The 63,603-nt window shown below is 40.2% G+C and overlaps 2 protein-coding genes across 3 annotated transcripts; both read left to right on the top strand.

The window, feature by feature from the left end:
• The first annotated feature begins 9,526 nt into the window (after positions 1-9,526).
• LOC118826322 (5-beta-cholestane-3-alpha,7-alpha-diol 12-alpha-hydroxylase-like) lies at positions 9,527-12,327 on the top strand. Its single transcript, XM_036597263.1, has 2 exons — positions 9,527-9,671; positions 9,999-12,327. Exon 2 carries the CDS (start codon positions 10,088-10,090, stop codon positions 11,624-11,626), a length of 1,539 nt encoding a protein of 512 aa, XP_036453156.1. The 5' UTR covers positions 9,527-9,671; positions 9,999-10,087; the 3' UTR covers positions 11,627-12,327.
• Positions 12,328-22,329: 10,002 nt separating this feature from the next.
• Positions 22,330-61,756, top strand: gjc2 (gap junction protein gamma 2). 2 transcript variants are annotated; one of them, XM_036597273.1, is made up of 4 exons: positions 22,330-22,417; positions 23,860-23,958; positions 56,591-57,069; positions 59,758-61,756. In XM_036597273.1, exons 3-4 carry the CDS (start codon positions 56,611-56,613, stop codon positions 60,559-60,561), a joined length of 1,263 nt encoding a protein of 420 aa, XP_036453166.1. In that variant the 5' UTR covers positions 22,330-22,417; positions 23,860-23,958; positions 56,591-56,610; the 3' UTR covers positions 60,562-61,756. The 2 variants fall into 2 exon arrangements, with proteins under 2 accessions (XP_036453166.1, XP_036453165.1); XM_036597272.1 differs by lacking the exons at positions 22,330-22,417; positions 23,860-23,958 and adding an exon at positions 44,114-44,228.
• The last annotated feature ends 1,847 nt before the right edge of the window (positions 61,757-63,603 follow it).

Raw genomic sequence — 63,603 nt, 5'->3', positions numbered from 1 at the left:
TCCTTGTCAGGTCAACATTCATTTTCTTCCATCATTTCTGTAGGTGCTGTAGATGGTCTGCTGAACTTTTCTCCAGAATATCCTACAGACAGTATAAGAAATGGGTGACTGAGGGTCCATGTGTAGAAAAGCATATTGCAAACAAAGCTTCCAAATATACAAAATATGTCAGGCTGAATTACAGGTAAATATCAGGGTTTTTCCTGAATTGAGAATTTTGAGGCAGCCGCCTCCATCAAATTTAATGCCACCGCCAGCTCTTGACAAAACTCTGAACGGTGTCTTCATGTAAAACACTATTTTATAACAAGCGTTGCCCTTGGTGGATGTCTGTCATTTGTAACTGCAATTGTGGCATTGCTTCAAGTGATGGAGCTGTATTGTAATCAGCACAGTGCACTGGAAAGGCACTGCCACTGCCAAACATGAAGAAAAATATAAAGCATCTGTTTCCTCCATACAGCAGGAATGTGTGGTGGTGCCCTGATATTTTGTGGCTGTTCAAACAGGTGAATATTGTATTTGTTTCTGTTTTGCATCCAAGCACATCCAGTTTCTTAAAAAGGTTTCCTAAATAATGAAGTATGTTTGATGAATGCTAAATGTGTTTACAAACTGCTGCTTGGAGAAGATATAGTGTCTAAACATGTATGTGCGAAATGAAGCCTGCGCTTTTCAGCAGCAGCCTCTGTGGAGTCCAGCCCAGACAGTATATGGCGAGATGGCTTACTCCTCATAGGAGCTCATCATTTTCAAACAACACAGTGATTATCTAGTCAAGGCTTGGCTACAACTCTGGACTAAATTAAATATTGATAGGATGTTGATTAACTAGGCCAAAGATCAGCGACCCAAATGTTAGGAAGATTAATTTTGTCCTTTCAACACAAATCAAACCACCTTGGGAGCCACAACATTTTATGTCAATTTTGTTGAAGTAACATTTTACATCTTGGCTGTAAATGTGTCTCAGTATGTGCTGATATCCTAGTGTAGGCTAAAAATAATATAAACAAAAACACGGACTTGCGTTGCTCTGCTTTAAGCTTTAGCTCAGCTATAGCCGTGTTTCTCGCATCTCCACCAGGAAACTTTTCCACAAAAGTAAAATAGTTTCTTGTAAAATGTCTCTCAACATTCCAATTTTTCAAGGCTGAAGTTGCTTCTCATTCACCAGCTTATTGTTTGAATTTTCCTGTTCCACCTTAAATTGTGCCTGAGGCGCCAGAATGCAACTGCTGCACCATTTAAGGTGGAACGGGAAAATTTGAATAAGAAGCTGAAAAACTGACTTCAGCTTCACAACTTTTTAGTGTTTGACAGTTTCTCACTGCAAATTTAATGTATGAGAAAACCAGCTGGAGTGATTCTAAATGCAAATAAGTCCATTCGTCTCCAAATTAGCGATGTTTGTCATAAATCTATGTCTGCGTTGCTATGGTGACCAGCAGTTTGCGCTGATCTTCAGGGTTAAAGGGTGAATTAGCAGTTCTACATTAACTCCAGAGTTTAAAACCATTTATTGTTAAACTGTGTTGAATGATCAGCAGAGCTTTATTTTACTGTAAAGGAGGATTATTTTATTTTTACCTGCTTTATTTTACTGCAAGATAGCAGTAAAAGAGCCACATGCGGTGACCCCTGAACTAGGCATGCTGGGCAATATAGATGCACATCTCACAGTAAATAATACCCATCAAGTGTTTTTAGCTAAGACATAGCATGAATAGTATTTTTATATATGAAAATGCACAAAGGAAATCTGGAGGAGCCAGTTTGAATGGGCCTGATGCAGCTGATAAAATTAGTAATAGTATTATCTATACTTTGTCAGGTAGCTCAGGTAGCTATAAGTTTGTCAGTAGAGGAGTAAATATTGATTGATTGATAGTTTGTTTATACCTCATTCTGTTCTGTACAGGTCTTTTTATTCTTAAACTGACAGATGGGTTGAACTGTTTTACAGGAGAGAGGACCGTAGTGGGATTGCTGGGATATCAGATGGTTTACATGGCTCACAGGTCAGATGGGGGGCCTCTTCGCAGAATTTTTCTTAGGGCACCAGGGAGGTCAGGACTGGCTCTGTTTTCAATTTTGCAGACATAGCTTTACAAAGCAAGTTTGCAAGGAGGAGGTTTTATAAAAGAAAATACAGAAATGCCTCTCAATGATGATGAATTGATGTTCATTTCACCATCATCGTAATATTCAATAATCTTGGTCATGTATCATTCATGTGTAAATTTCATGCACACCTCTGGACTGTCATTTTGTCAGGTCACCTGATTTAAGATACTATGAAAGTACTCATAGTGCTTATATTTATGAGTCCATAAGAATTTCATTAGTTAGAAACAGTACTTCAGTGGTCACTCACATTCGCTGATGGCGGTTCTTTCATTGCCTGAATTTCCTGCATATTTAGAGACAAAAACCACTTCCACCTCATTACGGGATTCAAATATAACAATATGAAACATCTCCTGATTGAAGATGAGGGATGAAAGTAAACTGATTACAAAGACTGAAAACATGTGGCACAACTTATTGATGACAGATAACTGTATGACAGATAATTGCACTTACCAAATTAATGTACAGGAGCCAGTAAAAACTAAAAATACAAAAGGCAAAATATAGACTGCAAAAAGAGGATATGTTGCAAACTAACAACTACATTCAACAAAGCCTAAACAAGTGCATGGGATTAATTTGTGTGAGGAAGAGGAAACACTTGTCTCCAGGGGCATGTATATTCCCAGCTGCTTGGAGTCAAGAGGGTAACTGTAAAGTGCTTCTCTGACTCTGTACTCATGGTACATGACATACTCTCTGTCTTCATGAACAACTATGTTTTGTACAGAAAACAACTTTCCCATCAATGACAATGCAGTCATTTTACTTGATGTCTTTGGAATGACACCAGCAGCTGCCAACTGCTTGAACTGACTGACATTTCCCAACAGTCACTCTGGTTCTGTTCCTGTTCAGATAACCTGTGGATAACCTGTACTAGAGGATTATCAGCTTTCCTTATCATTCTCTTATCTCACCCACTAAATTCTCATAAGGGAACCCAGAGGAATTGTCTGAATGGCCATGTACTGTCACATCACCAGCAAGATTCCGGTTCTGGCGGCGCGGTGGGTAGCTGCAGTGGCCAACTCGGGAACAGCAAAACGGTGCTTTTTTTTTGCTGTTTTTTGTCTACTATCTGTCGTGTAACCCTGTCGTGTTCCTTGGAGAACAAACTGGACTACCTCCGGATTCAGCGGGCTACCCAGTGTGAGTTCAGAGACTGCTGTGTGTTCGTTTTTATGGCGACATGGATGACGAGCTCCACTCCGTTCAGCTCGCACACCTCCAGAGCTGTGCGGTAAGACTCGAGGTGGGGACTGTGTGTTTACATCAACACTGAATGGTGTAGAAACGCGGCGCTAGTCTGCAGTCACTGCTCACCGCTGGTGGAGTTTGCGATTGTCAGAGCCAGGCCTTTTTATTTGCCAAGAGAGCTAAATATGCTGTTCATAGTAGCGGTGTACATAGCTCCCAGTGCTAATGCTAACGCCGCACTGAACGAGCTGTACAGCGTTATCAGCGATCTCCAAAACACACCCAGACAGACTGTTTATTGTTGCTGGGAGATTTCAACCATGCAAATCTGAAGGCAGTGCTCCCCAAATTTCACCAGTATGTGGACATTGCAACCCGGGGGGCTAACGTGCTGGATCTTGTTTACACAAACATCCCCGGCGCATACAGGGCTCAGCCCCGCCCCCACTACGGCTACTCAGACCACATCTCTGTGATGCTCATTCCAGCATACAGACCACTCATCAGACGCGCCAAACCAGACCAGAAGCGAGTGAGAACCTGGCCATCAGGAGCCATCTCTGCTCTTCAGGACTGTTTTGAGCACACTGACTGGGAGATGTTCAGAGAAGCAGCAACCTCTGGTGACTCCATCAGCCTGGAGGAGTATACAGAATCAGTGACTGGCTACATCAGCAAGTCTCCAAACTCGTCACAACTCACCCCAACCAGAAACCATGGATGACTGCAGAGATGCGCATGCTGCTGAGAACCCGTGACAAGGCTTTCAAGTCAAGGGACAGAGCAAGCCTCAGGATAGCAAGAGCCAAGCTTTCCCAGGCCATCAAAGAGGCTAAGCGTGCCTACTCAAAGAAAATCCATGAACATTTTCAAAACACTGCTGACACACGGCACATGTGGCAGGGCATCCAGGCCATCACCAATTACAAGCCACCTCCACCTGCTTGTGACGGTGATGCCTCCTTTCCAGACGTGCTAAACAACTTCTATGCTTGGTTTGAAGCACAGAACGGCACGACGGCGAGGAAAACCACTCCTTCTCCAAGTGAACAAGTACTGTGTCTGTCCACAGCTGATGTGCGGAGAACTCTACATAGAGTCAACCTGAGAGTGTGCTCAGTCCGCTGCTGTTTGCCCTGCTGACTCATGACTGTACTGCAAAGTACAGCTCAAATCACATCATCAAGTTTGCTGATGACACGACTGTGGTGGGTCTGATCAGCAAGAATGATGTGTCAGCGTACAGAGAGGAGGTGCAGCGGCTAACAGACTGGTGCGGAACCAACAACCTGTCTCTGAATGTAGACAAAACTAAGAAGATGGTTGTTGACTTCCGAAGAGTGCGGGGTGACCATCGCCCACTTAACATCACTGGCTCTGCTGTGGAAATCGTCCAGAGCACCAAGTTCCTTGGCGTCCACATCACAGAGAACCTCACCTGGCCCCTCAACACCAACTCCATAGCCAAGAGAGCCCAGCAGTGCCTCTACTTCCTACGGAGACTGAAGAAAGTTAATCCCCCCCCCCATCCTCACCATGTTCTACAGGGGGACTGTGGAGAGCATCCTGAGCAGCTGCATCACCGCCTGGTTTGGGAATCGCCTCCGACCGCAAGACGCTACAGCGCATAGTGAGGACAGCTGAGAAGATCATCGGGGTTTCTCTCCCCTCCATCATGGACATCTACACCACGCACTGCATCCGCAAAGCCACCAGCATCGTGAACGACCCCATCCATCCCACACACAGACTTTTCTCACTGCTGCCGTCTGGCAGAAGGTACCGGAGCATCCGTGCCATCACTGCCAGACTCTGCAACAGCTTTGTTCCTCAAGCGATCAGGTTTTTAAACTCACAAGGACTGAACTAAATCCCCCCCTACACACTCATACACACCTCTTTTGATGCTCGATACTGTGTTTACACAGTTTTTACTACCTCAGTAACTGTTTTACTACCTGAGGAACTGTTTTACTACCTCAGTAATTATAATTGTTTTACTACCTCAGTAACTGCTGTGCTCATGTATGTTATCTGACGTAACTTACAGATCACATCATGTTAAATATGTCTGCACCTTATTCCACTACCTCATGTCCAGAAATCTGTGCTGTGTCGGTGCTACACTGTCCGGTCTGTTTACTGTGTCTAATGTCTGTTTAATTTATCGTATTTATTGTATTGTTTCTAGCTTAATTTTTGTTTGCACACTGTCTGCACGTTCACACTTTGTAATTTTGTACTTCTGTACTTTTGTACTTTTTGTTTCTTGATGCACCGTGTTGTTCCTGGAGGAACGTAATTTCGCTCCACTGGGTACTTGTACATAGATGGAATGACAATAAAAGCCTCTTGACTTGACTTAAAGATGCACTAGTCCGTTGTGTTGTACACTACTTGGTCTTTACCATGAAGCAGGCCATAATGCTCCACCAAAGAGACAAGAAAGTGAAGAGCCAGTTGATTCATTTGCAGCCAATACAGCGAACTAACCAAAATATAGAGAGCATGAAGTATCATACACTTGAGGCAGCAAGACATCTGTCAAAACTATCAGGGCCAGTGAACAACAAAAATTGCCACAGCTCCGTTGCTTTCCACCACTCACTGAGTCTCTCACTGAGTTTCTGAGGTTTCCTGACAAATTCAGATGGGATTTGATGTGCCGACACTAAATTTTGGCTACGCAAAGAGCAAAGAGTATCAACCCACAGTTCAAGAAGACGCCTCGTAACACCCAAACACACTATTTGCATGTAATCATGGGGAAAACCAGCAACCATATCAATGCCAGTATCTGCCAGATGTGGTGATTTCCATATGTTCCTAATGTAAAACATTAATCTATTCTACAAGATGCAGCAGGCTCAGAAAAGGTCATGAGCTGGAGGAAGTTGCGGGGGACAGAGTCGTCTGTCTTTTCTGCTCTCCCAACCGCTACCACGACCCTATCTGTACTAAGCGGTTTGATGAATAATAATTCTGATATGCACATGCATTTGGCACAGCCCAAATTATCCACAAAAACAAAATCTGTGTTCATATTTAAACAATAATAAAGAGCCTTAACGTTGTTTTCAAATAAGTTTGTTCTCTACTCACTGTGATTTCATACTACATGAAAAACAATTTTTAGCTCAAATAGTTCATTACATGTCTACAGAAAACTAGCTTATCTGATACTCTGCCATAGGCTGCATGACTTTCCGTTTAACACTTAGTGTGCTGTTTGGGTGTACACGTCATTATTTTATGACCTGCACAGTGCAGTACATGGGTAGTACGGGGCCACTGGAGATTCAGCTCCTGCCGAAGATGCACTCAACCTAGTAACCAAAATTCAGTCCGTGTTGACCTGCATAAACTCAGACTTCATCTATTCAAACCAAGGACGCATTTTAGATAAAAGTGTAAAGAGAATCCAGACAATTTTTTTCTGGATATGATCTGGATAAGAAACACATGAAGACCTCATGATGTTATAAATAAACAAATGTATGAATAATTATAGAAATACATACATTGGGAAATAATTAAATCAATTCATATTTAATACCAGTACAGTTCATAATAACATCACTACTTATATTATTTATGTATATTTCATAATATAATTCTGTTTTCTAGAATAACAAAATTTCTTAACGTGATTTTTTTATTTTTCAGTTTTAATTTCAAAATCACAATTTTCAGAATGAGGAGGCTTCGTGTCAGTCACTGAGTCACTGCATGTTATTGGCTGATCCTTAAGCTAATCACACAGCTAATCACACACCGAGCCCCCCCCCCATTTCCCCTCGAAATATGTCAACCTTAAAAGTGGAGAAACTTAAATTAAATAAATCCTGAAAAATGGAAAAACAACATTATTCTGGAAACCACAGTTATATTATGAAATGTAATCCTAAAATATAAATAGTCACATGTGTGAAATGTACTGGTATTTTACAATAAGGTTATATATATAATTATTTCTACATTAACGTGAATACATTTAATTATCTTCTGATTTTTGTAAACAGTCCGTAACTCTTCCCTCACATTTCTTTCTGATTCTTCTCTTTTTCTCTCTGACCTCAACAAAGTGCTCAGTCGCTTAATGCGTGGGAACCCCAAACTGTACCTGCCCAACTAGGTTAGCCAAAATCCAACAGACGAAAACTGCAGAAAAATATATATATTTTTAAATCTATCAAAAGAACCTACATAATTTCTGTGCCATGCCATAGCAAACCTTTCACAAACACATAAATAACTGAAGATAAATATGAAAATGAACAGACAGGGGTTTTAAACAGAAATATCACATTTTTTTCCTTTGAAGACGGTTAACGTTAGCCTAGGGCTAGTGTTTTTTTGTGGTAACGCTACAGCAAGCTATGTTTACAAAATAAAACCAAAGAAACACACAATGGATGCAGTGCTTTCATTTTAATTGTTTATTATCAAAATGTAGATGTAAAAATTCAGAATTTAGGTAACTTTACAACACATTTTGAGGGTTTATGTAAAGTGGAATTTCACAACTTTTTTGTCACCTCACATTTTATTAGAGCCCAGTGGAGTGTTGTGACTTAGTGTTACCTGCCACAGACTTATCAGCTGAATCTTTTGTACATTTGGCTGAGTGAGGAGTTAAACTATACAAGTTTTAGCAGAAAAATAACCAAATTGAGTTGGACTCCATGACCGAAGTCTTCCATCTCTAATTTAGCCAGTGTTAGCTAATAATGGTGCCAATCTTCAAGTCTAGCCTGGCTCATGACATTTGGCCCATGTCTGGCCCACACAACACTTGCTAATGCTGTAAGTGCCCAATGTGGCACAGATTAGGCCCAAATGTGTCTGCTTTGTGGGTACGAAATAGAGTAAAGAAAAAATCAAGTGAAACAAACAAAAAGATTTCACAGTCCATTGGAACCTCAGGGTTTATCGAGTTCCACCACTATTCATGTACGCTCATCATGTAAATACAATATTTCTGATATGACTTTAAGGCAGCATAAAACAGTAACTACAATTAGCTAACTTGCTATGTGCATCCATTAAATAACCTAATATAGCAACCACAGTTAGCTAGCTAGCTAAGTATGTTCACAAAATTATCTAATACCCTAAGCTATCTTACGCTAGCATCTATTAGTTTATGTTAGATACACATCATCACACATGTCTGCCCAGTCTAATCACTTAGTACAGAAACGCTAAGGCTGGGCACTCCCTAAAGTGTTTGAGCAATGTTAGGAGATGCGATGTGTTTGGCAGAAGGACAAAGCCTTCAAACATTCAATAAAAACTACTAAAAAAATACAAAAATAAAACTACAATAATGTTATTCTGCTAAAATGATTGAATGGCTGACTAACTCACAGTAACTGCCATCTGCTCTTTCACCAAGAGAGGGCATGGTAAGCATAATCTGTGTCATAGTTTTCGTCTCAGAGAACCATTTTTTCCTAAATTTTTCCTGGAAAGCTGTACCTCAATTTCTGAACTTGTCACCTTTTTCACTGCTCAGAGGAATATGTGCCTAAACTCAAACTCTTCATACAGTACAATTTTGTCATCTTTATGTTTGAAACATTTCCATGTATTTCTCCACTTAGATTTGGCTGTTTTGCTAAATGTGAAATAAGATAATGTGGTTTATGTGAAGCACGATATTTAAGTGACCTATAATCCATCATTGTTTTTCATAAAACAATGCAGTTTTTTGTTTTGAAGTGTTAAGATAAACTGTTTTTAAAAAATGTTTTATTGATTTTTTTTTCTTTTCTTTATTTAGTTACATGACTTTAAAAAGTTAAAAAGTAACCCAAAATTAACAAAAGCAATTAGATTACATTACATTGATATAGTAATCCTTTGGTTTACATTTTTTAACAGGTAATCAGTAATCTGTGACAGAATACATTTTTAAAGTTACCCTCCCAACGCTACAAACTTCTAGAAAATCAGACAAAATTGTAAGCAAAAAAGTCATTGCTGTTTGTCTCTAAATGAGATCTTCTTACAGTGTAGGAAATGGTTTGCAAGTTCAACCTAATATATCATAGCTTCAGTTAATTTAGTCCCAGCAACCCCCGTAAGCATGGGCTTTGGTTGGACTCTTAAGCTGAAGAGCGGCAGGCTAATGATCTTTTGGGGAGTTGCTGACGGATCTTGACATAGCCTAGTTGCACAGAAAGGAGCTCAAAGGCTAGGCTGGGCTCATCTGTATAGCGGCTGCCGAGCTAACAATAGTTCCTCTATTTTCTTTTGTAAGCTGTTCCTTTGAGCTGAGTCTTCAGTAAAAGCTTCATTATGGACCAAAACCCTGACTCTCCCATGCTTCTTGGGTAAACACTTAGGCTATAATATTTACTTAATGTGGTAACAAGCAATTTAACAGGTTTTTATTCAACTTATAAATACTTTGTAAAGCTCAATTTCAGTTTAGATTAACAAAAATGATGTTTTACACCAATTAAAAGATCAAAAACACTTCAAGTGAACTTCTGCCTTGTTCCACTTCTCGCAGTTTACATATTGGCTACATAGATAAGCAGTTAGAAAGAAGTGACAGTGTTGACAGAACACTGACGGTGCAGACTCAGGGAACAGAGTCTGCCTGCAGAAACCGGTTTAGCCTGCAGGAATGTAGAGATTTTGTATCTGGTTTACAGGAAGCAGAGGGGAGGAGCCTGAGCTTTGGTGTACTCAGACACAAGCTGGAGCCAGCAATCAGTGTGGCACTGGAGAGAGAGAGGAGAAAATGATGGGCTATCTGCTGCAAATTCTGCTCGCGCTATTTGTCTCTCTGCTAGGGGGGCTTTATCTCCTGGGAGCTTTCCGCCGGCGAAGACCAGGGGAACCCCCGCTGGATAAAGGCCCTCTGCCCTGGCTGGGACACGTGCTGGAGTTCAGGAGAGACACAGCAAAGTTCCTGGAGAGAATGAAGAAAAAACATGGGGACATTTTCACAGTGCAGCTAGGAGGGTTTTACTTCACTTTCCTGACGGACCCACATTCCTTCGGTTCGGTGATCAAAGAGGCACGTGCAAATCTAGACTTCACTGAGTTTGCACGACATCTGGTCAAGCAAGTGTTTGGCTACGTTTGCCTAGAGGATGACCACAAGCACATCCAGACCTCCAGCAACAAGCATCTGATGGGCGATGGGTTGGTTGTAATGACTCAGGCTATGATGAACAACCTCCAGAACCTCATGCTGCACAGCATTGGCTCCGGTGACAATGGCAAACCATGGCAGGAGGCCGGGCTCTTCTATTACTGCTACAACATCGTGTTTCGCGCTGGTTACTTGGCGCTGTTTGGAAACGAGACTGCAAAAACTTCAGGATGTTTGGAGAAAGCCAAGGAAACTGACCGAAATCACTCGGATGAACTCTTCCATGAGTTCCGCAAGTATGACCAGCTCTTTCCCAAACTGGCATACGGGGTGCTGGGGCCCTCGGAGAAGATGGAGGCTGAGCGGCTGAAGAGGCTCTTCTGGAACATGCTGTCAGTGCAGAAGGTCAATTCCAAGGAGAACATCAGCGGTTGGGTGATGGAGTCGCAGCAGGTACGAGCCGAAGAAGGCATGGATGAGTACATGCTGGACAGATACATGTTCCTTCTCCTGTGGGCATCCCAGGGAAACACGGGTCCTGCCAGTTTCTGGCTGCTCCTGTTCCTCATGAAGCACCCTGACGCCATGACAGCCATCAGAAACGAGGTGGAGAAGGTTCTCCGGGAAACGGGGCAAGAAGTGAAGCATGGTGGACCATTGATCAATCTGACCAGAGACATGCTGCTCAAAACCCCCATTCTGGACAGTGCAGTGGAGGAGAGCCTTCGCATGACGGCTGCCCCCGTCCTCACCAGGGCAGTCTTGCAGGACACAACCTTGAAGATGGCCAATGGGCAGCAGTACAACATCCGCAAGGGTGACAGAGTGGCCCTGTTTCCATACACCGCTGTGCAAATGGACCCAGAGGTGCATCCTGACCCACATACCTTCAAGTACGATCGCTTCCTCACCCCTCAAGGTGGCAAAAAGACCGAGTTCTACAAAGGTGGAAAGAAGCTGAAGTATTACACCATGCCTTGGGGTGCTGGGTCCACCATGTGTCCTGGAAGATTCTTCGCCACAAATGAGCTGAAGCAGTTTGTGTTCCTCATGCTCACGTATTTTGACTTTGAGCTGAAAAACCCAGATGAGAAGATTCCAGATATTGACATCAAGCGATGGGGATTTGGAACCATGCAACCAACCCAGGACATCCAGTTCAAATACAGGCTCAGGTTTTAGGTTCACTCCTTAAAAAAGGTGCCACAAAGGGTTCTTTGAGAGATGGCATACAAGAACCACTTTGGGTTCCCTAAAGAAGCATATTTGAAATAGAACAGTGGTTCCCATTTTTAGTGTGAGCTGTGTGGGATGCCCTGAGGACTGGTTTTTGGGACCTCTCAAGCAGAGATTTGTGAGTATGAATAACATGCGAAAGGGTGAAAGAATCTTCACATATTGTAAATGTTCTTTTGCAATTGGGAACCAAAAGTGGCTCCTCAATGGCATTGTGTAAAGAACTTTTTTTGGAACCTTTATTTTTAGCAGTGCCGAACAACATCTTGCTTGTGCAATGTTCCACTCAGCACTTAGCAGCACTTAACACGCACAATTAACTCTTTATTTTGTTTGCGTAATATTTGATTTTTAGGTTCATTAGAAATTGTTGCAAATGAACATAACTTTACCTTTTTTGACATTAAATACACAAATTAAGGGATGAACTTAATGCATTCCCAGTGCATGTATGTGTGCTTTCCTTTAATCAAAATCATGTAATGCTGCTTTATATATATCTGTGTTTATAAACACAAGACTTCATTAATCTGCTGGACATTTATTCCATTCATAAAATTTGTTGTTAGACATGACATGTGCAACTGTATTGTAGCTTTGCAGCCTGTCAATAAACATCCTGAATAAAATGCATGTGGTGAAAGCTTTCAGGCTATCAGTTGTTTATTTTGGAGTTTGTATGATTCCACCTGGGAATGAGCATATGTGTTCTAGGCTGATATCAGAACCAAAATAAGAGCCAATGTAACTGAAATAAGATCATGCAAAGTAAAAGATGAAAAGATTGCATGACAATATGTGTATGCATGCTTTCCTATGACTGAAATGTTGTTATATTCCAAAGTGTCTGCACATTGCTTGGTGGAAGAGAAAGAGCCTGGTGGTTATAAACATAAAGCATAATTAAGGTGCAGTGCATTAATTCCGCTCATGAATTTTGTTCTAAGATTAAATCCGAGAACATTATCGTTGTGTAAGGCACTGTAGAAAAAGCAGCAGGTACAGTTTTTTGTGATCTTTGGTTTGAGTACAAGTTAGAACATGACCTGCAGTGACCTAACAAACACTAACGACAGCAGAAGGCACACTGTAACCTGTGAACATTTATTAACTCAGTATTAGTGTAAACAATGTTAAATTATTTCACTTTGAGGCTGAAACCTTGGAACGGAATGCTTAAAGTGGCTGGATTTAAAGTGCAACACTATGAGGAATGCGTGTCTGGTTTGGGCTGATGTTCCACGACCTCTGGAATCAGTGTTTCTTTCACAGCGAGAGAGCTGCACCGGAAAGTCTTTATCCAAAAGGAAACACAGGAAGTGTCAGGAAGTCTCAGTGAACACCCACACCGCCCGTCCACATAATGTTGTCTAATGTAACGTCTGACCAGTTCACTCTTAATGACTTTTAATTTACAGCTCTCAGTTCAGTCAATCAGGGTTTATTATGTTAATACTAAACAGCTTGAAGTAGTTTATCTTTACTCAAAGCATAAATCTTTACTACAGGAACTGATCAATTAAATGTAGATAAAAGTGAAAAATACAAAAATGACCAGCCCTAGTCACTCCATTATAAAGCTCTGAGCACCCAGAAGCCAGGGCAGGAGTGGGTAATCAGGAGAGTTGGAAGAATTCCCAGTGGGAATTCTGGTAGCGTTTTGGGACAGTTACTGTGAGTTAGTATGCAAAGTGTATAAATTTAGAGGTTAAATCAGTGGCTTCCACTTCAAATGGCTCAGCCGTGATTTGCTGAGTGTAACTGAGTCTCGTACAGTGGACAGAAATCAAAGCTGAATTTAGCTTCTTATTGTCACATTCGTTCCACCTTAAATGTTGTAGCACTTACATTTAAACACTAATATGGGTGCCAGTCTCTATCCGCTGTACTACTTAAGGTGGAACGGAAATTCGAAGAAGAAGCTAACATAAGCCTGGCGAGATTAGCATATCAAATTCACTGTGACAGTATTGTTTTTCTCATTGTTAATGTAGCAATTATGTATGAGACATGAAGATGGACACCAGCGCAACAACTGCAGAAAACCTAGTTGCGACCGGGAAGACAAGAATGAAAAAGGTACTCAAAGAAGATGAGGACATATCCAAGCAATTGGGAATTGAGAAACGCTGACCTTACTTACTCAACTAGCAATAGTTTGTAGCATGTTGACAGTTGTGATTGTGTCAGATTTAAGATAAAAGATTTCGCCAGTTTTCATTTTGTCACCTTGTTCATTTCAGAGTAGCAAATAATAAATAAATAAGAGAAGGAAATGAGCAAGACAAAAACGTGCAGATTTTAGAAAAGGTTGTTTTGCACAAAGGCATTGCTGTGTGTGTGTGTGTGTCTGTGTGTGTGTGTGCGTGTGTGTCTGTGTGTGTGTGTGCGTGTGTGTGTGTGTGTCACATTGTGTGGACCAAAGCCTTTTCATACACTCACAATATGAGTACATTTCTTCCTTGTGGGGACCACAGGCTGTTAAATCATTACATTTTAAGGTGAGGGTAAGGTCAAGGTAAGCTAGTTCTGGTAAAGGTTTGGGCAAGTCTCCAGGAAATGAATAGAAGTCTATCCATTGGCCCCGCAATTCATAGAAACAACTCCAGTCCTGTACATTGAACATTGAACTCCACTGAAGCAGAGAGTATTGAAGTTCAGCTTCCCGAAACCCACTGACAATACAAACAACAAAGAGCTTCGGAATAAGAGAAGGAGTGGAAAACAGCCAGAGAAACTGTACTGAAGTGAAAGTGTAGGTACTGAGTCAAAATCTGATTCAGTTAAAGTTGAAGTGTGGAGCTGAAAATATACTACAGTGAAAAATATCTGCATTTAAAAATACTCAAGTATACAAAAGTAAAAGTTGAACATAACATTCGGAGTCAGTACATGTTTTATATTATTGTTAAAAGGGGGAATACTGATCCTCGCACAAAGGCGAGTTAGCATCGCTATGCACAGGTTAAAACACTCTTACCTTTCAATTTAAGTCATTTAATGCAAAGAGGTTTTATTCCAAGTGATTTTAGAGCATTGCTATTGGTCCATGCATCATGAAATGTTCACACAGCGTAAAGCACAGCTGATGTGTTGAAATGTTGAAAAATAAAAATTAACAAAAATGGAGATACATGGTTTTCTTTGGACAGCGACGATCTATTTATGCCAATTTCAGGGTTTTTCCTAGAAACTTTATGTGTAGATTCTTCAGACTTTAAAAAAGGTCACTCACACTCCCACCTCCTTTACAAAAATGGACCTCTGAAGAACCGTCTGTGGAAAGGTTCATGTGAGAACGAAAAATTTGTAGAGATTTGTAACCAGTGCTTTGAAGTTCTGAAAGAAAACAAAAGGAGGAAAAAGTGTTTTTTTTTCCTGGAAATATAATTGAGTAAAATTGCAGTTTGAGTAAAGGTACAAATGTTCCAGTACAACACTCACAGAATATCTAAATAAATTAGCTAAATAAATAAATAAACTAAATAAATAAATAAAAATGAAAACACGTGGCAGGCAGACAGAATCCATAAAAACTTAAATTTCATTGCTGCTTGTCTGTAATTGAGACCACATAGTAAAAAAAAGGTGTCTCAGTTCACAGTCTGTGAATTTAACAGGTTTTTATTCCTATTTGAATAAAATAACATAAAGCAGAATTTTAGTTTAGATGAACAAAAGGGAGATTTCACATCAACCAACAGCTCAGAAACACTTCAACGTCTGTGCCACGTTTCACAGTTTACACACTGACATCCTAGTAGTTGACAAAGTTGACTAAATGTTGACAATGTACAGACTCAATGACCACAGCCTGCCCTTTGAAACTGGCTATCTGAACTGTCCAGAGAGGACACTGTTCTCTCACCCTGACCCCGGAGAGGACAAACATCCAGACTTTGGAGCTTAGTTTTGCAAAAATCATTCAGAGGAGAAAGACAGGCAGCAAGAGCACCTACACTCAATAATGTGACTAAAAAAGCATGTCAGAGTATTTATGAACAGCTTATGTCTGTATTCACAAGACAACATGAGATGTAATATAAAATTAGTAACATAAGGACCCTTAAAATGATGGGCGTTATGAATTATGAATTATACACACTGCATAGTGTGTCAATTTAATGAAAGATGCCCTCAAACTGAACTGATACAGAAACATATGTAGGAATCCACTCACTTTGAGGACATCAGATTAGTTCATAGAATTGCCTTATAAGTTCCATCAGTTGGGAATGAAGTTCAGAACGTTGGTCTGTATACATCAAAGTTATGTAAAAAAGAGAAAAAAACATTTGAGCGTCTTTAATGATGTATGAACTACTCTGCATCTTATTTATTAAACTTTTGTACAAGGCAAAGAAATGGTGAATCAGCTTCACTGCGTGAAATCAAGCGCCAGGACCTCATTTACATATCATTTACATGAAGCATGACCTAATTCATAGAGATGTTTCTGTAGGGAGCCAATGAAATGACAGCATTCTGGCTTGTGAGCCTTTGGCTGCCTTCGTAGGTGGAGTGACCAAACTTTGTAGTGATAAAGTTATGACCACTGGAAAGAATAAATGTGAAATAAACAAAACTTATTGTTTTTAAGACAGTAAAATGATGTGATTTTGTGGTGTAAAATAACAGTTAAACACTGTCTTATTGCAATGTGTGACATCAGCTGTGTTTTGTACTGTATATTTTGTGGGCGGAGTCAGTACTACAAAACAAAATCACGGTGTAATGTGATTTTTAATGGAACATGTGATAGTTGAAATGTTTTTTAAATTAACAGGTTTATATTGTCATGTGTACAAAATGTTAATATTGTTGTTATTTTCTATTTTTATTCTTTATTAGTTTACTTTTAAATTTTAATCCTATCAGACCTCAGTTTGATCATACAGATACGCCAAAGATGAAACTGATGAAGAACAAAACTGAGAGTGATATTTGTGCTCCATTCACGATTAGATTTGACCATGCACAACCATTCTGAATAAGGGCCAGATTTTAATTGGAACAGTTGTCCATCACTTTAGTTTGAGGGCCATTGACACAATGTTGTTAACATAATCATTTTATATAATCTCACAAATACTGATATCAGCTTAATAATAAGCCTTATTCAGTGTGTGTGGAGGTTCAAGGACAACTGCAAAAGCAAAGAACTACAATGACTTTGTTCTTGAACTCTGTCCATCTTTGCGTATGATTGCATAAATAGTTTATAAACTTTATCCATCTGTTCGGTTTTGTAGAGTGAGGTCCGTAAATATTTGGATGTCAGCAAAATTATTGTTATTTTAGCTGTTTTCCCACAGCACACTGGAGTTGAAATGATATAGAATATGAGCTCAGGCTTTCCACTCTAACTGGAGGCTGTTCATATCCAAATTGGGTCAACGGTGTAGAAATTACAAACATTTTCATACAACACCCCATATTTTTAGGGGCTCAAAAGTAGTTGGAGAGCTGGCTGCCCAGCTGTTCAATGGCCAGGTGTGTTATTCCCTCATCATTTCACTTATTAGTTGATTTCAAGTTTGCCATTTGCATTTGGAAACTGTTGCTGTTAACTTTCAAAATGAAGTTCAAAGAGGTTCACTGGCAGTTAAGTGATCATTAGTCTGAAAAAACAAAACAAACCCCATAGAGAGAGAGAGAGAGAGAGAGAGAGAGAGACCAAAAACATTAGGTTTGGCAAAATCAATTATTTGATATATTCATAAAAAGAACGCACTGGACGACAGAAAACAACTGGGCTGGACAACAGAGGAATTCTTTCACTGGTGAAGGAAAAACCCTTCACAGCCAGATCAGGCACAGCCTCCAGGAGATGAGATTATCTGTTTCATTAATCACGAGAGGACTTCAGCAGAATAAATACAGAGAGTTTACCACAAGATGCGGGAGTCGTGGACTGGAGGTTAGGGAACGGGCATTGTGACCAGAAGGTCGCCGGGTCGGCCTCCTGAGCTGAGAGGCCATGTATGAATTACCCTTGAGCACCTAACCCCCGACTTCTCCCTGGGCACTGTGGATAGGGCTGCTCACTGCCCCTAGTGTGTGCGTTCACTAGTGTGTATGTGGCGTTTCACTGCACAGATGGGTTATATGCGGAGGTGAATTTCCCCGCTGTGGGACGAATAAAGAATAACTAATTATTATTCTTTATAAGATCTAGATCAGTGATACTCCTCGTACTCCAGATTACCAAAAAAAAAAAAATCCTCATCCGTCCATCTTATGGACAGATGAGATCAACCTGGACTAGAATGATGGGAGAGTTTGGAGAAGGGAAGGATCTGCTCATGTTCCAAAGCATACCACTTCATCTGTCCAGCATGGTGGAGGTAGTGTTACGGTGTGGGCTGTTAATGGAACTGGATCCCTGGTATTTATTGATGATATAACTGCTGATAAACGTGTGTTCACCCTGTTTGATCTTCAACCAAGTATTAAACATGACTATTTAATTTAGTTTGTCCAATTACTTTTGAGTCCCTAAAAAATGAGCATGCTATCATAGCCTGGCTAGGTATGGAAATGGTTGTAATTCCTACACTGTTCACCTGATCTGGATGTGAATACCCTCAGATCAAATCGGAGCTCATATGCTGTGGTATGAAGCTTAAATAACAATGACTTTGTCAATGTCCGAATATGTATGGACTTGACTGTATGTCAAGGAAACTGCTTAGGAAATATAGATAACTTAAAAAAATTAAGATAACTTGTGGCATTTATGTTAACAAAGTGCCTGAATTAAGGGAGATAGAGAAAAAGAAATGGGGGAACAAGCGTCTCTGACCTTTGCTCATGCGTTTGCACAATACTGTGGTTACTTATGGTCAGTGTGCATATTTTTACAGTGTATTTTGACCCATCTGCCCCATAATACTGAACTCCCAGCCAGCCTAAAAGCATTCAGAGACACTACAGCTCTGTATTCAGTCATCTCTCTCAGACTCAGTATCAGCGTTTCAGACTTTGATCTGCTGCCACATCAGTCACACACAAGAAGAGAGAACTCTTACAAAGAATGTTGACCGTCTTTATCAGATTCAGTGATGTAAGCTAATGCCAGGTTATTATTGGGCAAACATACAGTAGAAAAGGAAGAAGTCCCAGTTTGAGCTTTTATATTAAAATGATAATGATGAAATAAAAAAAGTCAGAGACCACCATTAATTTATTTAATTCACATTTAAAACAGCCATTAAGTAGAAGTTATTCATTAAGTGTTCAGTGAGTCACTCTTTACCTTTAATTCCAGCTTCCATTCTGTTCAGGAGACTCACTTTCAGTTCCTCAAAGAATCTGCAGACACACCTCCAAAGTTCAGTCTTAGAAGCTGGTTTAACATTTTCTGAATCGCACCATCAAAGTAATCTTTGAGCAGAAAAGTGTATTTCTGCATGTACACAATGCAATCGTGGTTTGAAAGTTCGACAGTACAAAGGTTTTGTTGGTCATGCTTGTTTAACTTGGTCACAGCCCTGCAGTGAAACTGTACTCAGATCTGCTCGGATGAACAAACCTGATCTTTGATGATGTAAAAGTTACGACAGCTACAGTTGTATGCCAAGGTTTGGTCAGCCCTGGCCAAATTACGTATTTTCGTAATTTTTTTTTTAAGTGAAAAAGACATAAATACAACCTCAACACCAAACTATTTTTTTCTGCAAATGGTAATGTACACAGACTCCACCTATTTAATCAGTTTATCTTAGTCTTGTTGATCTCCTGCTTTGTTGGAATGTAAACCTGCAGCCACACCAGCCCTTTACAGATAGGATTGGTCACCCCATCAGTACTAACGACTCTTTTGGCAGATCTTACAGCTTGCAAATGCTTTTTGTAGCCATCTAGGAGTCTTTTGGTTCTTGTTTTAGGAATTTCCACCCACTCTTCCATACAGAACGACTCTAGTTCTCTGAAATTCTTGGGCTGTCTTGCACGCACAGCATGTTTAAAATCCCCAGGTTTTCAATGATGTTCGCATCATGGGGCTGTAAGGGCCACTCCAAAAGCTTCAGTTTGAGTTTGTTTAAAATAATTCATGATGGATTTTGAGGTGTTTCGGATGATTGTCCTGTTGTAGGAGCCTCTTTTCAGCTTCGGTTCCTTGACTAACTGATTTGGTTCCATAATTTGCTGATATTTAGTGAATCCATTCTTCCATCTACCTGTCCACTGTTTCCTGTGACACTGTGTGCCACACAACCCTAAAGCATAATAGATCCACCCCCATGCTTGGTGTCCTTTCATCAAATGCAGAAAGTGGAAATTGCAAGGTGGAATGTTTTGGTATCTTTTCTGGCCTTATCCTGCTTTGCAGGCAGCTGATCCCCAGCAGCTGCTTAGAGGAGCCTGTGGTTGTTGAGTGTTAGCAGGTTTGGAGAGTCAGAGAATTATTTGCTTCCTGAAATGATCACCAGCTGACAGTTCCTAATGACAGTTCTTGACCTGCCTAACCAGCCCTAATGAGTTAATTAAGGCCTAACGAGTTCATTTAATTCTGAGACTTTACAAAATGTGGGTGTCAACTTTTGCACATGCACATTTTTTTATTTTTAAAGTTAATCAAATATTAAGTAGCCATTCATTTGAATCAACAAAATATGTAATTTGACCAGTGATAATAATAATAATAATAATAATAATGGTCTTTATTTTATATAGCACTTTTCATGCTGGTGGCAGCTCAAAGTGTTTTACAGACAGGCGGTAAAGCTTAAAAGTAATACAAGAAATTATAAGTATTGATTCGAAATCATATTAAAAAATGACACAGATCACATTAAAATATAAAAACCGAAGAGACATTCAACAAAAGATAGTTTTAATGAAACACTGAGTTAAGGAGCTGCATGTTCAGATGTTTATTAAAAGTGAGCTCTGAGCTCGACTGTCTAATAAAAGCTGAACTGAGCTCCACAGTTTAGAAGCAGAATAACTGAGAGTCTCTCCACGTTTTCTGTGTTTTACTGAAGGAGTTTGCAGGTCAGAATCTGCAGATCTGAGATCAGACATTCAGGAGCTTTAAGATCATTTAGAGCTTTAAAAACCAGCAGCAGAGCTGTAAAATCTATCCTGAATGATCCAGGCAGTCAGTGCAGTTCTTTTAAAATGGGCGTGATCTGATCTCTCTGTTTTGTTTTTGTTAGAATGCTGCCACATTTTGTGGTGCTCAAACTTTTGTGGTGCTCAAACTTTTGTGCTGTTCTCTCATCATCATTGCCATACTGATTATGTCTCAAATACACTACTCGGACACTGGTGTCAGGAGTGCGTAGGCAAGCTAAAATCCTGCTTTTCCTCCGGTGATAATGGAGTTCCCCAAGGTTACAGTGTGGGCTCTCCGTTGTTTTTGTAACACTAAACACTAATTATAAAAATAAACACTAATTGTGGAAAAATAGAATAACAAAAAATATTTAACTATACTCAGGAAGGTCCTGAAATTAACACTAAAGTGACATAAGGCACAAGCAGATTAAGGTCTGTGGGTTAGAATGAGCTTATGGAGCAGTTAAAGTGACGAGTGCATAACAGAAAGTGATGGATGCGTAACAGTCCCTGAGAATGTCAGAGTTCAGTATTGGGGAGTGGGGGTCAGGAACCTGTGTTTGGGTCCAAACTCTGTGTGTGCGTGGGGCAGAAGGTGGGGGGGGCAAAGTAAGGAGAGAGTTCAGCATCCTGACAGCTTGGTGGATGAAGCTGTCCCCCAGTCTGCTGTTCCTGGCCCGGAGACTCCTCAGTCTCCTCCCTGATGGCAGCAGGCTGAAGAAGCTGTGTAGTGGGTGAGTGGGATCACCTGCCATGCATTTACATGCATTTACTTAATTTCCAGTCAAAATGGTCATTGGGCACATCTTATTCACTTCTTTCATCTCTGAGAGAGAGGAGAAAATCAAGCTGCTTCGGATCTGAAAACATCCACAGGTGTTTCTATCCATCCTTTTCCAGGATAAATCGATCTCAAATAAGAACAGGACTGAAGAATGTTTCACATGGATGACACCTTGTGGCTGGGAAATGATCTACACTCTTAAAAGAGATTCTTCAAGGGTTCTTTAGTATAGCCAGTGATTCTATACAGAATCATGAACACTCAAAGAACCATTTGCATGCTTGAGTGGTTCTTTGCATGGTGGAATGGTTATTCCGATTGATTTCATTCCTAAATGGTTCGGACTGGTGAAATGGTTCTGGAGAACGTGTTGCATATGGTTCTGTATAGCACCAAAAAGGGTTCTGCTGTTGTGTAAATGTAAAGCTTGTACTGATAGAAGACAATTTGGTGCTACCAAATAGCTAGAACGTTGGGGGACTGTGAAAGAAAGAACTGGAGTTGTTGAAAATGACGGTTGCTCTCACTTTAACATGAAACCTGCTCAGAAGTGCAGGCTGACTGTTGGAGCTCCAGCGTGTCTGAAGCAGCTCTTATGACAAGGAGATGTTGGTTAATGGTGACTCTCACTGCTGAGGGCTCTACGGCGGTGAAGCCTGGAGCTGGAGTGAGCTGAGCTAACCCGGCTCGCTGCGCTCCTCCGGGGCTGCGGCCGAGCGCCCATCTCTCTCTGATCCGGCTCGCTCTCTCACTGCCAGCCCACATGACCCGCGACGTGAGGAAGACTCCGGGGGGCTCGCCTTAGCCCACTAATGACGTGGGTCGTTTTGACAGGATCATGTTGAAGACGAAGGACCTCCAGCTCTCTTCTGAACTGTGTGAGCTGAGTGCGTATTGATCGCAGACTGAGTTAAAGGAGCAGCCTGTTCAATTACAAACCATGTCATTAGACCAGGTGTTCAAACGTGCTGATCATAGTACAGGTTTATGATTCTGAAAAAGAATAACAGTAATAACACAGGAAGACGTATCAAACCACTATTAAACCCTCATAGTTAACTGGGTTAATTAGGCCTTGTAACTTGTATGTCAACATGGATTCTAAGAAAACATTCGTTTAACCATTTAAGAAATGTAGCCATCTCAGGAGGAGCACCTCAGTATTTACAGAATCCCACAATTACAGGTTATCTGTCATATGTCTGTCTATCAATCAATCAATCTATCTATCTAAATATCTACATATCTATCTATCTATCTATCTATCTATATATGTATGTATCTATCTATCATCTGTCTATCTATTTATCTGTCTGTCTGTCTGTCTATCTATCTATCTATTTATCTATCATCTGCCTGTCTATCTATCTATCTGTCTGTCTGTCTATCTATCTATCTCTCTGTCTCTCTGTCCATCTATCTATCATCTGTCTATCTATTTATCTATCTCTCTGTCTGTCTATCTATCTATCTATCTATCATCTGCCTGTCTATCTGTCTATCTATCTACCTATCTTTCTGTTTGTCTATCTGTCTTTCTGTCTGTCTGTCTATCTATCTATCTGTCTGTCTATCTATCTATCTCTCTGTGTCTATCTATCAATCTATCTGTCTATCTATCTACCTATCTTTCTGTCTGTCTATCTGTCTTTCTGTCTGTCTGTCTATCTATCAATCTATCTGTCTATCTATCTACCTATCTTTCTGTCTGTCTATCTGTCTTTCTGTCTGTCTGTCTATCTATCTATCTGTCTGTCTATCTATCTATCTCTCTGTGTCTATCTATCAATCTATCTGTCTATCTATCTACCTATCTTTCTGTTTGTCTATCTGTCTTTCTGTCTGTCTGTCTATCTATCTGTCTGTCTATCTATCTGTCTGTCTGTCTATCAGTGTGTCTCTCAGTTCACAGTGTAAGTGAGAGCTGAAGTGTGTGTAAATGCTGAATGTCATGAGTTTTGAGGTTACAGTGAGTAATGTTGTGAAGCTGAGCTCACTGTAATCACAGACCTCGATCTAAACGATCACGCTGGACTCTCAGTTACACTGAACTCTCAGTGCCGTGGTTGCCAGCTCTGTCGTTTCTGCGCTGGTTTAGAGGATGTAACAGAGACAGTAAGAAGCATGACCGAAACAGGCTGCAAAACAAAAGTCACGATTGATGCAGCAAACAAATGCAGCTCCTTCTCTGAGGGGAATCGCAGCGCTGCAGCAGGAACAATAGGACCATTGGTGGAGGTTTGGTTCCTGAGTGTCACCGCCTGTACTTGGTGGTGAGGGGTTTTGAAGCTAAATGAGCCATTGTCCTTTTCCCTCCATCCTGTTTCAGACTCACGGCTGTAGGTTACAGGTTGGAGAGCCATCGCTGGACCTTCTGCAGGAGAAATTATCCACCACTGATACACGGATGAGCTGTCCAGATGGGGAGGTAGGTGCTGCTCTACGTCACTGCCTCACTTGATTTGGTCTGGAAGCAGGTATGTTTGGATGGTTCCTTTGGTTGTAAGAGTTCCGTTCTGTACCTGCAGAACCAAAAAGCGCTCTTTAAAGTAAAGCCATAAAAGAAAAATGTTGCCTTTCAATAGAAGGTTCTTTAAAAAAACTAAAAAATTAATCCACACAACTGTATGGAAAAAAAGGGGTTCTTCTATCGCAGCAGTCACAAAGAACCCTTTTAGGCACCTTCATCTGAGTGTACTCTGGGCAACCTAAAGAACCACATTTGGAAAAGAAATGTGTGAGTGTGAAGAACCTTTACAAAAAATTAAAATGTTAAACAATGTAAAGATTCTATATAAATTTAAGGGTTCTTCCTAGACCGTTTATGTTATGTGAGGTTCTTTAAATTTAGAAATGTTCATCATATTCACATCTCATTTACATAAATCATTTTAAAGAACCTTTCACTGAAAGGTTTGTAAGGGAACTGAAGTGGGTTTTAGGCACCTTTTTTAAGACTTTACGAGGAGGAGGTTATTTAATGATTTGTGATTATGGGAGAAACAGTGGGATTATGGGAGCAGCACTGGGGTTATGGGAACAGCAGTGGGATTATGGGAGAAGCAGTTCGGTTTTGGGAGCAGCAGTGGAATTGTGGGAGCAGCAGTGGGATTGTGAGAGCAGCAGTGGGATTTTGGGAGCAGCAGTGGGATTGTGAGAGCAGCAGTGGGATTTTGGGAGCAGCACTGGGATTATGGGAGCAACACTGGTGTTATAGGAGCAGCACTGGGATTATGGGAGAAGCAGTTGGATTTTAGGAGAAGCAGTGGGATTTTGAGAGCAACAGTGGAATTTTGGAAGCAGCAATAGGATTATGGGAGCAGCAGTCGACTGAAGCAGGTGATGAGAGTCAAAATAATGTTAAAAATTTTGTAACTTTATTTACTTCTCCCGTAATCCCACTGCTGCTCCCATAATCCCACCGCCATCTCATTATGGCAAACCTAACAGTTTGCCATATCGCGATAACAAAATCCTTGCTAATGTGACTATACAGTGGGTAGCTTTGTAGTGTCTGGTTAAAAGCTTGTATGTAAAGTGCCACAAAACTCCTGCACAAGTTCAGAACAACACAATGTTATAATAACAGACAATAACTGACTATCACATTGATTTATCAGTCTACTCAGGCTTTAGCAGAGCTCAGTAACGCTGAGATTAATAACTGATCACATTGATTTATCAGTCTACTCAGGCTTTAGCAGAGCTCAGTAACGCTGAGATTAATAACCGATCACATTGATTTATCAGTCTACTCAGGCTTTATCAGAGCTCAGTAACGCTGAGATTAATAACTGATCACATTGATTTATCAGTCTACTCAGGCTTTATCAGAGCTCAGTAACGCTGAGATTAATAACTGATCACATTGATTTATCAGTCTACTCAGGCTTTAGCAGAGCTCAGTAACGCTGAGATTAATAACTGATCACATTGATTTATCAGTCTACTCAGGCCTTAGCAGAGCTCAGTAACGCTGAGATTAATAACCGATCACATTGATTTATCAGTCTACTCAGGCTTTATCAGAGCTCAGTAACGCTGAGATTAATAACTGATCACATTGATTTATCAGTCTACTCAGGCTTTATCAGAGCTCAGTAACGCTGAGATTAATAACTGATCACATTGATTTATCAGTCTACTCAGGCTTTAGCAGAGCTCAGTAACGCTGAGATTAATAACTGATCACGTTGATTTATCAGTCTACTCAGGCCTTAGCAGAGCTCAGTAACGCTGAGATTAATAACTGATCACGTTGATTTATCAGTCTACTCAGGCTTTAGCAGAGCTCAGTAACATTGAGATTAATAACCGATCATATTGATTTATCAGTCTACTCAGGCTTTAGCAGAGCTCAGTAACGCTGAGATTAATAACCGATCACATTGATTTATCAGTCTACTCAGGCTTTAGCAGAGCTCAGTAACGCTGAGATTAATAACTGATCACATTGATTTATCAGTCTACTCAGGCTTTAGCAGAGCTCAGTAACACTGAAAATCAGTGACACTGAAATCAGTCTGAAATGAAGGGTACTAATTTGGAATTTGTGACAGATAGTGTATGTTCTCTGTATGTCTGCTGAGCTTTAGAGCATCAACCCTGTATTCAGATCTGCAGGCATTTGGACTTTCTGTTACACTCTGAGCTTCTACTCACTGGCCACTTTATTAAAACAAGCCAAGAAAATATTTAAACATTTATATTTCACCAAGGGTCAAAAAATAGTTGTCTAAGAGTTGATTTTGGTTTGAAATTTTCACAGTATATCTGTTTAGTATCTGTCTATCTATCTGTCTGTCTGTCTGTCTGTGTAGTTGAGTAGGCCGGTGATCAGTATGCATGTAATTTAGCTGATTAAATAACTCATTCTAAGTGTTGTGATATAAACTGTAGTTGTTGGAGCTAAACTGTTAGGGGTCCCAGGTAGTAGCCATGGTATTGCTAGAGTACTTGTTTCATGGTGATAAGAGGGGTGCACAAACCTTTGACCACATACCGTATGTTGACTGAGGTGGAATAAGAGATATACATAAGGAGAATGATTCAGTGTCTGGATGTTGTGCGTTCCTCTCTTTATTGATGTCAGTTCCTTTGCAGAAACACTGCATGAAAATCATACTTAGTTCAAAAAGCACAAACACACACTGTTTGAGTAAAGGCACTGTGCAAAGTTTGGTGGTTCTAGCTCGAAACCTGCACAGGGAAAAAATCATTTTTAACAGAGAACAATATTAAGAAGAACATGAAGAACAGTAAGTTGGCCTTGTCTGTGTCAGACATGTCAGTGTTGATACTGGTGAGAAATCAGACCTCTTCATGGCTGTAAGGTTGAGTCAGTGTCCATATGAGGGACCCAGTAAAGTTTCTAGGGGGCCTGGTTGGGGTGGGCCTCACGTCCCATTCAAGGTCAATGAAAACTAGCCTTGTTTACTTTTGGCCTGACAAGGACACAATAACACAAAGAGAGTGTCCTGCAATCAGTGACCTGGAGCAGATAGGGTCATTGAACCCTCTAAAACGGTACTGGAGGTGAACTGGTTTAAGTTGGGTCATTTACAATTCTTGGCCACTTTAACGGAAACCTCTCTCTTGTTGTTTCACTTTGCTGGCGTACAGTTAATTCTACAGCAGTTTAGCTCCACCCATTAATTCTACAGCAGTTTAGCTCCACCCATTAATTCTACAGCAGTTTAGCTCTGCTCATGTTTTTGTTTTTTAAAGCCAGTGCTGTCCATTTAAACACCTGCAGAGATAGAGGGACGAAGAAAGCAGTCTTACGAGGTTCGTCCAGTGCACAGTGTGTCCCTGGCTTCGGATATTTGGATCAGAAACCTCACAGAACCGGCCAAGCACAACAATCTTATCCAACATCTAGCAGAGCTCCCTTCACATGCTTCTCATTCCAGAGTCAGTGACCCGAGGAAATCCCTGCCACAGGGAGATATTCATATGTAGATGCTTTTAAAAACTGCTGAGATTAATTCCTGTATAAGCCCTGGTAACAATGAAGCAATCACCACATTGTGTGTAAATTTCATGAAGAATGGACCAAAAGAAACAGCCCAAAATTACTTAGGAAAAACAGGCCAAGGAAGACGCCGTCAGGAAACAATGAGTAAAGTATGCCGTGAAAATAGAAACTGCTCAACAAAACAGTGAAAACCAGCAGTCAGTGTTTGTGACAGAGCTGTAAGAAATGGATTTACATGCAGAGAAGCCAAATGAACACCAGCACTCAGACCTAAACAGAGGAAAACAAGTCTGTTCTGGCTGAAGAGAAGCTGTTATGGAGAGCAAATGATTCAGTGATCAATCATAAATCTGTGTTGGCTGAGATGATGATTACTGGAACTTTTGTCTGGGGTGGTTCTAATAAAAACATATGAAGACGACTGCCTGAGGAAAACAGTCAGATTTCCCCACTCAGTTCTGATACTGGGTTTTAAAGGTGTTAAGGCACATCAGCTCTGACACGGCCAGCAAGCAGTCCAGATCTCAGTCTGATCGAAAATTGATGGTGGAAATTTAAAAATTGGTCCATGTTACGGCTCCATCCTTCAAAGCTGATCTGTCAGCTGTTACTGGAGAAAGCTGGACCAGCTGGGTGTAGAATAGTGTTTCTCATTATTGTTGAAGCCACGAAGTACTAATTTTTTATTGATGACAACATCGAATGATTACATCATTTTTCTTCTACTTAGTCTGGAAAAAAGATGCCATTAATTAAATTTGTTTAATTTATTTTAAGGTGTGTCACAAAGCCAGACTTTTCAGCTATTAAACTAAAATAGTTTTGTGTCATATCTGTGATTTATTTGCTATGAAGTAAAAGAACAGAACATGAAGTTAATAAATGATACAGTGTAATTTTGACTTGTATTTTGTTAGAACTTCAGTCCAGATATTAATTTGATCATTCTAACATTTCTACATTTTAATTTACAGCTTCACACTCATCTGAAAGCTGAAGTTGTTCAAGACAAACAGACTACAATCATTTTATTGAAACCAGATTAATTTTTTGATGCTCACAGTGATTCCAAAATTTTAACCTTGATCTGTCTGTCTATCTGAAAGGAGAACAGGGCTACAGGGCTGAAGAATGTTGTACTGGGTCGCCATCTAGTGGTTGAGAAATTACTCACAATTAATCCCAGCACTGAAAAAGTGCAGCACTGAAAAAACTTGATTCTATTACAGAATTTCAAGAATAAAACGCTGAACATCTCCACAGTTTTCTTATTTTGGTTATAACTGCGTTGATGTAATATTTGTGTATAAGTAATGTGCACATTTGAATAAATTCAGTGTGCTGCCTTATTTCAGTGAGCAGTAACAGGATTGAGACCTGGACTGTGAAAAGAGTCAGTTCATTTAACTACACAATGCTGAAGCTTTATTTTATTATAAAGCTACAAAAGCTGAACTACTCATTCATTTCAGGACAGTAAAGAAAGTGTAACGCTGTGAGAGCTGTACGGGCAGGGTGCACGTGCAAGTCCTCTGATTTATTGAAAATGCTGAAGAAAATGAAGCTACGAAAGTGACTTAATAAATAAGGAACACTAATGACAAAATACTTAATACAAGAAAATACAAAACAAAACACAGAAAGAAAACTAAAGACAGAGAGATATGAGGTAAACTGGGAACGGGGCTACAGACAACAGACAGGTAAGACAGATGACAAGAAGGCAGGACCAGGGGGGGAGAGAAAGACCAGAACAACAACAAAAGCACATTGCTTACATGAACAAAAGCACATGGAACAAGAAAACGAAGGCTGAAACAGAGAAAGACAAGACGTTGCAACAACAAACACCAAACAGGACGAATCAGAGATGAACAGGAATTGCTGCCGAAGTTTCTGCTGCACCGTTTATTCAACAAATATATACAAATAGAACAAGCAAAATTAAAAAGAACACTAATAAGAAAGACAATTTTATGTAACTGCAAAAATTGTGTCGCTAAAAAGGTGGTCAGTAAGTGTAGCTACAAAATAGAAGTGCAGAACTGGACACAGGTCAAAGGTCAATGAATTGAAGGAAGACTCATTTCTAGCACCTGTAACTTCTTTGTCTGCTGTTCACTGACAAACCCAAACTCAGAGCTCAGTTAAATGAAATCACATCAAATGTAGCCGATCAGCCGAGATGTGATCAGTGTCTCAGGTTTGCTCCTCTAGCTTTGGAGAGGCTACTGTAGCTGTTCAGTTTCACCAGATCTGAGACACGATGGTTTTTCTCAAGACTCTAAGTGGTTTAGTCCGAGGAATGACGCCGTTCTGACTCTGAGGTCTGAGGATGTCACAAATGGGCCCGTAGCCCCGCCTAGTGCTAATTAACACTAAAAATCAAGTTAAAAAGTGGATTTGTTCTTGTTTCAGTTTCCACTTCATTTGGACTCAGTCTTGTCTCAGTCTTGCCATCATTTGGACTCGATCTTGTCCTGGTCTCAACGTCATTTGGTCTCTGTCTTGCCTCAGTCTCAACATCATTTGGACTCAGTCTTGTCTCAGTTTCAACATCATCTGGACTCAGTCCAGAAAAAGTCGGAAATGAAAAGTAAATCTCCAGCAGGTGGCGCTGATGTTCGTTTGCATTTGCTTTTTCATTCTGACACTTAAAGCGCATCCACGCCGAAAACTGAATCACAAACGGTCACTTTGCTGTTGATTTATCCATTTTTCATTTCATTTAGTCAGATCTGCAGCCGATTGCTATGAAAAAGATATAAGAACGTAAACACTGCATTTTGGTTTCAGTTTTGACTCGTATTCTGCATTTCGTGAAGAAAAGCCAAAGCCAAAGTGAAGCTTGGACTTTCTTGTCTCTATTAGCTTTTTCATTTTAGATATGACCATGAAAAACCCAGAATAACGACTAAAATTGAATGATAAATAGCTGTTTTACATTTATTTTTATAAATGGCTCGTGCTCCTGTGAAAAATTAAATTGCAAATGTAGGTATTTCGTTTCATTTTCAATTTTGCCAGGATATTTGCACAGATATTTGGAAAAAGAATTGGCAAAAAGAGGTTTGCATTTACATTTTATTCTTTTAATTTAAATTTGTTTGGCCGGATTTGCCTCCCATAGGTGATTTTGTGTAGATATAGCGTAGTGGGCATTTCTGGGCATTACTTTTCTGGCTTGTGGTCTGTTTCTCTGTGTCTTCTGTATGGTGTAAGTTGGTTCATGACTGCCCTTTTCTGGAACTGGTGCCTGATTTATAGTTTCTACATTGCTTTTTTAAATAGTGTCTGTAAACTGAACTTCAGAAAATATAGATAATAAATTGTTCATTAATTTCTCCTTAGTGATGAGTCTGGGGTCGACCTATTAGACTCTCACAGTGACTATCTACTTGATGAGAGCCACATGATCTCTGTTTGTAGATATGAACCTCTTTATTGAGGGTCAGACCAACAGTAGTGAGGTAGAACATTTTAAAACCTGCTCAGAAGTGCAGGCTGACTGTTGGAGCTCCAGCGTGTCTGAAGCAGCTCTTATGACGAGGAGATGTTGGTTAATGGTGACTCTCACTGCTGAGGGCTCTACGGCGGTGAAGCCTGGAGCTGGAGTGAGCTGAGCTAACCCGGCTCGCTGCGCTGCTCCGGGGCTGCGGCCGAGCGCCCATCTCTCTCTGATCCGGCTCGCTCTCTCACTGCCAGCCCACATGACCCGCGACGTGAGGAAGACTCCGGGGGGCTCGCCTTAGCCCACTCATGACGTGGGCCGTTTTGACAGGATCATGTTGAAGACGAAGGACCTCCAGCTCTCTTCTGAACTGTGTGCTTATGTGTATGTGTCGCAGACCAAGAGTTAACCCTTTAAACTCTAAATGACCCCCCATACGCGAGTCCACACCACTATTCACTCTCGTGACTACAGAATATTTATAATAGCAATTATAATATTTAGAACTGTAGGACTCCAGGCTGGTCTTGGTCTTGGGAATGTAAATCGATGGTCTCTGTCTTGTCTTGACATCATTTGGACTTGGTCTTGTCCTGGTCTCAACGTCATTTGGTCTCGGCCTTGTCTCAGTCTTGACTTAATAGCAGACATGGAAAAAACTACACAGTAAAAAATGAAAGTCTTAAGTTGACATAAAATTATTAGGTCACTGATCACATAGATTTGTTGAGCTAAATCAACTTGAGGACACCCAACTCAAACCTTTTAGTTTAGTCAAAATTTTATGATACTGAACAATTCATTGTAGATACTTAATAATTAATAATAGATGCTGAATAATTCATAGTAGATACTGAATAATTTGTAGTAGTTACTGAATAATTCGTAGTAGATACTGAATAATTCATAATAGATTCTGAATAATTCATAGTAGATTCTGAATAATTCATAGTAGGTACTGAATAATTCATAATAGCTACTGAATAATTCGTGTTGGATATTAAATAATTTGTAGTAGTTACTGAATAATTCATAGTAGTTACTGAATAATTCATAGTAGGGACTGAATAATTCATAGTAGATACTGAATAATTCATAGTAGTTACTGAATAATTCATAGTAGGTACTGAATAATTCATAGTAGATACTGAATAATTCATAATAGATTCTGAATAATTCATAGTAGTTACTGAATAATTCATAGTAGATACTGAATAATTCATAGTAGGTACTGAATAATTCATAGTAGGTACTGAATAATTCATAGTAGATACTGAATAATTCGTGTTGGATATTAAATAATTTGTAGTAGTTACTGAATAATTCATAGTAGTTACTGAATAATTCATAGTAGTTACTGAATAATTCATAGTAGGTACTGAATAATTCATAGTAGTGACTGAATGGGACCCTCAGTGAGTAGTTAATCACTGTCATTGGTCAACCCCAATGTCCTTAGCTGAGATCAAAGACTCTGGTACAAAAAAAGTAGCCCTTCCCCACCAGCTAACACTGTTTTGACTATTTTGCCATGAGAGTTTTGTTTTATTTTTTTGGTGTGGAAATTTGATCTTTCCTTTCCACAATAGTAGTTACAGAATAATAATAATAATAATAATAATAATAATAATAGAGTAATAAACCCTTAGATGTAAGGGTTAATGGAAAAGATAAGGGTAAATTTGCTAATTGTGCATTTTCACTTAAGCCTGATGAAGTTTCATTTAATAATCATACCAAGGTTCTTATAAAGAGATCAGAAAGGATAATTACAGTCATTAAGTGGCATATGGCAGCGGCAGAGCAGGCCGAGCTCTGTAAACAGCCCTCAGTGAAGAAGCTCTCAAACCAAATGTGACAGCTTGATGAATGTGGTGGTGAGTTTCATAACAGTCGTCACTGCTGGCAGAGAAACAGTCTAACTTGCCAGAGCTTCTGAAGAGAGAGTCTGAAAGTAAACGATTACTGATGACTCCTTTACTGTCACACATCACTTATTGGGTTCTTCACAGAAACAAGTCAGATATGGATCATTAAAGCACCTGTGTAATAAAGAGAATCTGCCCCAGTGTGAAAAAACCTGCATTCTGGAAAAATAACTGTAATGTGCATGTATAGCAATATACGGTAACACTTTACTTTAGGGTACTGGTCATAAGACTTTGCGACACCTACATAAGCTTGTCATGACAACTGACAAAACCCTACATAAATGTTTATAAATGCTTATTCCAATAGGCAACCTTTATAACAAATTACACCTATTGGAATAAGCATTTATAAACATTTATGTAGGGTTCTGTCAGTTGTCATGACAAGCTTATGTAGGTGTCACAAAGCCTTATGACCAGTATCCTAAAGTAAAGTGTTACCCAATATACATGTACACAGTATGTCCTGTGATTAACTTTCAAACGTCCACTAAATGGTCAGGGGATTTCACTCAGACTTGACGTAAACTGGGTGGTCCTAATTTTGGGTGGTGTTTATGTAAGCAGTATCTTCACCAATCACAAGGCTGATCTGGTTTGTCCCGCCTACACAGTGTTCTCTTCACTGACTTTCTATGTCCAAGTCAGAGAAACTTACAGAGTGAAAGGTAACCTAGCAACATGACTGAGCTATCAAACTCGCTTATCCGTCTGCCTGTCGGCCATCAGTGCATTAATTTGTTCCATCGGCCACTCCAGTGTTCTGTGGATGCAGATCCAGGGGTAAAGTGAGTGAGAACCTTCTTTAAGGTTCTCCATATACAAGCTGGATGTTGTTTGTAGTGAGTGGTCTGTATTTGTCCACTTAACTCATTTCTCCACTCATGCTCGTGTTTAGCTCTGCTTCAGTGCTGTAGCAGGCTGGGAGTGCTGGACTGAGGACTGTCAATCATGCACGCTCATTATAATATTAGGCCACGCCCCAAACAGTTCAACATCTGTCACATTCAGGGGCACTTTTTTATCATCACAAAATTTTAAATTTACTGCACGACCTGCATTATAACTAAAGTTAAAAAAAGTTAAAGTCAAAAGTTTGGCCAAGCCTGATTATATGTGGTATTTTTATTTTCTTGATCAAAAGGCAGCAGATTAGAAGTATCAAAGTGTTTTTTATGCAAATGTAAATATATTCCAATAAACACAGATTATATGAATTTATGTCCAAAAACAAATTACTTTTAAACAATTTTGGGGAAGAACAATAGCCCTGTTTGGTAGGAGGTCAACACTCTGACTGGATTAATTCTGTATGAACTATTTTCTAGCTTTCTAGCTTTTCTGAGCTCTCGGGCTGAAGGTGAAACAGACACTTCCTCTTCCCAAACCCGAACTCTGACGCTGCTCCTGCAGTATTTACGTTTTCCTGTAAGCTATAGATATTAACCTGTCACACAGCGAGCCTGCAGCGTTTACACACTGATCCTTTTAATGTGATAGGAAGGAAAGAGGCTTTATGGAAGGCTCAGCATCGAGGTGGGGGTGGGGGTGGGGGAGAAGACCCTCAGCACCCCCTCCCACAGAGGCCTACCTGAGAGATGTGAGAAAGATCTTACACTTCAACCAAAACTAAAACTGTAAACTAAAAGTATTTTAAGATCATTTTAAGGTATTTCTGATTTGTTTTCTGTGATTTTTTGTCACTGAACTGTGAAAATCCTGATGCTTTCCGAGTCACTGCTAACCCTGCGAGCCTCCAGTCACTGACTTTGCTGGTGTTTTCTGTTGAATTTGTTGTGTAAGTTACATTTCAGCTGTTCAATTTTAGCAACAAATATCAAAGCTACTATTTCTCTCTCTCTCTCTCTGTCTCTCTCTCCCTCTCTCTCTCTCTCTCTCTCTCTATATATATATATATATATATATATATATATATATATATCATACGCAAATGTTTAAACACTGCCATCCAAATTCAAAGTTTTGTTGATTTTGTAAGTGAAGTAATTTAACACACATCCTCTTGTTAACACACACACACACACACACACATATATATATATATATATATTGCTGCTGTTGGAAGAAAACGTCTCTCAGTTGTCTTTGATTGTTTCAAATGGTATTTTCGACAGAAACAAAATAAAACTCCACAGCTTTTCAGCTTTGTTCTTTACATGTCAAAATAAATGAAACAACAGCACTGAGAAATCATGCTATTACAGCAGAAGGGTGGAGGAAAGGTAGATTACTGTGTAGGTATAGGGTGAAGGAGTAACACTGAAGGGCTGAGAGCTGATGTGTGGTCTTATGCTGCAGCTGCTGTTTCAGTTCCTGCTTGTGTCCTTGAGTGCCAGTGTTAGCTGACTGGAAGACTTAAGCCAGGCTGAGGGAACTTTCCGGGCCGCGTTGGACATGGAGCTCAGGGCTCCTGGCCACGATCGCTTCAGTGGACTGTGGTTTTCATCAAAACTCAGCAGGGCAGGGGCCTCGGGAAGACTCGAGCGGAGAGAGGAGATATCAGACGCAGAAATGACCAAACGAGACAAGACGGCCGCCACTGCCAGGCTGCCTGTAGGACAGCCCCAACATGCTGGACATGTGAGGATACATGACTGCATCCAAACACTCTGTGCTTGATGGAAAAGGGCTTTGGAGTTGTTTGCTTGTTTATTTATTTATTTATTTACTTGCTTACTTATTTCTCTATATGCTTTCTTGCTTGGTGTCTTGTGTCACTTGTCCTCTGTGGGGCAAAACTGCAGTCACGTGCTGCCCCCCCATCTCTTACATAAATCAGACCATGCATGGCCTGCGCCCCTTCAGCTTCTGTTCTGTGGATGATCTGGAGAGACGACGCTGACGAGGGCGAAGGTCAGCTGGTAGAGCGCTTACTTCACCATCCGGAACGATTGCATCACCACTGAAACCATCTAACAGGCCATATGCTGTTCTAAACCCAACATATCAGCCGTATGTTAGTGCTGCAATGATTAGAAACAAACAAAAGTGCTCTATAATATTCATATGATCCACACAGTCACTCTGACAGACTGTAATACACTACAGGAAGTGTAGGGGGCGATATGGCTTCTACTGTTTCATTTAAAAAGCCTCTATAATGTTCATATGATCCACACAGCCACTCTGACAGACTGTAATACACTACAGGAAGTGTAGGGGGCGATATGGCTTCTACTGTTTCATTTAAAAAACCTCTATAATGTTCATATGATCCACACAGTCACTCTGACAGACTGTAATACACTACAGGAAGTGTAGGGGGTGATATGGCTTCTACTGTTTCATTTAAAAAGCTCTATAATATTCATATGATCCACACAGTCACTCTGACAGACTGTAATACACTACAGGAAGTGTAGGGGGCGATATGGCTTCTACTGTTTCATTTAAAAAACCTCTATAATGTTCATATGATCCATACAGTCACTCTGACAGACTGTAATACACTACAGGAAGTGTAGGGGGCGATATGGCTTCTACTGTTTCATTTCAAAAGTGGTCAATAATGTTCATATGATCCACATGGTTGCAATTATGATGGCTTACACCCTTTTTCCACAATTACAGAGTAAAACATCGATTTTTAATTTTTGTTAGTATGTTTAGTAAAATTCTTTAAACAAATTTATATTTTTAGTAAAATTGAGATACAGTAATTTTGTTGGCAAAAAGGGCCATCTGAATATTTTGATGTAAAAAGAGAACACATGCTAGCATTTGGGCAGCACGTGGACATCTTGCTTGTGTTGTTTGCATGCATTGTGTCCCTTAGGGTCAGGCACATGGTTACTGAACTGCAGCCCAAACGTGGCTGGAGTTCTGGACCATGAACAGCATTTTTTAAACAGAAGGCATAAAACTTTCAGTGGACTGTCACTGTATAAATTCCAGATGCTATCTGCACTGATATTCTTGGTATAAATTTATTATACTATCCATTGTGTTGCATGGAACATATCCAACTTATCCCAGAGAAGTTCAGCAGAGCTTCATCACTGCAACTCATCCCAAAGGAGTTCAGCAGAGTTTCATCACTGCAACTCATCCCAAAGGAGTTCAGTGGAGCTTTGTCACTCCAACTCATCCCAAAGGAGTTCAGCAGAGTTTCATCACTGCAACTCATCCCAAAGGAGTTCAGTGGAGCTTTGTCACTGCAACTCATCCCAAAGGAGTTCAGTGGAGCTTTGTCACTCCAACTCATCCCAAAGGAGTTCAGCAGAGTTTCGTCACTGCAACTCATCCCAAAGGAATTCAGCAGAGTTTCATCACTGCATCTCATCCCAAAGGAGTTCAGCAGAGTTTCGTCACTGCAACTCATCCCAAAGGAGTTCAGCAGAGTTTCATCACTCCAACTCATCCCAAAGGAGTTCAGTGGAGCTTTATCACTCCAACTCATTCCGAAGGAGTTCAGTGGAGCTTCATCACTCCAACTCATCCCAAAGGAGTTCAGTGGAGCTTCATCACTCCAACTCATCCCACAGTTCATCACTCCAGATTTCACATGACACTGGGCTTTTCATTCAGCTATTAATTAGTTAGTTGGCCTGATTATTTTGTAAATTACCTATTCATATTCTTACTTCTACATGTTTCACAGTCCATCGCTGGAGCACCAGCAGAGTCTTTACCTCCAGCATTAGCAAACAGGGATGCAAGCCATAAAGGATAGAGGCGTGCAGAGCCTCTGGAGGGTCTGGAGGCCCATCTGGGTGGAAGGGCTGGATAGCAGAGTCACGCAGGCCTCAGATCATCCCTTTGGTCCATGGGCAGGTTTCGGCTGACTGAACACACACTGCTGTCTCATGGCACTGTGCCTTCCATGGCGGAAGCATGGCTGGAGGGGCATCCCTCTGGACAGAGGGCGCCCATCTACTGCAGAGCTGCCACGAGTGGAAGAAATTAAAAGAGTTATGTAAGATATTTTGCTGCGAAACAAACCTCGGTGACATTGAAGTTTTTTTTTTCCTCTTCTGTGTCAAGACGCCTAATCATGTTCAACAGCAAGTGCTTGGAGTTGATCTGTGTGTACTCGTTTTACAGGGATAGTTTTGTGAAAAATTAAATGGACCCTTCCTCCTCTTCAGCTTAAATGTAGTCAGTCAGCAGTAGTTCTAACAAACAACGCATAAAAATTACATATAATTTTGTACAAAATGCACTCAGAAAAAATGATAGGACACAATCTGTTAAGCTACTAATATGTATTTTATTTAATGTATTCTCATTTGATTTATGAGCTTCTAGTCTGAAATGTAGCCATCAACATTCACCTAATGCTAATGTGACTGTGGTAAGCACAGCAATACAAGACAAAAATAAGAATTTGTGGAATTAATTTTAAAATCATTTTATTTCTGAATTTCTACATCATCCAGTGTGTTAAAGTATTTTTCACTGTTCAGGGAGAGCGTCAGTTTACAGCGCTGGTTCCACCATGTTTTCCCCAAATACGCTTGGCAAGTGTGCTACTTTCAGTCGTTCGGTGCAGTTTTCTCCCTGTAACCGCTCCTCTTCCTCAGCCCATCGGTCAGCACCTAACGTTCCTCTGAAACTAAAAAAAAAATCCCTGAGTATAGAATCAAATCGATTCTAAAAACTAATGTTAGCTTCACCAAACAAGTTACAAACACAGTCTGTCAGGTCACATTAGACAAGCAAACTGCCTGAATTTCACCATAGGAAGAATTTCTAGAGACCTACAAACACCAATATGTTAAGAAACTTTACACAAATACAACAACCAATCAAAACAGTAAAGACAGAAGAAATAACGGTCTCCCACTGACAATTTCTGTCTTAAGTCCAAAATATGCCAACAAAGGTCCTGTACGGTTACATAGTTGAAGACTTGCATAACAGAAGAATGGCAAAAAATCCACTTTCTAAACTGGATCAGTTTGTGTCTTTAGTTCTCAAATGATTATTAAGTGCTGTTAAAGGAAGGCTGATATAGGACGGTTGTAAACATGCTCCTGTTACAATTTTGTCACATATTTTCTGCAATTAACTATGTTTTAGTGTTTTAATGAAAAATATGATGATTTTATGTGTAAACAGCTGTTCACAGCTGTGTTTGTTGGCCATGTACTGGCTGTTTTTGAGCTCAAAATGAGCTAAAATTGTCACAGTGTAAAGTTTGGCTGGAGTTATGATTGTTTGGGTACTGACCAAATGGAATGTTCAATCATTTGTTTTAATGAGATAAGCATAAATATAGGGTCACTCAATGCGAAAGGATTTTAGGTGTTTCCTTCTGGCCTACAGGCCATTTTTGAACAAGGGCTCTTCATCAGATCGTCTTAGTAAAGCACTAGTTGAATGTCTTCATATAAATAAATTATGTACAAATGTGCTTTGAAGAAAGTTTTAATTCAGCCTAGTTATTGCTTATTTAAGTGAAAATAATCAGTCAATTACTTGCCAATTGTTGCCTTAAAAGGGATTTATAATAGACACATACAATATTGTTACCAGATTTATAAAACTAACTCAGAGATGTGAGGCAGAGGAAAGTTTTTCATGATAAAGTCCTGACAGCGCTGGGAGAGTTTAGTGGATTAGCTTTCAGCCACTCAGACAGAGACTAACATGTCAAACTGTTCATAAATCCTCCAGCGCTGAGTGGTCTTCACCTCTCAGATGAGCGTGAGGAGTTATTGTTATTGTCAGAGGGAGCGGAAGCCCAGGCTTTGACCTGAGCAGCTTCTCAGGAAGTGATGTAAACAGTTCTCGAGACTGTGTGCAGTCTATATGACGAGCTGCAGCTCTCTCACAGATACTAACAGAGCATAGCAGAAGGTCCAGACGTTTCAGACGATCCACCGTTATCTGATGTTCCTAAAGCCGCCAGACCTCGTTATGACACAGAGCAGAAGAGCCGCTGAAAGCACAATGTCACTGAAGAACTCAGAGCTCAGGTTCATCACACTGAAGCTGATCTTGGGTCACAATATGACTGTAGGGATCATTCTGCCAAACTAGATCAAAGCCAGAGTTGAAAACATGTTTGGGACTTTCAACCCTCTGGGTCCACAAACTCTCCTGTTTGTTGAATCTGCTTCTGTATCCAGTGCAGAAATCCAGTTCAATCACTTCCTGAATCTGTAGAGTCGCCCTTTCCATTCCATCTTATCACGAGACTCACATCCGGAGTTATGAGCCTATGAAGAGGGGCTGAGATACACGTCATCTGCCTCTCACCATGTGGAACTGGTGGATTTGTGTGTCCACACAGAAAATCATCATATTTTACATTAAAACACTAAAAAGTGCTGAACTGCAGAAAATATGATTCTTAATGTTCCACACTGATTTTCAGACTTTGGGACACATTTCAAAACAATGTGATCTAACTGCTCACCATGTGGCCATGAGGGGCAGGGATGCAGCCTCACTTCCTGCTCTAAAATGCAGGGGCGTGGCTAAAATAAGGCTCTGCCTATGGACTAAAACTCTAAAACTCTGGTTTTGGCAGTGATATGAAATTGTGTGATAGTAGTTTTTAAGGGTTTTTTAATTTAAAACTTAAACTCGTGATAAATCTAAATCTTTCACCTTTAAAAGAAAAACTTATTTAACAAATTATTAAACATTTTCAAACAGGATTTTATCTCAGTCAAATGTTTTTTTCTCCAAATTCGATAGAGAATGTTGATGGGCAGCAACTGTCAGGTCATAGCACAGATATTTGGATTTAAACCTGCTTTTACTTGTTTATGCAAGAACAAAAACTTCTTTTGTCATTATTTTATTCAGTTGGAACATTCATTTTCACCCTAAACATAGCTGACTGCAAACAGGTTCTCCCAAGGACTGTGCCTGCGTTTGGCTCCATCTACGTTGCCTTTGATGGAAACAAGTTCTACCCATCCCTCTGGCTGTAATGGGCATGATGCTACCACCACCATGCTTTCAGATTTGCATTCAGATGGTGTCACATGACTTCTACCAAACTCTAGGGGTGCCTTTATGTTAGCCTTTCTCAGAAGTGGCTTCCTTCTGGCCACTTTCCCTTAGAGACCATATCTGAGAAGAGCTGGTGATTTTGTTGTTCAGCCTGTGGGCTCTGTAATTAATTCAGAGATGAAGCTGGTGTCTTAAACATTTTCCTGACAGCTGCACTTTGTGTCCAGGTGCTCACTTTGGATTGTGCCATTGTTTTGATATAATGGATTTCACAGTGAAGGTTTAAAGCTTTGCTGAACCTCTGATAACATTCTCCAGCTTTTTTTACTCCTTACAAGCTCTTCTTGAAGCCTCGTAGGCAGTTCCTTGGTCTTCATAACAGAAGGACTGACCTGATCTGCTGTGAGTCCTCCAAAGTAATTTACTGATTGAAGTAGTTTACCGCTGTGGCTTATAAACAGCTTTGTACACCATTATTATCGGGTTTGAAAGCGGAAATGCTTCTGATCTCAGTGAGATCTGGGCAAATTCTACTGCTGAATTCGACACTGAAGCCCTCGTCCCTCTGAGGGCTCATCTGAGAAACTTCACTCAAAGCAACAGCTGTTAAGATGGCTTTGGGGATTCCCCTGAGGAGCACCAATGAGACCAAGTGGACGAGGGCTTGTTAAAATTTGGAAATGGGTGCACAAAGCTGCACTGAGGCAAAGGTGGAGAATCTAAAGTAGAAAAATAGTGTATGTGTGATATAGTTCTAATAGTTTTAATGTCTTCAATGATATTCAAAAATGTGGGAAATTAGAAAATATAACAAAACTCCTTCCATGAGTATCTGTGTCTAAACATTTAACTGGAACTGTATATGACATTTAAACCTCTATTTACGGATGAAAAGGTCAGAACGACTTGAGTCTGGATTTGCATAGACGACCAATCGCAGGGCTGCAGGTAAATATAACTATGCTGACAAAAGCCAGAGTCATATTCCTTACACTGCACAGACGCAGCTATTTCTAATACAAGAGACCATAAAACGCTATTTCAATCATACAGACTGCCTGCCAGGTATCAGTTAACGAGAAGACAAGCCAAGACATAAAACACTGTTATATTGGTGGGATTAAATCAATAGGGCCAGAGTTTTATTTCCCCGACCTGTTGCCGGGTGATGGACACAAGAGTAGCCAGCCGGCCAGCCTGGAAAAGGAAAAAAAAAAGCGTATTCCCAAAAGGAAAAAAAGAGAGTTGAAAGACGGTGTCACCCTGGGAGAAGACCGTGTGTTCCTGCGCGGCCTGTGGAGAGATTTCCCAGTGTAAACACAGCAGCGCTGCGTCGCTGAGGACTGCCCTGCCTCTGACTCACTTCAACTTCTAAATATTATGACACTGGACATGACAGGACATACCTGCCAGATACACGCCGGCAGATCTGCAGCACAGCAATGTCTTTCTCTTTAGACTCAGTGTCCTCGGGCACCGGCGGCACCCAGGAGGCCCGAGGGGTCGCTGCGGAGTACGGAGTGATGTCATTACCTGTTTGCAATGGATTCAGTAGCTTAAATATGTTTTTGTGAATTATACTATGTGTAACATGATTCAGGTTTATTAGAAACACCTACCTTTGGCTTCCACTGACTGGCCACTTTATTAGAAACACCTACCTTGTGCTTCCACTCACTGGCCACTTTATTAGAAACACCTACCTTGTGCATCAACTCACTGGCCACTTTATTAGAAACACCTACCTTGTGCATCAACTCACTGGCCACTTTATTAGAAACACCTACCTTGTGCTTCCACTCACTGGCCACTTTATTAGAAACACCTACCTTGTGCATCCACTCACTGGCCACTTTATTAGAAACACCTACCTTGTGCTTCCACTCACTGGCCACTTTATTAGAAACACCTACCTTGTGCATCAACTCACTGGCCACTTTATTAGAAACACCAGCCTTGTGCTTCCACTAACTGGACACTTTATTAGAAACACCTACCTTGTGCTTCCACTCACTGGCCACTTTATTAGAAACACCTACCTTGTGCATCAACTCACTGGCCACTTTATTAGAAACACCTACCTTGTGCTTCCACTCACTGGCCACTTTATTAGAAACACCTACCTTGTGCATCAACTCACTGGCCACTTTATTAGAAACACCTACCTTGTGCTTCCACTAACTGGACACTTTATTAGAAACACCTACCTTGTGCATCAACTCACTGGCCACTTTATTAGAAACACCAGCCTTGTGCTTCCACTAACTGGACACTTTATAAGAAACACCTACCTTGTGCTTCCACTCACTGGCCACTTTATTGGAAACACCGACCTTGTGCTTCCACTCATTGGCCGCTTTATTAGAAACACCGACCTTGTGCTTCCACTCTCTGGCCACTTTATTAGAAACAACGACCTTGTGCTTCCACTCACTGGCCACTTTATTAGAAACACCTACATTGTGCTTCCACTAACTGGCCACTTTATTGGAAACACTGACCTTGTGCTTCCACTCACTGGCCACTTTATTAGAAACACCGACCTTGTGCTTCCACTCACTGGCCACTTTATTAGAAACACCTAGTTTGTGCTTCCACTCACTGGCCACTTTCTCTTTTCAATTCACCTTTATTCATCACTGGTCAGTTTATGACCACATCACTGCTGTTGTCCAGATATTATTTGGAATGTGAACCACTGATGAAGGTCTTGAGGATGGCCAGCACAAACTGTGCATCAACAGATGGGCTTCAGTCTCTGAGGTGATTCAGAAGGGTTATGATAAATGGATGATCGACTTACAGACATGACAAAGTGAATGATGTGATATTGAAGCATTAAAAATCTTCTGAACTGCTTCATCTGCATTTTATTAACGCTCTACACGTGACAGCATTCGTAACCATCATGAGTGAAAAACGAGGGAGGCTTGAATGAACTGGTTGGTGGCTGTATGTGACCTTGGATCTCTTCTTCTTCTTCTTCTTCTTCTTCTTCTCTTCTCCTTCCTCCATCCTTGTCCTCATTCCTACCCAAGGCTATTGCAGTACAAACCACACTCCATGCTGTGTTGGAGATTAGAGCCATTTGGGGTTATTGAATTTTTTCACCACCTCTTTTCAGAGAAATCCCACCTCCTGCTCTGTGATTGCCTAGCAGTTCAAACTTACAAGCAGTCCTTCCTTATGGGACTCCACTGACCAATCCCTGCGTAGGGGCGGGGCTTGTCTGAATAGGGGTGGGTAAAAAATAATGCCTGTGTATGCAGTGCAGCGGCGGAGCTCCAGAGCAGGCTGGATGGGGGAGCAGCCATGGCAGAGAGAAGGCAGGAGAAAGGGAATTTAACACCGTCCTCCTCAAGGCTGGAGTAAAACTGCGGCCCAATGGAGCCTCCGGTCAAGTTCTCGAGGTGCGTTCAGTTCGTAAACCTGCTTCAAAGTGGCTTTGGAATGAGAAATGTTCTGTCTTTCCTCTTCAGGACTGTGATTGGGAACCTGTTGCACAGAGAGAGGCTTGTTTATTGGGTTTAACTGAAGCGCTAGAGTTGAAATTGGCTCTGAAGTTCAGTCCAAACTTAACTGTGTATTAATAATTTCAGCCCAACTTTCAGATTCTGTATAATGCAGGATAGTATTTCTATAAAAATCTCCATGAGGTAATGTCACAGTAGTAATCTTATAGTATTAGAATTAATAATAATAATAATAATAATAATAATAATAATAATGTATTATTATTATCATTATTATTACCGCTGTAGTTTTACTGTACAGATTTTTCATAAGAGCTGCACTGTGTTTATCCTGCCCTTTTAGCAAAGTCTCAGTTTTATGTGTTACGCAACTGACCGATCATTCATGTCTGATTACAAAAGAGTTCCAAGTTTGAAAGATGTTCGTTTCATTCGTGTCCAATTCAGTTCTGTATTGACCATACATTATATATATATATATATATATATATTATATATATATATATAATTAACTCAATTAAGTGACTTATTTGCAAGTGTGATATCAAAAACCAATATATGTACATTTGCTCAAACTAAAAATGTGTACAATATATTTGATGTTTCAGAATATACATGATAAGTATAGTTAAGTGCCATTTTTGAGTATTTGAATATATGCCAATATGTGCACATATGAAGATGAAATATAGGTAATAGTGCCAATTTTTTTCAGTATTGACATATATGTCAAACATATGGAAATACATTACAAATATAACATATATGTTATATAATATATTATATTATATCTTATTATATTTAACAATTATATATGTCTGTATATCACTTCTGTCAGAACAAAACCTCGAATCTCTAAAATGGTAACTTTACTGGAGAAGGAAAAAACATACTTTACCTTTAATGTAAGTCAATTGCTCTCCAAGTAATTTTGGGTCGTTTCTTTTGGTCCATTCATCATGAAATTTACACACAATGTAAAGAACAACAGGAACCATTTTCAAAATATGTCAAAAACTGGAAAACGATGGTTTGTTCTGAGCAATGTAGTGCCATTAATAGATGCATACACATCTGCATAACATATATGTTAAGATATTGCAAACCTGACACATGTTCTGAAAAACATGTAAATATGTTTCTATTACATACGGAAATGACATCAGTCTTCAGTGAAATATGGTTTTTATTTATGGAAAGTTGGCCTCAGTGCACTGACAGCTCAAGAATTATTTCCTAAGCTAAATGATCTGCCAAAGGCAGTGAGATCACTCCACTTAATACGTTTACTTTAAAGAGGAGAAATGCACAGAAATATGCTGGAGCTGATAATATTCTCACAGAAACCTCATCACGAGAAACAGAAGCTGCACAACACGGATAAAAGTCTGTAAACTGCAGCATTTCTTCTGAAATGAAGGTATTAATAGTCAGTCTGTGCTGCAGTAACAGCCTCTGCTCTTCTGGGAAGAACATTGCTGTGAGGATTTGATTGAGCACTAGTGAGGTCAGGTACTGATGTTGGATGGTCAGTTCTGGGTCACTCCAACTCATCCCAAAGGTATTGGATGGAGCTCCATCACTCCAGAGAACACAGTTCCACTGCTCCACAGCCCAATGCTGGGGGGCTTTATATCCCTCTAGCCCACGCTGGGCATTGGACATGGAGACCAGGTGCTCCAGAGTGTCTCGTTCTATTGGTCTGTGCTTTTCTATGGTGCTTATAGAAGCTGTGAGTGCAGCTGAGCTCCTGTATCTGTTGTTTTCTTAAAGAACCCTCCTTTGTGCTGCAGAGAGATCGAGAGCTTCACTGTGTCGTGTCTGAGCAGTTCAGCCTCGCGGCTTCTCAGGATAAAACTCGGTGCCTCATCTGAGAAAGAAGTATGTAAATATTTACACTAAACCAAACACTGGTTCCCAGTCCTGCTGGTGATATTAGCCTCTCAGGACGAGTGGGAAATGTTTATGAGAATTATGTAAATTGTTAGTGTTAATGCGAGTGGCTCGTGTAGTCGTTCGTTTTTTGCATATTCATTTGTATGACAGTGAACTTCTGCTGCATTTCACGTCACTATTTCTCATGAAGTTGAGCCCCATATCTACACACACTTAACACCACCGTTAGTCATGCCTTCTCTACTGGACAGTCAGCGGTCCAGTCATCAAGTGTTTGTCCTCCTGATTAAGATCTGTCCACAGAGGAGCTGGTGGGTGTTCATGTCCATGTGGGTCAGTGAAAATGGCTTTCTGTGAGCTGCTAGGTTTCGTATCACTGCATAAAAGAGGCTCCATGCTGCCTTTGCTGTTTCTTATTATTGATCTGTAAAGTGCAATAAAATTAAATGCCACTTTTTCAATGTAAAAATGTAAACAAACAATATATCACTTTTTTGGTGTGACAAAAAAGAGCCAAGTAGGTGCAAAGTGCCACTTTGTTTCACTGTACAGATGCCAATTATTAAAAATATTAAATATTAAGTAAAATTCCACTTTTATTAATTAGAACATTCGAAGGTTGAGTAAAATGCAATCTTTTCTAGGTGTAAATGCCAAGTTTGATTAAAATTAAAGTTTGTTTCAAATAAACAATGCCAAAACTGAGTAAAATGGCATTTTACATTGTAACAAAAAAGGCCAAGTAGTTGCTAACCTCCAGTTTATTCCAGTAAATGTATAATGACACTTTTTCTTCAACGTAAAAATGTCATAAAGGAGTAATGTGTCACTTTTCAATGCAAAATGTCTTTTTTTCATCTAAAAGTGCCAAGTAGGAATGAAATGGCACTTTATTCATTGTGAAAAATGAGAACTATTAGTAAAATGTCACTTTTATTGATGACACTATTCTACAATTGAGTAAAATGCCACGTTTTCAAGGTGTAAATACCAAGTATGATTAAAATGAAAGATTGTTTCAAATAAAAAATGCCAAAACTGAGTAAAATGGCATTTTCAGTGTAACAAAAAAGGTCAAGTAGTTGTAAAATGCTACTTTTTTCGATGCAAAATGCAAAAACAAAGAGTAAAATGCAAATTTAAAAAAATAACAAATAATTGCTTAATGACACATTTTCTTCAATGTAAAAATGCCATAATGGAGTAATGTGTCACTTTTCAATGCAAAATGTCTTTTTTTTTAATGTAACAGTGCCAAGTAGGAATAAAATGCCACTTTATTCATTGTGAAAAATGAGACATATTAGTAAAATGTCACTTTTACTGATGACAAAATTCTAAGTTTGAGTAAACAAACACATTTTCTAGGTGTAAATGCCAAGTGTGATTAAAATGAAAGATTGCTTCAAATACAAAATGTCAAAATAAATGGCATTTTCAGTGTAACAAAAAAGGTCAAGTAGTTGTAAAATTCCACTTTTTACAATGCAAAATGCAAAAACAAAGAGTAAAATGCAAATAAAAAAATAACTTATAATCGCTTAACGACATTTTCTTCAATGCAAATATGCCATAATGAGTAAAGTGACACTTTTCAGTCTAAAAGTACCGAGTAGGAATAAAATGGCACTTTATTCATTGTGAAAAATGAAATATATTAGTAAAATGCCACTTTTATTGATGACAAAATTCTACGTTTGATTAAAATGCCACTTTTTAAGGTGTAAATGCCAAGTTTGATGAAAATGAAAGATTATTTCAAATAAAAAAATGCCAAGTCTGAGTAAAATGCAAAGTAATTGCATAATGACACTTTTTCATCAACGTAAAAAGCCACAGTGGAATAAAGTGTCACTTTTCGATGCAAAATGCCAATTTTTTTTTTTATTCTAAAAGTACCAAATAGGAATAAAATGCCACTTTATTCTTTGTGAAAAATAGAAAAAATATTATTAGAATGGCACTTTTATTAATGACAAAATTCTAAGCGTGAGTAAAATGCCACTTTTTCTAGGTGTGAATGCCAAGTATGATTAAAATGGCATTGTCAATCCACAATGGAGTAACGAGTCACTTTTCAATACAAAATTACATTTTTTTCAGTCTAAAAGTGCCAAATAGGAATGAAATACCACTTTATTCATTGTGAAAAATGAAAAATATTAGTAAAATGCCACGTTTATTGATCACAAAATCCAAAGTATGCGTAAAAAGACACTTTCTTTAAGGTAAAAATGCCCAAAAGGAGTAAAGTGCTCTGTTTATTTCAATATAAAATCATTATGTGCCACAGTGTTAGTTTTGAGTGCAGATAAAGCAGAGCAGGAGTAAAACCTCATGACTGTAAGTGAACAGCGCCGTCAGAAAAGCATGCCTCGTCTGATCTATCATGTCTAATTGGAGAGGCGGGAGCTGTCGTTTTAAAGCTTTTCTCCTCCGCTCTCTCTGACGCCCTACAACAGCGTCCTCAGGGCCGTCCAGCCTCTCCACTGCCACACAGAGCTGCAGTCAGAACTAATGCTGTTAAACACGCGAGCTGGACCAAAGAAACCTCACAGAACTACAGCAGCGGTCCAGAAAAACCGCTCTGAAACACTCCAGAGAAGCCAGTTCCACTGCTCCACAGCCCTCTTGTGTCTCCACAGCAGAATTAGATTTGTAGGTAAAAATAAAATAATCCTCCTTTGCAGTAAAATAAGCTTTGCTGATCATTTTAACACAGTTTTAACAATAAATGGTCTTACATGCTGTAATTAATGTATAACTGCTACCTCAGCAGCTCAATAACCCTGAAGTACTGGTCACATAGCCAAGCAATCTTGCCTAGCTCGTAGCTAACAAACTGGCAAAGAAGAGAAAGATTTAAGCCTAACAGTGAGAATTTAGAAACGAATGGACAAACGCATTTGCATTCATGTGCACTACAGCTGGCCGCAACCTTCTACTTGTGCGGAAAAGTATCCTGTTGGAGATGTGAGAAAAGCGGCTAAAGCTGAGCTAAAACTTAAAGCGGAGCAAAGAAAGCCTGCGTTTTCATTTATATTATATTTTTAGCCTATGCTAGGACATTAGCACATACTGAGACATGATTACAGCCCAGTGTGTGAAACCCCCCCCTGATATTGGGGAGTCCCATTTTGGCTGACTGCTCACTCGCCATAGCGGCGGTGATGCTTCATTGTCAGTAAATGTCTGTTTTATCAGTTGTTCCTCTGTAGAGTCTCTGTTCTAGTGCGGTTCTGCGCTCGTCCTCACATTAACTGAGATCTTCCTCGTCTCCTCTTCTGCAGAGTCTCTGTTCTAGTGTGGTTCTGCGCTCTTCCTCACAGTAACTGAGATCTCCTCGTCTCCCTCTGTAAGTCTCTGTTCTAGTGTGGTTCTGCGCTCTTCCTCACAGTAACTGAAATCTTCCTCGTCTCCTCTTCTGTAGAGTCTCTGTTCTAGTGCGGTTCTGCGCTCTTCCTCACAGTAACTGAGATCTTCCTCGTCTCCTCTTCTGTAGAGTCTCTGTTCTAGTGCGGTTCTGCGCTCTTCCTCACAGTAACTGAGATCTTCCTCGTCTCCTCTTCTGTAGAGTCTCTGTTCTAGTGCGGTTCTGCGCTCTTCCTCACAGTAACTGAGATCTTCCTCGTCTCCTCTTCTGTCTTCAGTGTGAGAAATGAGGAACAGTCACTCTTCACTCCAAACTCTTGGAAAACTGGGCGAGTTTTCAGATTTACAGATAGATAAAATGATCTCACTATACTGGCAGATAATTTTGCTGGTTTCAAGCTCATTTCTTACAACAACCAACATTATCTGCCAACATAATGAGATAATTTTACTTAATAAAATCACTTAAAACAAGTACAGAATGTCTAGAAATAAGTTAAATAATAATAAGTTAAATAATCTTAATGTAAGCTTACAACTATCTTAACGGTAGAAATATTAGATATGTTAACTATATTTCAGATAATTTTACTTGACAAGATAACATTTTTTGCAGTGTATCAGAATTTGGCGACCTTACAGTAGCTGAATTCACTCATTACAAATTATCTTAAATATAGTCAATAAATCCAATATTTCTCCTGTTGAGATTGTTCTCAGTTTAATTTAAGATTATTTACTTTATTACTAGATGATTGGGCTTGTCGTAAGAAACGTGCTTGAAACAAGCAAAATTATCTGCCAGTATGAAGAGAGTTTTGTTTGATAAAATTACCTAAAACAATAGAAAATGTTGAGACATAAGCCAGGTAATCTTATAATAAGTGCACAGCTGTCTCAAAATTGGAAATATTAGATATATTGACAAGGCGTAAGATCTTTTTACTGCACAAGAGGCTATTTTTTGCAGTGTAAAAGGATAAAGTTAAAGATAAAAGTCAGAAAATGTCTTGAAATGTTTAAAAATGCCTCACAGCACTCTGATAAAGAAAAATATTAGATATAATTAATATATAAAAGACAACTTTGTCATTTTACAGTGTTCTGCAAGATGCCAGTCATTTAAATGCATATTTAAAAACTTTAAGAAAAAGAAGAATACACAATGCTTCAATATGAAGATTGGGAATTACCTGCATTGATTCTGGAATATCAGAATCAACCATACTGATTTTCAGTATAATATACATTATTTTCCAAAATAAAGTTATTTTCAAATATAGAAATCTAAACAAAAAGCTTGATGTATTGTATTGTTGTTTATGTTCCTCTGCTGTGTAAACTCTTCCTCTAGGTACATTTATGCATTATTTAAAGAGATAATTTATAATCATTCCAGAATAATCATAATCAAATAAAGCTAGAGGCTGAATTTGAGGCTATACTGTTAATGAAAGTGTACAAAACGCACTCAGCCTTGTTGGAATGAGTGGAGTGAGCACTTTTCTCCAGAGGCTTCATTAACAGTAGAACCATCTGCAGCCCAAATACCCTCCACTGACTGTAGTGACACGCTCACTCCTCCATTCATCCCTCCATCTCTGTCTTTACAGTACTGTGCAATATTCAGAGACCACCCTGCATTAATTAAATCCAAGAAAAAACAGAAACCATAGTTAACAGACAATTACCCAGAATCCTAAGCGGCTAACTCTACCCTCTGCTGTCTGAGAGTCAGTGAGTCTCTCTTTCCCTTCATTCCAGCTTCCATTCTGTTCAGGAGACTCACTTTCAGTTCCTCAAAGAATCTGCAGACACACCTCCAAAGTTCAGTCTTAGAAGCTGGTTGATCATTTTCTGAAGTAATCAAACACATTCAGTGGTGTTGAGGTCTGGACTCTGGGGTGGTCAGTCCATCGTTCAGCTTCTTTGTTTGATGTGTCCGTCTCCTTTTCTCAGTGAGGTTCTTCTTGACAGCTACACATCCTTTCAGACCCACAGCGCTGAGTCGTCTTCTCACAGTGGAAGGATGGACAGAAACACCTGTGGATGTTTTCAGATCTGATCAGCTTGATTTTCTCCTCTCTCTCAGAGATGAAAGCTTTAAGTGCTGTTTATCTGATGGGGGCCGTTTTGGGGTCGACCAACTCTTCCAGGTGGTTGTTAGAAGCCACATTTTCTCTACAGCTTTTAAATCTAGTTAAATAAATAAAGGGGGCCCAGTCCTGTAAAGTGTGTGTACAGTTACATTGTAAGTATTGGAGTTGTGTACAGTCATAAAGGACTGCTGGAACAAAACATTGTATCTACATATTTGGAAGATCTTGTGGATAAATACTCTGTCTATCCAAAAGTATCTGGACGCTCCTTCTAGTGGGTGAGTTTAGATACTTTAAGGTCACCCATTACTGATATAGCTTATATAGTCTCCATAGAAAAGCACTGACCAATAGAATCAGCTAGAGGGGTATAAAGCCCTCCAGCACTGGTCTGTGGAGCAGTGGAACTGTGTTCTCTGGAGTGATGGAGCTCCATCCAATACTTTTGGAGTTGAATTAATCCAGAACTGACCATCCAACATCAGTACCTGACCTCACTAATGCTCAATCAAATCCTCACAGCAATGTTCCAAAATCTAGAGTAAAACCTTCCCAGAAGAATAGAATTCTCTCTCTCTCTCTTTCTCTCTCTCTCTCTCTCTCTCTCTCTCTCTCTCTTAAGAGACCTGGTCAGTCTGATCATGGGATGTTTACTTGTTTCTTCTTTCCACATCAGTGGAGGTGCAGATCTGTGTTCTCCTCAGGTTTAATCCACAGGGAACCTTCTCAGAACCTAAACCATGTTACAGTCAGCCTGCAGGGGTCTGTCCTTTTTTTCTGTCAGACCACCCTTTTAACCGTTCTAAACCGGTCTTCACTGATTCCCGTTTATCCTTCAGTTCCACTCATTTACATTCCTGCTTCATTTGCATACTACGTACTAAATGTATCATATATAATGTTTGTAATGTTTAATTGTATCAGTGGTCCTCACGACCCCTAGACTGTGCATATGTTTGCTCCAGCTTGACTCATAATGCATTGGGCTGGAGTGAAAATGTGGACCATCTGGGGGCTCTGAGGATCGGGTTGAAGACCCCTGCACTGTGTGGAATATTTACTAAATAATCTATTAATGAATTACATGTTTTTGTAATCATGTAATGTCATTCACAACACAACTATTTACAGAGATGAACATCTTCTGAATGCATCATTTCAACACATGTATATGGGCTTGTTTGTAAAGTTCCTCCTACATTTTGTGTAACATTACTCAGCGGACGAAAACTGAATGACCTCTAACATCCCTTGTTAGCTGGTTAATATTAACTTTTTTAAATGTTCCTTCAAAGCAAATGAAACAAAAAAAAAGACCCAAACATGAACTATTAAATGTCCTCAGGTAGCGAACACCTATCTGTATTGTTCACAAATACAACAATACCTGTTGTGGCCACTAGGGGGACAACACACAAGCTAACACCTGAGAAGAAATACAATATTTTGCATGTTTGTACTTTGGCTTCTACACCAGATATGGAGAAATATTTGTTCCAATGAGTTTATCCTGGTGTTCCAGCCCATGAATGAAATCATGACGTTTCCAAACCAGAACCAAAGAGGTCACAATGATTAACTTCCAAAAGTGACTCTCAGGTCTCAGCAGTGAAGATGGCCGCAGAAGCTAGGCTGCCTAAGATAGTGTGTGTTGTTTTGCAACACAACCTTGCTTTGCTTTCACACTATGTTTATAATCTACATTCTGGATTTATGCGTTTTTGCGTCTGAGCTTCATGTATTTGTAGTTTAAGCTTTGTCGTAAGTCGAGCTGGCTTCATTGTCTTCCTCCTAACTGGGTTACCAAGCTAACCGAGTTAGCAGGCTAGGAGGAGCAGGGCCGTGGAGGCATTCAGCTGGACTTGTGTGGCTTTGAGGAAGCGTTATCTTCAGCTGCAGTCAGAAAAAATGAATATTTTATAGTCTTGCTTTAGGTTAATCTGGAGCACTATGCACCATGACTATACTTTCCACTACTGTCCACTCATATGAAGTCATCTGCCCACTGCTAATGTCAAAGACCTCTTTGGCCTTAATTTCCCATCAGAGTCTTTTAGTGGTCAAACAGAATCGGCCAGGAATAGATTTGTGGGAAGTGAGGGAATAAATATGAATAATCAACTTGACTACATGCATCTTTTCCTGTATCTGTTTTTCCAGAAGATTGTCGTGTTTGTCTTGCTGATGCAAATATTTTTGCTAACCCTCTGGGGTTCACAAACTCCAGCAGCACGTTTTTAAACACTGTCCACTCATTGTCCACTCTATTAGACACTCCTACCTTGTCGGTCCACCTTGTAGATGTAAAGTCAGAGACGATAGCTCATCTGCTGCTGCACAGTTTGTGTTGGTCATCCTCCAGTCCTTCATCAGTGGTCACAGGACGCTGTTGGATATTTTTGGTTGGTGGACTATTCTCAGTCCAGCAGTGACACTGAGGTGTTTAAAAACTCCAGCAGCACTGCTGTGTCTGATCCACTCAGACCAGCACAACACACACTAACACACCACCACCACGTCAGTGTTACTGCAGTGCTGAGAATGATCCACCACGCAAATAGTACCTGCTCTGTGAGGGTCCATGGGGGTCCTGACCACTGAAGAACAGGGTAAAAGGGGGCTAACAAAGTATCAGAGAAACAGATGGACTACAGTCTGTAACTGTAGAACTACAAAGTGCACCTATATAGTAAGTGGAGCTGATAAAATGGACAATGAGCGTAGAAACAAGGAGGTGGTCATAATGTTATGCTTGATCAGTGTATCTGTGTCTGTATCTTTGTGATGATCCAGCTCAGAAATCCAGTTCAAACACTTCCTGAATCTGTAGAGTCGCCTTTCCACTCCATTTTATCGTGAGATCATACGAGACTCACATTCGGAGTTATGAGCCTATGAAGAAGGGCTGAGATACACATCATCCGCCTTTTACCATGTGGAACTGGTGGATCTGTCTGTCCGTCTACATTCTGTGTGAAACTGACCAACGGACACTCGGGAAATCACTAAGGACAGACCATCACGCCGGAAACCCTTCATTCTTCATTCAGTCCACATCGGAGACTCATGTGAAACGGCGTGCAGAGAGTTTACAGCTGCTGAAGTTGCTGTAGCAGTTTTGGAAAGTAGTGATGAAGATAACGGAGCATTTTGATATGAAACATATGAGGATCATGTTATATGAAGAGCCTTTAAAGGAGAGTTTAAGAAGGTCTGAACACATCGAGAGGGTTAATCACTCTGCTACATATCAAGTAATCTGGGGATCCAGACTAAATAGGAGGTGTATAGTGCTGTCAGCACACTGTGGAACCCCACAGAGGAACTGCAGAGACAGAGAGTCAATATATTTGCAGAACTGAAAACAGCTGGAACTGAGATGATCTGAACTGTATGTACGGTGGTTGGTGTTTCCATATGTTATTCACAGAAGTACAGTCACTCTCATCTAAATGTCTTACTGATAGAGGCCTGTAACTTTTTTATCTGGATAAACACAGAATCCTGTTTTCTTTTGAAATGTTATGAAGGATCCAACTCTAAAAATACAAAGGTACTACTCACTCTTCCGGAAGTATGTCCATGAAGTAGGCTGTCTGTATTATTTAAATAAGTAGTTAGGTGAATAATCAAACGTACACATTTTTTCCACTTACCCCGGATGTAGTTAAGGTTGCCACCCATCCAGGATTTCCTTGGATTGTCCAGGTTTTTGGTGTAATATCCAGGAATCCAAGCGTTTTCATATGTTAGCAATTCTTATTAAGTTTAAACTGCTTTGTTTTATCCAGTCAAAACATTTGAGAATAGCCTTAACATCTGGGGAAAAGTGCACTGCTGGTGATGTTTAGGCAGCACTTAATACATGATAACAAAGCTGAGGTTGAACTGACATCTATTTCTGACTGCATCGTAAGCAGCTGCCTGTCCACTTGATTTAATAAAAAATCAAAGCCACTGATCAAGTGTCCAGGACTTTTACAGGGCTGCAGTGATAACCTTAGATGTAGTTGACCAGCCAAGACATGGTTTGCTGACAAACACTAAAAGTCAATGGTCACCCAAATCTTTTCTGTAAATATATCCCCAGAACTTCTCTCAACCCTCTCAAACCCACTTCTTGATCATTAAGGTGGTGCAGATTTGTAGATGTGCTTTAGGACAGAGTATGAGTTACTGAGAGCTATGAATATGAACCAAACTTCACAGTGTGCATCATTCAGTTACATGGTGAAGTTCAGGTTTATAGCTCAAAGTAAGTCATACTGTGTCCTAAACCACATCTACAAATCTGAGCAACCTTACTAAGGACTTGGATGTAGTTTGAGAGGGTTGAGAGAAGTTTTGGGGTTGTATTTACAGAAAGGATGTGGGTGACTATTGATTTCTAGTTTTTGTTAGCAAACATTAGTTTCATAGCTCTAGATCCAGATTAAAGAAGCAAAATTCGGTCACCAAACATGTCTTGGATGATCGACTACATTTGGGGTAATAGGACAATTGTGCTCATTTGATTTTTTGCCAAACCATTCCTGTGAGGCACATGCGTCAGGCTTCAGGCCAAAACTCTGCAGACTTCAGGAAACTACCTCATTAAACACACCTGATTCAGCTCATCAGCGAATCAGCAAGGCCTTCGTGAACTGAATTCAGAGTGTTAGATGAGGGTAAACGCTGATTCTGCAACATGGGATAAGAGATCTCTGTATAGATTACAGAGAAATACAGAAATGACCCATTGTGGTAACATGAAAAACGTTGGTGTCATATATCCTCATGAACACTGCCCAACAGCAAATTATTATCATTTAACCTCAGTCTACAGTTAGTTTAGATAAAAGCCACTGTGATCTTTACAGAGTCCTCAGTTGATAACATTACTGAAAGGAAGTCGTACTAAAGTGACTCTAATTTCTCTCTTGCTGTCTGCAGATCGTAGGTGAACAGCTTCTATGACCAACATGAGTTGGAGCTTCCTCACGCGTCTCCTGGAGGAGATCCATAACCACTCCACTTTTGTGGGGAAGGTGTGGCTCACGGTCCTCATCGTCTTCCGCATCGTGTTGACGGCCGTGGGCGGAGAGTCCATCTACTCGGACGAGCAGACCAAGTTCACCTGCAACACCAAGCAGCCCGGCTGCGACAACGTCTGCTACGACTCCTTCGCCCCGCTCTCGCACGTCCGCTTCTGGGTCTTCCAGATCATCATGATCTCCACACCTTCCGTCATGTACCTGGGCTACGCCATCCACAAGATCGCCCGCACCTCGGAGGAGGAGCGCCGCAAACAGCAGCGGCAGCACAGGAGGAGCCACAGGAGCAGGTGGAGGTCCGGCCATCACCTGGAGGAGGTCCTGGAGGAGGAAGAAGATGATGATGTGGAGCCGATGATCTATGAGGACGCGCTGGAGGTAGTGAAGTCTTTCATTGCTGTTAATTCAAAACCTCGCATCTCAGAAACTGCAACTTTATAGGAGATGAAAAAAGTTCTTAACTCTATTATAAAACAAGATTTTATTCTAAGTAATGTTGGAGCATTTCTGTCGGTCCATTCATCATGAAATGGTTCACACAGTGTAAAGAGGTGCTGGCACTTTTAAACGGCATAAAGAAATAAAGTTGCAAGGTTTTGATATGACAAGGATGATTTGACTGCTGAGTACTGAAGAAGGATGTATGTTAGCCCTCACCCTCACAGGTTTCCTTTCAACAAAAGAAGTTTTTTAATGTACTATGTTTTCTGTTTACTTTTTATGTATTTATCAGAGATATACTAGATGAAATTATATTCAAGTATACGTTGCTTATACTGACATGTATACAGAAAACTACAAGTACATTTGGTCTGTACTTGTGCTTAATCTTTTGGTTGAAATGTACTTAAGAAAAGTATAAGTAAGTATTCTTGCCTTATACATAAAGTTTAAGTATACTTGGCTTGTATTTTGGGGAGAAATAGCTCAGAGTAAACAGTACATTTGTGGAACTCATCTTTAAACTGTAGAAGAGTACAGCCTGTTTGTGGGCAGCCAGGAACTGATTTCAGAGAGGTTACACGCCACCAATTCTAATATCAATCCTCCCTAAAGACTGTGTGTGTTTGTTGTGTTGTTTTGTCATGATCTGGAATGTTGATTTGAGTTGTTATGTTCTCATATTTTGGCATCAAGTACAATATTGGTTTGAAAATATAAAGAAAACAAATATGTTCTTAATCCTGAGTATGTCTTATCAATTTTTATATGTGTAGTCCGCTGGTAGTGTTCATATTACTTAACTTCAAGTCTACTTAAACTACAGTTAAAAGTATATTTCAAGAATAAAAAAATACCTAAATAGAAATCTACTAGTATACTTTAAAGTGCAAAAATAAATTATAAGTAGTAAACTAAGTATCACATTAAGTCATTTAAAGAAAACCTACAAGTACATACTTAAACTAGTACTTTACTGAGAGTATACTTAAAAGTCTATATAAACTATAATGTGGGATAGAAGTATATAACTAGTAATTGAACAGTTACTTAAAAGTTCACTTTTAGTGTAGTACACAGTATAATTGCAGTACAAAATAAAACATATGTAAACTAGTAGTGTACTCAAAGTTCAAACTATTCTTACACCCAAAGAATACTTAAAAAACTTTTATAAACTAAAAAGTGGGCCAATTTAGTCCAAGAAGTTCTGAAGTAGTACACTTACAAGTAAATTACCAGTACATTGATATTAGTATACTTACTGTATACTTTTTATAAGGGTTGTTAGCTACCGTGTGATGGCCCTGCTGAAAAAAAACAGCACAGACATCAGACATACATTACATACTAAGCTGGTCTGTGTTGGTCCAGCTGATCACCCAACATGGTCATGCTGGCTGACCTGCATACCAGCATCCAAAACACAACATATACTGGATTTGCTGGTGACCAGGCATTCTGGTCTATGCTGTTAGCAGGGAGTGGAGACCTAGCTAGTGGATAACATTGAATAAAAATAAAATTTCCATTGTGACCTATTATGAGCTACCAGTGTTTCCCCTGTCATTAAATAAGTCGATGTGCCCAGCTTAGACAAGATATAGTGTAGTGCGGTATTCACAGGACGGATTTCAAATGTGAAAGTGCACAAAGGTCAGAAGGTCCGATAATTGCTTTACCAGTTTTGTGGCAAAGGTGACCAGGCTTGTGCCAGATGGGCAGAATCTCGGCTTCATCCTAAGAGCAGGATAATGTGACTCGTCTTCAAGCTTTTTGGTCACAGTAGGCTTTATTCACAGAATTGTTTGGTCCTCAAAGAAATCTAAAGGTTTTCTATAAAATAAATTATTAGTTTATGGTGGTTTTACTGAAATGTGGTGTTGTACACCTGAATGCCTTGCTAAAAACGCATAGAACCAATTAGAAGTTTCCGCTGGGTCCTGTTGCTGTCCAACAGTCAGTAATGGTATTGTGTGTTTACCTGATAGGTTGATATCACAGTGTAGAAGACTCTAATGGCAACAGGTGTTCTGGGACTGATTCCAGATGCATTTGATGTTTTCTTAGTGGGATCTAAAGGTGTCCTAGAGAAAACTAGTGGTCCCTCAAGGCTCTAAAGCCAATTCCCACTAGAAAGCAGAATCATCCGTTTTAATCCTAATGGTTCTAATGGTTCTAAGGGTTTTTTTTTCAGCAGGGTAGAGAGTAAAACAAGACAGTAAACTGAAGTGTTTCATAGTGTTTCTTTGCTGTTTTATTGCAAGAAAACTGGTAAAAAGTCCCCTCCTGGAAGTTTGCAGATACCCCCCATTCTGGATGTCTTCAAGCATTAATCAAAAGCAGTTCTGTTTAGGTTTTCTTATAGATGCTATTTAATGAATGTAAAATGTAGCGTGCTCAATAATAATAATAATAAATCGTGATGCGCAATGATAGAATTCTGGCCTGTGTATTTGACACCATGTCCACACGACAACACCGGTTGATTCAAAGGGTCCAACACCCAGCCTAAAAATTCTAAGGACGTCATTTGCTACAGTGTATTCAAAAGCAATTTCTTTAAATGTGCAAACACAATTGCCCAATAAAGCCTGATTCTCATTCTTTTTTTTCACTCTGGAGGTTCAGGAGGCCAAGCCGGAGGTGGAGAAGAGTTCGGATCAAGGTCCTGCCAAGCACGACGGCCGCCGCAGGATCATGCAGGAGGGTCTGATGAGGATCTACGTTCTCCAGCTGCTGTCCCGTGCCGTGTTTGAGGTTGGATTCCTTGCGGGTCAGTATCTGCTTTACGGATTCCGTGTGAGCCCCTCGTACGTTTGCAACAAGGTACCCTGCCCGCACAAGGTGGACTGCTTCGTGTCTCGGCCGACAGAGAAAACCATCTTTCTGCTCATCATGTACGTGGTGAGCTGCCTCTGTCTGGTCCTAAACGTGTGTGAGATGTTCCACCTGGGCATCGGCGCCTTCAGGGATACGATCCGCAAGCGTCGGAGGCAGGGTCACCCCAATTCCTATGGTTATCCTTATTCCAGGAATATTCCAGCCTCTCCACCAGGGTACAACCTCGTGATCAAGTCCGACAAGCCCGCAATCCGCATGGCCAACAGCTTGCTCTCCCATGACCAGAACTTGGCAGGAGTTGGGCAGGAGCAGCACTGCACCAGTCCAGATGAGAATATCCCATCAGATCTGGCCAGCTTGCACCGGCACCTACGAGTGGCACAGGAGCAGCTGGACATGGCCTTTCAAACGTACAATGCCAAAAACCCTCAGACATCCAGAACCAGCAGCCCAACTTCCGGTGCCACCGTAGCAGAGCAGAACCGGGTTAACACGGCCCAAGAAAAGCAGGGCGCCCGGCCCAAAGCTGGCCCAGAGAAGGCTGGGACGATAGTGAAAAATGGAAAGACTTCTGTGTGGATTTAGGTGTCTAAACTCATCAGCGTTGTTACTGATGTAGACCTTTGTAGAAGACTTTATCCAATTCCTTTGTCTTTTTGGAAAGAACAATGAAGGAAAATAAAACAACCTATCAGTCTAGTAATCCTGTAGCAAGAAAGGAGGATACAGGAACAGCATCCCTATCTTCTTGATGCATCTTCTTGTGCTTACCAACCCTCAGAGTAGTTCTTAGCACACTTACTGATCCACATATTGTGTCCTTTTTAAAGCATGCACCATATTGCAAGTCAGATGAGGTGTTTTATTGATGGATTGTGGAATGAATTAATTTATTTTATTAATGTACAGTTGTTCAGGTTAAATCTGAGCGAGGATATGGTATAACAAGAGATTCACTCTAGCTTAGATCATCCTTATGAAGTATTATCTTCACTTGTTCTTACAAACATGCTACCCCAAGATGTCTGGACACTCAGCTCTCGTCAATATTGGTTTGTTTTGAATTGTTTTTTCAAAATATGTACTCTACAATTCATAATGCAGTGCAATGAACAAAGCTCAAGTTGGCGAATAAGAAGTTACCTTTAGTTTTGTGTGCGACGGAGAGGTGAAAATGGTGCCGTTGAGATTTCTTGATGTTTATCCTCAGTCGTAAAATCTGTACATTCAGCTGAACTCTTTACAATACAAAACTAACAGATCAATAGTAACAACATGTAAAACTGTAGTATTTATTTCAACTTGCACTGTTTTTCGGAGAAAAACTCTATAATATTTCACAGTGTAAATAAATATACAGAGAAGTAGTTTTAAAATATATAAGTTTAGATATTTTTGAAGAAATCCAGGCCTGCAGTTTTCCCCAGAAACTGTTTTTCTGAAGTGTATTTGTATTTGAGCCGTATGCAGTGAGGGACGGTATACAGTGAAATGGTGAGGATACCAGAGCTCTCATGTAATGTGCAATAATGTTGAAATGTTTAATGATAATATGCCAAGTTTTAAAGTTGTGAAGTCGAACTCAACTTAAAATTAAGTAGAACAAGGTCTAAAGTTTTTAAAGGTTATGCAAAGAGATTTTGGGTTCTATGCAATAAGTAACTTAAGAGCAAATTGTAAGAATGCAGTCCTGCCTTTGGAGATGCTTTTTCCAGATGTGCCTTTACTGGTTAAGATTGTAACTGATGTGATTTGTTCATCAATAACAAACAATAATAAATGTAGGATTAACTTAACATGTTCTTTTGTATTTTTATCAACAAAACTGTCAATACGGATTCAGTCTACAGCAGTTTAGCTCCACCATTCAGTCTACAGCAGTTTAGCCCCACCATTCAGCTACAGCAGTTTAGCCCCACCATTCAGCTACAGCAGTTTAGCCCCACCATTCAGTCTACAGCAGTTTAGCTCCACCATTCAGTCTACAGCAGTTTAGCCCCACCATTCAGCTACAGCAGTTTAGCTCCACCATTCAGCTACAGCAGTTTAGCCCCACCATTCAGCTACAGCAGTTTAGCTCCACCATTCAGCTACAGCAGTTTAGCCCCACCATTTAGTCTACAGCAGTTTAGCTCCACCATTCAGTCTACAGCAGTTTAGCCCCACCATTCAGCTACAGCAGTTTAGCCCCACCATTCAGCTACAGCAGTTTAGCCCCACCATTCAGCTACAGCAGTTTAGCTCCACCATTTAGTCTACAGCAGTTTAGCTCCACCATTCAGTCTACAGCAGTTTAGCTCCACCATTCAGCTACAGCAGTTTAGCTCCACCATTCAGTCTACAGCAGTTTAGCTCCACCATTCAGCTACAGCAGTTTAGCTCCACCATTCAGTCTACAGCAGTTTAGCTCCACCATTCAGCTACAGCAGTTTAGCTCCACCATTCAGTCTACAGCAGTTTAGCTCCACCATTTAGTCTACAGCAGTTTAGCCCCACCATTCAGCTACAGCAGTTTAGCCCCACCCATTCAGTCTACAGCAGTTTAGCCCCACCATTCAGCTACAGCAGTTTAGCTCCACCATTCAGTCTACAGCAGTTTAGCCCCACCATTCAGCTACAGCAGTTTAGCCCCACCATTCAGCTACAGCAGTTTAGCTCCACCATTCAGCTACAGCAGTTTAGCTCCACCATTCAGCTACAGCAGTTTAGCCCCACCATTCAGCTACAGCAGTTTAGCTCCACCATTCAGCTACAGCAGTTTAGCTCCACCATTCAGTCTACAGCAGTTTAGCTCCACCATTCAGTCTACAGCAGTTTAGCCCCACCATTCAGCTACAGCAGTTTAGCCCCACCCATTCAGTCTACAGCAGTTTAGCCCCACCATTCAGCTACAGCAGTTTAGCTCCACCATTCAGTCTACAGCAGTTTAGCCCCACCATTCAGCTACAGCAGTTTAGCCCCACCATTCAGCTACAGCAGTTTAGCTCCACCATTCAGCTACAGCAGTTTAGCCCCACCATTCAGCTACAGCAGTTTAGCTCCACCATTCAGCTACAGCAGTTTAGCTCCACCATTCAGTCTACAGCAGTTTAGCTCCACCATTCAGCTACAGCAGTTTAGCCCCACCATTCAGTCTACAGCAGTTTAGCTCCACCCATTCAGCTACAGCAGTTTAGCTCCCACCATTCAGCTTTGATGGTATGAGGTCCGTCACTCAGACTCAAAGACAAGTACAAAATGTCACTATATAATGTTTTGCGTCATGATCTTTACAGATTTTCGTCCATTTTGTTGGAGTTGTATTTGAATTAAATGTTTTAATTCTCACTATATGAAATGATTGTGTTCTTCCTGGTTTGATTCGCACAGGTTGTCATCAATCTTTCTCACAGGGATCTGTACACGTTCACCGAGCTGCTTCACCGTCTCCCAGCAGTTAAAGTTGTAGATGAATGTATGATGTTTAATGGCTGCGTATATGAATCTAATGATTGTGTATAAATGCGCCCATGTACGACAGCAGATCCCTAAAAACTGTTTCCACTGAACATTTAACAAAGAATGAGTGACCAGTTAGTGGAAGCACAAGGTAGGTGTTTCTAATAAAGTGGCCAGTTAGTGGAAGCA

The sequence above is a fragment of the Colossoma macropomum genome, unplaced genomic scaffold (genome assembly GCF_904425465.1).
Source record: "Colossoma macropomum unplaced genomic scaffold, Colossoma_macropomum, whole genome shotgun sequence".
NCBI classification, from domain to species: domain Eukaryota; kingdom Metazoa; phylum Chordata; class Actinopteri; order Characiformes; family Serrasalmidae; genus Colossoma; species Colossoma macropomum.
The sequence above is the reverse complement of the archived record's forward strand: the minus strand, read 5'-3'. Positions and strand labels throughout refer to the sequence as shown.

What these genes read in the sequence shown, in the direction of transcription:
- LOC118826322 (XM_036597263.1), top strand. Translation starts at nt 10,088, where the DNA reads ATGATGGGCTATCTGCTGCAAATTCTGCTCGCGCTATTTGTCTCTCTG.
- gjc2 (XM_036597273.1), top strand. Translation starts at nt 56,611, where the DNA reads ATGACCAACATGAGTTGGAGCTTCCTCACGCGTCTCCTGGAGGAGATC. An exon ending in TCTATGAGGACGCGCTGGAG is followed by an intron (nt 57,070 to 59,757) that starts GTAGTGAAGTCT and finishes TTCACTCTGGAG; the next exon opens with GTTCAGGAGGCCAAGCCGGA.